The sequence below is a fragment of the Bos javanicus genome, chromosome 28 (genome assembly GCF_032452875.1).
Source record: "Bos javanicus breed banteng chromosome 28, ARS-OSU_banteng_1.0, whole genome shotgun sequence".
Lineage (NCBI taxonomy): Eukaryota > Metazoa > Chordata > Mammalia > Artiodactyla > Bovidae > Bos > Bos javanicus.
In genome coordinates this window covers 46,130,327-46,201,707 of record NC_083895.1, presented here as the reverse complement: position 1 = coordinate 46,201,707, position 71,381 = coordinate 46,130,327, and the positions used below count along the sequence as shown (strand labels likewise).

General features: G+C 50.2%; 1 protein-coding gene across 1 annotated transcript; it reads left to right on the top strand.

Annotated features, from left to right (window-relative positions):
- Positions 1 to 40,468: 40,468 nt before the first annotated feature.
- On the top strand, positions 40,469 to 65,395 carry TMEM72 (transmembrane protein 72). Its single transcript, XM_061405746.1, has 5 exons — positions 40,469 to 41,045; positions 56,110 to 56,176; positions 57,874 to 57,945; positions 59,462 to 59,601; positions 60,943 to 65,395. Exons 1-5 carry the CDS (start codon positions 40,976 to 40,978, stop codon positions 61,371 to 61,373), a joined length of 780 nt encoding a protein of 259 aa, XP_061261730.1. The 5' UTR covers positions 40,469 to 40,975; the 3' UTR covers positions 61,374 to 65,395.
- The last annotated feature ends 5,986 nt before the right edge of the window (positions 65,396 to 71,381 follow it).

Here is a 71,381-nt window from a genome sequence, read left to right as displayed (position 1 = left end):
TTCTGTATAGAAATTTCTCTCTTCTTCATGATCCCACACAGGAGACAGCATGACTTCCCCCACCTTGACGATAGCCCAACAGGGACAGACGGTCTCTGAAGCCAAGCTGGCTCTTTCCACAGAAAGAGCCAACCAGGCTCCTCTGTCCCTGGGATTCTCTAGGCAAGAATACTGGAGTGGGTTGCCATTGCCACCCACCTGCAGGGGGGGTCTTCCAGACCCAGGGATCAAATGTGCATCTCTTGTGTCTCCTGCGTCGGCAGGTGGGTTCATAACCACTAACATCTTTTTTGTTGCTTCTTGGTCCTAGGTAAACACCTGCCCAAAGAATAAACTCATGAACCAACAGAGCCATCACTTCTTCAAGCTGCGTGGTCTCGGGCAACCATATCTCACCTCTGAGATCCACTTCCCTCTTCTCTGCAATGTGCAGGGCTTCCCTACTCCAGGGCTGCTAAGGAAATTAAATGATTCCCACACGGGGCTTGTACTCGACAGGTCACCAAGACACATCTATTATCCGCTCCCTTCCTCACGGGCCCATCTACCCCCTACAAACAGAGCCATCAGACGAGAGAGGCTCTGCCGGGCCCTTTGGATGCTGCTGTTCACAGGTCTGTAAGAAAGACACTGGGTCCATCCAGGCCCACTTGCTGCAAGGCAGCCTGACATGGGCCCTTATGGACACAGAGGAGCCTTTATCCTGGTGGACTCTTGATCTGCCACTTTGCCTAAGCCCATTGGTGCATGGGGGTGGGGAGGGGGATAAAGAGAAAGGTCTCAAGGAATGTTAGGGAAGGAAGAGAAGCCAAGTGTATGGATTATGTGACCCCGGGCTGCAGCGCTAGAATGACTCTCAAAACATTCTCCTTTATGAGAAGCTGGAATGTGAGTCACACTCCACGCTCCCCTAGGGTGGCTTTGCTGAGCAAGACTGCAAATTGTTCAGATAATTAACTAGTGTTTTGAGCTCAGCCTCAGCCCAGAACCGGCCTGAGGCACAGGATGCTCCTGGGATGGATCTAAGGGAGGTACTGACCTCTGTGGGCATGAGAGAGAGCTACGTGGGGGGTGGGGGGTGCCCGGGGAAGGGAAGGGGCACTACTCCAGGAAGTAAAGGAGCAAGTGGCCCAGTGTTGCCCTGCGAACCAAGAACCCTCCATCTACAATGACTGGATTCTTAAAACAGTCCTGTAAACCCAGCAGAGCAAGGCTATTTTTTTTTACTAAAGTAAAGTGATGTTTATTCTACAAATGGAAAGAATACATATTCAAATGAGACATTCTGCATACCCGATTAACGCAATTTAAAGCTTGTCTGATGTTCAGCTAAGTGTTGGCAAGAATGCAGAGAATCGGATGTTCTTACACACGTTTTGTTGCCATCACCAAACAGTTTAAATGTTCCCAGTTAAACCACTTTTACTTCTAGTCGGACACCACAGGAAATACTTCCATACACAGTCACAGGCACCTACGCAGCGCACAGGGAGAATGGAGCCCGGTGTGCTGCAGTGCAGCGGCCACAGAGAGCCGGGCACGCCTGGGCGGCTGAGCGCCGGCGCAAGAACGAGAAAAACGGAACAGCCAAAACGTCTACTGACAAGGAAGAGATTAAGTGCATTGCACTACAGACACGCTAGGGAAGACTTGAGAGCCTTTAAAAAGTAGGAGACCTATAAAAATCTCTAAGACACTTAGTTATAAACCAATGTTTCTGGAAAATACAATCGTATAATAGTATTTTATGCAAAACAAGACATTTGTAACTGCGTGTAAGTGTAAGAAAATGCTTTTCACTTTTGACTGTATATACTTCTGCATTGCGTCAATCTTCAATACAGGGGCTTCCCTGGTAGCTCAGTCAGCAAAGAAATCTGCCTGCGAAGCAGGAGACTTGAGTTCTATCTCTGGGTCAGGAAGATCCCCTGGAGAAGGAAACGGCAGCCCACTCCAGTTTTCTTGCCTGGAGAATCCCATGAACAGAGGAGCCTGGAGGGCTACAGTCCACGGGGTCACAAAGGGTCAAATACGACCGACAGACGGACACTTTGACTTCAATCTTCAACACGGAGGGTGTGTCTCTGCTTTACTTCTGTAGTAAATGTTTTTTTTAATTAATTTTTATTGAAGTGGACTTGATTTGCCAGATTGTGTTAGTTTCTGTGCTACAGCAAAGTGAGCCAGTTACACATATGTCCTCTCTTCTAGATTCTTTTCCCAATAGGTCATTACACAGTATTACATATGAAGACACTGAAGCTTAAACACTGCCTGCAGTCTGCATGGCTCCGGAGTCTGGGCAGGGAGGCATCGAGACAGGCTGGCAGCTCCCCGGGCGGGCACCATCCCCACTCCACCACGTTGCCTTCTGGGGACTTGACTATCTGTGGATCAGAGGTTATGCGTAGATTGTGGGGATTCTTCCAGAGGTTTTCACAGAGCTATCATCGGCCTATGCTGGCTTATTAACACATCCCTGGAATCAACAGGGAGTACCAGATGAATTGTGAGGTAGAGTTCATTACACTGAGCTCGCAGCACTGTCTGCAGGGAGATGGCTGCAAACCCACTTCCAAAGGGGCTGCTCAGCCAGCTAACAGGCACAGACCTCTTCTGTCTAAAAGGAGAGGTAAGATGCTAGATAGAAATGATACTTTTGTGTATCTATTTCCCATCATTTTTTTGTACGCTGCCCTTGCTCCAGTCTGCCTTGCTGGAAGGAGAATCAGGACCAGTGTAGCAGGAACACAAGAAAATCAGATAGTCAACATTCAGCTTGTTGCCCTCCTAAACTGTCTCAAAACTCACATAACAGACAAAAGCTGATTTACAAGAGTCCAGTCCTGGTAAGACAATTCAGGCCTCTAAAGAAGACTCCCCACCCTCGGGGAAGGGGGGATACCTTTCTTCCCATAACAACAGATTAGAGAGAAGAAAGAGGCTGGCCTAGGTCCAGGGAGAATAGATGAGCATCAGCGCTTGGACTGGAAGGAGGGAGGAGGGGGCTCCGGGAGAAGGTCCCAAAGGGTCATTACTGAACCTCCCCCAGCACCGGGGAGCCACGGATTGGACACCACCTGGGTTGAAAAGCTAAGCCAGCTGTTGCCTTCACTGCTGACATGTGAGGTCCACCCAGGGGCAGCGGGGCCCATGCTGCACACAGACTTGATACCACCACCCACGGGGGCTTTGCCGCTCCTCCCCACCAGACTGTCCCAGCCACACGCATCTCTCCCCACTCTCACCAGTTCCTTGAGACAAAGTCTACATCCCTGATGCCCAGAGGGCAGAGATGGGCACAATGGGAAGCCCCAGCTCTTGAACATGGTGAGACTGGACTGCAGTGACCCTCATCCCTGCCGCTTTATGGTAACATTTTACCCACCCCAGAGTGGAAGTCGTGATGGCTAGGTCCAAGCCTGCTCGTCTATAAAATGAAATTCAGTGGTCAGATTATGTTATGTTCAGTTTGACATGTTCAGGCTATGCCACTGCATAGACACCTGCTGCATAGACACTCCAAGAAGACTTGTCCTGCCCACTGTCTTTCTAGGGACCGAGGGACCCATTCAGACCACAGGAACTAAAGTCGCAGTCCCAGGACGGGCTAGACTTGGGGCAACAGAGGCAAAGAGATCAGAGTAGCAAGGGCTTGCCAGTCTGTCTCTGAGCTCTCCCTTCCTGGTGGCTGGGAGGAAGAGGCGGGAAGAGGCTGCCCTGTGCGCTTTCCGTTTACATCATCTCAGATGCCCTTGGCAGCATTCTGAAATACGGTTATAAATGCAGGCTGAATAGATCTTTCCTCAGAATAGGAGTCCTGAGGAGAACGATAGCAGAATGTGTGAACCACTCTTAACTTGGAGATAACTAGTAAGGCGCCTGTACACACATGCGGCTCCCCAGGTGGCACAGTGGTAAAGAATCTGCCTCCCAATGCAGAAGATGCAAGAGATGTGAGTTTGATCCCTGGGTCTGGAAGATCCCCTGGAGGAGGGCATGGCCACCCACTCCAGTATTCTTGCCTGGAGAATCCCTTGGACAGAGGAGCCTGGTGGGCTATAGTCTATGGGGTTGCAAAGAAACGGACTCGACTGAGAGACTGCGCCCCATATTATAGGGCATTCGGGCTTCTCACGGTGTCCTGGAAAAGTCTCTCTCTCTCTCTTTCTCACACGCACACACACACGCACTGCCAGGTGCTGGCTGGGGAATCACAGAGGGTAAAGTGAGCTGGCATGGCCTGCCAAGGATCCCAAAGCCCCTGATGGTCACACCTGCTCCTTCACTGGCCCTCAACGCATCTCTGAGAAGCAGATAAGGAAGCAAAGGCTTGGAGCCAGGAGCCGGCCCAGCATATGGATGATTCAGGAAGACGCTCTTGAGCTCATTAAGAGGAAAAGTCATTCAGGTACTTCGCGAGTTTGAGGTGAGGTTCTGTGATTCCAGTTGCCTTGATCTCTGATGCTCTGTATGTGTGTGTGTGTCTGTCTGCCTGCTTTTACTAAATGCCAGTAAAATCACAGAACACGGAGCCTTCATTTCTAAACTCATTCTCTCAGGGCCGATATTGTCTCAAGTAAATGATAAAGAACAAACGAATGCACAGAAAAAACTGGGTTTGTCGGAAGATCTCCGGTATGTTTGCGCCCTTAGCTTCCGGTCTTTGACAGAGTTGGTGCTTGCCTTTTCCTGAGTTCACAGACACGCGTGCGCTCACATGCACTCACACTCATGCGCACACTCAGCACATCTGTACTGAGCTGTATGTGTCCCTGTCTTAGGCACGTTCTTTCCTCCAGAACAACCTTGCCTTCTCTCCAGGCTGATTATCCTTTATGATTAATGAATGGCTCGAAGGCCCATAGATTCCACAGATGAGCCTTTGATAGCGCTGCACTCAGGATGAGCTTTAGAGCACGCAGATTGGAAAGTGCACGGATGCATCTGCAGGGAAGCATGATGCCCAACCCATCCTCCAGAGCCAGGGGACTGGGTGCCAGCCATCCAACTCACCAGCTGTGTGACCTGAGACAGCGCCTTAACCTCTCTGAACCTCAGTCTCTTCATGTGTATCTGGTGACAATGACAACACCCTTTCCTAGAGTTGGTGCGGGGTTAACTGGTCCCCACAGACCACGGTCTAGAGCAGCAGCTTTCCCGTCGTAAGGCAGGAACTCCAGACCTTTCTCCTGCAGGCCCAGACCCCAGGACCTACGAGCCCCGCAGCAGCCACACTGCAGACTGAGTCTGGAGCTTCAGTGTCTGAGTCTTCTACTTCCTTGTATCTGGGCCCCGGGAGCCGGTTCCTTTTCGGTTTTTCAACTAAAAGCTCCCCAGTGGGCCCATGAACCTTGACTTTGGACCCCTGCCCGTGAGGCTCAGCCCTGACCCCACATCTGCCCTGTTCAGGGGTCCACCCCTCTCCGCCCTGGTTCAGCAGCTGCTTCTCCAAGACAGTTCCCCATCTGCCAAACGATGCACACAAATCCGGCTCCGAGGCTCCTGTGGCCTTGCTCCACCCACTAGAAGCAGAAAGAAGCAAACCAGAGCAACCTTCTGAAATGGCTCAGAGACTAACCGTACGACACAGTTCGAGCTCCACTGGGCAGAGTTTTAGGAACAGTGGCCCCTGGAGAAAGGCAAATTCTCATTGTGCCAAAAGGGGGAAATGATCCCACCCACCCCATATGCATCACGCACGTGGCCCATTTGAGCATGTGGAGACTCACAGGTATATGATGGGCTGTGGGACCTGAACGCCCCCCTCCTCCCCGCCCCAGGATATGCTCCGGGCTTCACCCTGGTGTCCTGGCCACAGGGCTAGTCAGCTTGGCACTGGTGACTGTCAATACCAGTCACACCCTAAAACTTCTGCAACTTTTTAAAAGATGAGCCTATTTCTATTTTGCTCTTAAAATCTTAAATGGCTTTCAACTTTGTTTTTAAGATTTCATGTGGACCATTTTAAAAGTCGTTATTGAATTTGTTACAATATTGTTTCTGTTTTCTATTTGGTATTGGGGCCAAAACCAGGTGGGATCTTAGCTCCCCAACCAGGAACAGAATCCACACCCCTGCATTGGAAGATGAAGTCTTGACCACTGGACTGCCAGGGAGATCCCTCAGCTTTTTAAAACATATTAGTCTTTGCTGTTGTTGCTGCTCAATCGCTCAATAGTGTCCAACTCTTTGTGACCCCATGGACTGCAGCACACCAGGCTTCCCTTCACCATTTCCTGGAGCTTGCTCAAAGTCATGTCCATTGAGTCGGTAATGCCATCCAACCATCTCATCCTCTGTCGTCCCCTTCTCCTCCTGCCTTCTATCTTTCCCAGCATCAGGGTCTTTTCCAGTGAGTCAGTTCTTCGCATCAGGTGAAGTATTGGAGCATCAGCTTCAGCATCAGTCCTTCCAATGAATATTCATGGTTGATTTCCTTTAGGATTCACTGGTTTGATCTCCTTGCACTCCAAGGGACTCTCAAGAGTCTTCTCCAACACCAGTTTGCAAGCATCAATTCTTCAGCGTTCTTAATAACAAAAATATCACTAACAAAAATAATAATAACTAGAAATCATTGAAACCTACATGCCCAGCCCTGTGCTAAGAATTTATCTCACCTTGTTTGCTGTTTTATGAGCATATTAGCCAGGTAGTGTTGCCAACCCGCTGTACAGAGGAGGAAGCTGAGACCTGGAGATGCGTGCCCAGCTGGCTAGTGGCAAAGGGCACAAGCCGCCCCTCCTCCCAAACTGCTTTTTCTGGGTGGTCCGCTGGCAGCAGCGTCTCCTTGTCTCTGCTGCACTGTTCTCTGCTTTTCAGGGACACGCCTGGAGCCACAGACTCACTGGCCACTGGGTAGAGGTTAGACTCGGTTGGTGAGCACAGGAGCCGGGTTCTGGGGCAGAGGTGCAGGCATGGCGTGTGTCTTGTCCTATAGCTGCCTTGATGGGCACCGCTCTGTCTGCCTCCTCCAGCTTCTCCTGAAAATCTCCCTTTGGGTGCCCCAAGTTGGTGACACCCCCAGGCCGGCAGCTCTCAGGTCTCCCGGTGTCCTGACCACACCCACTTTGGGATGCAGGCTCCAGGGTCACTGGTGATGATGGGCTGGATATCTGTCCTGGATGCCCTAAAGCAGTCTTACTGACCTCCACTCCCCAAGTCTCTCCCATGATTTGAAAAGCCCCCAACTCCCCATAGTAATCTCTCTCTGCTCCAAAAGCCTGAAGTGGTTCAGTTCTGCTTCCCTCAGCAAAGTCCCTCAGCAGAAGTTCAGAGGCACCAGCGGGCCATCCATGCTCCTCCCCACATACCTTCTGCAGGAGCTGTCTGCTCACCCCAGGCTCCTCCCTGCTGCCCACCCTGTGCTCCCCACCTGCAGGCTTCTCACTCATTTCTCCAGTGAGTCTTTCCTGACCTCAGCATCCAGGTAAGCCTCCAGGTTTCACGCCGCCTACTTCCCATGCATCCATCCTCCTGCCTGATGTCAAGCTCTATAAACACAGAGGTGATGTCTGTTTAACACACCATTATACCATCACAGGGTTTATAAATATATTTGCATTAATGAATAAATAAATAAATGTTGAAAAGGCTTTGAGGTTATGATGTCATGGATACGGGGAAAGAGAGGAAGAGAATCTGTGTCTCTCAAACACACTGTTTGATCAAGAATGCACATTGGCACTGGCTCTGATCTGGGTGGGCTCCAGGAGGTGAAGGTGAGTCAGCAGGAGTCCAGCTCCAGGAGGCGGAATGCCCGCTGGTCTCTGTGAGGCTGCATTCTGCTGAGGTGACTAGCGGCATCTGCCTCCCTGTGTCCTCTAGGTCTGTCCTGATGCCTGGAGCAAAGGCAGCGACAGGAAGGAGCCCACTCCCAGACGTCAGGAAGACGGACGCTGCGCTCAGCAGATGACTCGTGCGAGCTCCAGAACTTTCAGCAAGAAGAGCCAATCGATCTCAGTTTCTTGAACAGACTACATAAAGAATGAGTTTACAGCACTTAACCGTTTTTCTATATTTCATCAAGGTCTAGTAAAGCAAACTTTTTTTTAGTAAGCACAGTAACTGTTCCACCTTGTCATCACCTTGAGCATGAAGAAACGGAGCCTGACCGGCCAAGCCCACTTGAGGCTGGAACCAGACTTCAGCCGGGAAAGCTGTAAACACGTTTTAAACCCCAAACCATTCCGTAACGGTTAGGCTGCAGGGGCGGGAGGTCCGGCTTTTGCACACCGCGCCCTCCGGTCGGCCTCAGGCCGCTGCGTCGCGGCTCAGCCCCCGGCCCAGGGGCTCTGTAAACTGCTGTCCTCGGGGCAGCGGTTCTGGGGCTTCCTCTCAGCCCACCATCCAAAAAGCAAGGTTGTGAGGCAACAGAGCTTAAGGCTAAGAAATCACCAGGAGTGGACTCACAAGCAGCGACAAAATAGGAGCCAAAACAAGATCAAGCAAGTGAAAGGAGCCACGGCGGGGAAAGCCACCATGTTTCCTCAAACAATACTGGACCTCTGCCGCCCTCTAGTGGACACTAGTCACATCACACCCTCTGCTGAGAGCGCAGAAGCCTAGAGCTGCCTGGAACTGAACTTCCAGATGTTCAAGCTGGTTTTAGAAAAGGCAGAGGAACCAGAGATCAAATTGCCAACATCCGCTGGATCATCGAAAAAGCAAGAGAGTTCCAGAAAAACATCTATTACTGCTTTATTGACTATGCCAAAGCCTTTGACTGGGTGGATCACAATAAACTATGGAAAATTCTGAAAGAAATAGGAATACCACACCACCTGACCTGCCTCTTGAGAAACCTCTATGCAGGTCAGGAAGCAACAGTTAGAACTGGACATGGAAAAAAAAAAAAAAGAACTGGACATGGAACCACAGACTGGTTCCAAATAGGGAAAGGAGTACGTCAAGGCTGTATATTGTCACCCTGCTTATTTAACTTATATGCAGAGTACATCATGAGAAACGCTGGACTGGAAGAAGCACAAGCTGAAATCAGGATTGCCGGGAGAAATATCAATAACCTCAGATATGCAGATGACACCACCCTTATGGCAGAAAGTGAAGAGGAAGCCTCTTGATGAAAGTGCAAAAGGAGAGTGAAAAAGTTGGCTTAAAGCTCAACATTCAGAAAACGAAGATCATGGCATCCAGTCCCATCACTTCATGGGAAATAGATGGGGAAACAGTGGAAACAGTGTCAGACTTTATTTTCTAAGGCTCCAAAATCACTGCAGATGGTGATTGCAGCCATGAAATTAAAAGACGCTTACTCCTTGGAAGGAAACTTATGACCAACCTAGATAGCACATTGAAAAGCAGAGACATTACTTTGCCAACAAAGGTCCATCTAGTCAAGGCTATGGTTTTTCCAGTGGTCATGTATGGATGTGAGAGTTGGACTGTGAAGAAAGCTGAGCGCCAAAGAGTTGATGCTTTTGAACTGTGGTGTTGGAGAAGACTCTTGAGAGTCCCTTGGACTGCAAGGAGATCCAACCAGTCCATTCTGAAGAAGATCAGCCCTGGGATTTCTTTGGAAGGAATGATGCTAAAGCTGAAACTCCAGTCCTTTGGCCACCTCATGCGAAGAGATGACTCATTGGAAAAGACTCTGATGCTGGGAGGGATTGGGGGCAGGAGGAGAAGGGGACGACAGAGGATGAGATGGCTGGATGGCATCACTGACTCGATGGACGTGAGTCTGAGTGAACTCCGGGAGTTGGTGACGGACAGGGAGGCCTGGTGTACTGCGATTCATGGGGTCGCAAAGAGTCGGACACGACTGAGCGACTGAACTGAACTGAACTGAAGGAGAAAACACGTCTCAAACCATTCTAAGAATCCAGTATTATGCAGACAGGGACATTATAAGGAAAGGAAACTACAAACCAATGATAGCCCTATGAACACAAAAGAAAAAAATAATACAATGAAAAAAAATAATTTTAAGTCAAACAAATCTTTAACTAATCAAATCTTACAACATAAAAATATAATCTGTCCTGACCAAGTGAGGTATATTTCAGGAATGCAAGGTTAGTTTATTATTTTAAAAGCCAATCAGTATAATTCACCATACTTTTACATTTAATTTCAAAAAACCATAAGCGTCTCAGTAGACGTAGTAAAATCATTTTCAAAAGTCCAACTTCCATTCCTCATAATAACTCTAAGAAAACCATAAATGGAAGGAACTTCCTCAATCCATAGAGGATCTCTCCGATAAAGCTACTGTTCGTATTACAGTTAGTGGTGGAAGGCTCAATGTTTTCCCCCTAAGATCAAGATCAAGACAAGGATGTCCGTTCTTATAACTTCTCATTTCTTTGGAGGTTCTAGGAAATGCAACAAGGTAAGAGAAATAAATTACATTACAATAAACCCAGGATTAACCAGAGAACATTTACCTAAACTCCCAGTTGACTGTAATGTCTTTCTAGTTTACCTCCAATGTTGGAAGCAACAAGCTAAAATAGTAATAGCTCCCATTCCCTGAAAGCCAACCACAAGCTTGACATAAATTGGCGATTTGGATATGCTACCTAGAAGCTTCATTAAAGCCACAAAAGGAAAAAAATAACCTTAGTAACCTTGTTTCACTGATGAGGAAAATGTGACTCACATATGTTAAGTGACTTGCCTGCGGTGTTTAGTGAATAGTAATGGTGGGGATTCCGATTTAGATCCATCTGGTTTTAAAGTCCTCACTGAAAGCTAGAATTTTTTTCAATAAAGAAGCTTCCAAGGAATGACCCAAAATCAAATGGTTTCTGCCAAATCTACCCACAAAAGTTTAAGCTCCTAGTTAATATTTTAAATCCTGGATCACTATTAAATTTCATGCCTGTAGTAACTCCTGCCTAATAAAATGGCTGTCTGGACTCTTACAGTGAGGAAGTCTGCCACCGAGTTTGGGCTAAGAGAGAAAGACTGCACACTGGATCCTAAGGCAGTCTGTGTTGGTTGGGATTCTCCAGAGAAATAGAACCGATAGGCTGGACAGATAGAGAAAATGAGAGAGAGGAAGAGAAGGGAAGGGAAAGGGGCAGAGGAGGGAAGGAGAGAAGAGATTTTTAAGAAATTAGTTCACGTGATTGTGGGTGCTGTCAAGTTCGAAATTCACAAGGCAGGCTGGCAGAGGAGAAATTCTGGCAGGAGTTCACGCTGCAGTTCGCTCCAGAGGCGGAACTCCTTCCTACCCAGGGGACACACGCGTTGTGTGCCAAGTCTCTTCAGTCGTGTCCGACTCTTTGCGAACCCATGGACTGTAGCCCGCCAGGATCCTCTGTCCATGGGATTCTCCAGGCATGAATACTGGAGTGGGTTGCCATGCCCTTCTCCAGGGGATCTTCCCAACCCAGGGACTGAACCCACATCTCTCGAGCCTCCTGCATTGGCAGGAGGGTTCTTTACCACTGGCACCACTTGGGCAGCCTGGGGGCTGTAAGCCCTTCTAGTGATTGGATGAGACGCACACACATTACGAAGAGTGCAGAGTGAAGAGGGGCTAAGGAGCCTCTGGGTGAAGGTGAAAGAGGAGACTGAAAAGGCTGGCTTGAAATTCAGCATTCAGGAAACTAAGACCATGGCCTCCGGTCCCATCACCTCACGGCAAGTAGAGAGGAATAAGGTGAAAGCAGTGAGATTTCCTTGGGCTCCAAAATCGCTGCAGACGGTGACTGCAGCCATGAAAGTCAAAGACGCTTGCTCCTTGGAAGAAAAGTTATGACAAACCCAAACAGTGTATTAAAAGCAGAGACGTCACTTTGCCAACAAAGGTCCATATAGTCAAAGCTTTTCCAGTAGTCAAGTACAGATGTGAGAGTTGGACCATAAAGAAGGCAAAGAGCCAAAGAACTGATGCTTTCAAACTGTGGTGCTGGGGAAGACTCTTGAGAGTCCCTTGGACTGCAAGGAGAGCCAACCAGTCCATCCTAAAGGAAATCAACCCTGAGTATGCACTGGGAGGGCTGATCCTGAAGCCAACACTCCAACACTTTGGCCACCTGATGGGAAGAGCCAACTCACTAGAAAAGACCAATACTGGGAAAGATTGAAGGCAGGAGGAGAAGGGGTGGCAGAGGATGAGAGGGTTAGATGGCATCACTGACTCAATGGATGTTAATCTGAGCAAGCTCTGGGAGATAGTGGAGGACAAGAAACCTGGCGTTCTACAGTCCACAGGGCCACAAAGAGTCAGACTCGACTTAGCGACTGAACAACAGTCTTATCTACCCAAAGTCTACTGATTGAAATAACTTTCACAGCAAAACCTAGATTCATTTTTAACCAAACAACTAAGCACCGTGGCTCAGCCAAGCTGCCACATAAAAGTAACTATCGCAGTTATTATCAGAAAGACCGTGTCCAGAGCGGTGGGTCTCAAACTTTAGCCTGCTTGGGAGTCACTTGGCGGGCTTGTGAAAACACAGACCTAACAACTCTTCCACACTTTTACATCTCTTGAATCTGTTCAAGACAGACGTTCAGACAGCGCTGCTGGAGGGGGAGATGGGCTGCTCCGTAAAGTAGGAAATTCCCCATGAGTTGGGGGAGTCCAAGCCGCAGGACTTTTGGTAGGACTTTCATAGAGAGGATTCAGGGAGCAGCTAGACACTCCCTTCACCCTGTGAAGTTCTACGAAACCCTGAATTCCATCCCAAATTCCTGCGATGAAGCTTAAAAGGAAGAAACAAACTTTAAAGAAATAGCAGGTGCCATTGTTAGTATAATCATTATGAATATCCATTATAAAAATAATACTCATCGTGTTTATGCATCTTTCAGGCAGAAATCCAAAACCAGGTCCTTAAAGTAAGGGCTCAATAAGTAAGTGAATAAACAAACACACAAATAAAAATCTACAGCTTCAGCAAAACTGTCCCAATTTGTGTAATCTGGAACTGAATGTCACATTTAATTCTGCCAGGCCTTGGCAGGGAACTGCTTGCATTCCATCAAGAAAAGCTGCTTTGGGTGCTAGGGAACCAGCAGTCTTGGTGGCTGGTCGTTTAGTTGCTACGTTGTGTGCAACTCTTTTGAGCCCGTGGACTGGAGCCCACCAGGTTCCTCTGTCCATGGGATTTCCCAAGCAGGCATACTAGCGTGGGTAGCCATTTCCTTCGCCAGGGGATCTTCCTCACCCAGGGATCAAACCTGGGCCTCCTGCATTGCAGGCAGATTCTTTACTGACTGAGCCACCAAGGAAGCCCCCAGTCTTAGTGGGGTCTGACTAGGGTGGCTGGAAGGTAGTGTTCTTTAGGCTGGGCTCATGCAGCATGAGTAAAATAAGGGTCACTGGCAAGTCTCAAAGGCACTCCCCACCCCCACTCTCAGCCCGGCCCCCACTTGTCCCTCGGCCGATGTTACTAGTGGAAACACGGCCAGCTTATGCGCAAAACAGAACTACGTGTCTTCCCCATGAAGCTATGATTCCCATTGTATCCAGCGATCAAAGACTCAAAAACCAACTCTAGGATTCACACTCTCTTTCTTATTATTAATGAATGAACATTTCCTTAAACTTGGAGGCATAAGATCCGAGTTTAAAAACAGGCTCTGCTCTTGGAGGAATCTGTGATTTGGAGAGGTCAAATCACCCATTTGAACCTTTATTTCTTCGTCAGGAAACAGGACTGACATTCCTGTCTCTGTGTGCCCCACAGGGGGCTTTGCAAGGCATTATCAAGATGGAACTTCTCACTCCGTTCAATACGCATGGGGCATGTGATCCAAAGAAATCTTCAGACCCAGCTAGCATGGGGTGTAATATGTCACAAAGGTAAAAACATGGCATAAAGTGTTCATGACCGTTCCTCTATCTCACCTTCAGTGGCCGAGTGAATGGGGAAAGAAAGGATCCTGAATTGTGTCGGGTGGGAGACACAGAGAGGCCCTGCAGGCTGGGGGTCACCCCTGACCCAGCGGGGCTGTGTGCCCCACCACTGTGGCAGCACCTCCAGGGGCACAGAGCTCATCGCTTGTTCCCTACTCTCACCCACATTTTGCCCACCCAGCGTGTGCAGTGAGTTCTGCCGGTCGATCATCTTGCTCTTGTTTTTTATGTCTACTGACGTTAAGGGAGCGCTTGGTCCAGTAACTGCAAGGACCTGTGAGCGCTTCTGCTGCTGCTGCTGCTGCTGTTCCTGCTGCTGGTGCTCTGCCCACTGCAGTTCCTGGCCATCTTCCAGGTGGAAAGGCTTTGCTCGAATTGCCACCCCCAGTGAGTGCATGGCCACCAGGGTCGCTGCTCCCGGCTCCAGTCCCCAGAGCTGCAGCTCTCCTGCATGGAAAGGAGACCCTGCCCAGCTGTGGGAATGCTGATGCCCTGTGTCTTCAAATCTAGGTTCATTTTTGTATTCAAGGACATACGAAAAGTTGGTCCTTAGAAAGGATCATTCCAAAAGAAAGAAAAGCATACAATTCCCTGATTAATCGGAGCAATAGTCAAAGAACTCCCTGAAACCCCAGTGAGGCCTGACTTATGAGTTTTAGGAGAGACGTCGTCTGTCTGACCATGAGAAACAAAGAAACTGGGGAACGCTGGAGTGTTTGTTTGGGCTGGGCCAAGAAGCAGAAAATATCTAAATGAAACTCACAACCATCTGAACGTGGCGTTTCTAATGGATCTAATGGCTCGTTTATATTCGATCCACTGACTCCTAATTAGGAAACAAGCAGCGAATTCCAGGAACGCTGTCCCTTGTCTTTGGGAATGGCTCAAGGATTTCCGGATGGCATGTTGAGAGGGATGACAGTGGACGCTGGCCTGGGGATGGCAGAAAACAAGGGTGCTTGGAAGCCAAATGAGGTGCCCCACAGCAAGGTTTGAGTTCCTAGCAGCAGCAGAAAACCAAAACAGGCCCTTGTGATCCCGCTGGGTTGAGAAAACAGCCAAGTCACAGGACCCACTCCTGCAAGCCCTGGAGCAATCAACAGCTGGAAAATGTACTGAAACTTGGGAGGGAGCAGCCTGGTGACATTGAAAGGCCAGCTTGGAGGAGTTAGGGATGCCCCCACCATTTTCCATGTTGCGCACTTAACTGAAGAGAAGGGACATCTGGGAGGAGCCCGGGCACATCTGAGTCGGGTGGGGACAGCTGCCTTCGACAGTGCTCTCCTGCCCAGCACAAACACCCTGACCCGAGCAGCCGCGCCGTTCGCCTCCCTGGGCCTGAGATAGGGGATCACGTTCAGAGAGGCTGCGGTGAGATGCAGAGGAGAGCACACGGGCTGTGGGAGCAGACACCCTGTGTCCAGATCCCGGATCCCAGCAGCGCCACGTCTAGCTGTGTGGTGCTGAGGGCGGCTCTTGAGCTCTAAGTCTAACTGACCTCCTCTATGAGGTGGTCAGGGGATACGCACCTTGCAGAGGACTGACGACAGCCTCGCGCTTCAAGACTTAGCTGTCTGTACCCTCTCCGGTCCCTGGTCGCTCTCTCGGCTGATTTTGGGGCCCTGCTTCCCTGCGGGCACTGAAGACAGGGCAATGACTCACTCCTCCTGCCCTACTTATGCCCAGCGTGGCCCCCAGCAAGCGTCCTTAGACAATCTCTTCCTAACCACCCGAGGCCCCAAATCCCCCACCCAGAGCTCCAGAGGCCCCTTTCTGCAGCTCAAGGAGTTTCCCCAGGAGCCACCTCCCAGCCTCAAACCTCTGACACCTGGCTGGTTTCCTGGGTTCTGACCACAGTCTCAAGTCTCGGAGATCCTCTCTTCCCACTCTCCTCCCCCTTTTCCCTTTCTTTTGCATTTATCTTATTGCCTTCTTTGTCTCCTCTCTCTCTTCCCTGTCTCCCTCCCTCCCTCCCTCTTCCCCCCTGCCTCCCTTCATCGTCTTCTTCTTGTTCGCAGTGATGACTGATTTGCCTGGCCCTCTGAGCTTTGATTTTATTTTACTCCCAAAGACACACTCATCACCTCATTCTTTGCTTCCCAATCCTTCACTCGGGGCCTGGGTGCCTTCAGCCGTGCTCCCCTCCCTCCCTCCCCAGACACGATCTGAAAGGTGACGACTGTGGTGGATCTTTGACTTGCAAACATAAAGGGGGGAGAGGTGGTCTGTTCTCTCCAGTGAGACTCTGGACATCTGCCTGCCCCAGGCCTGCTCCGCGAGCCCTCCCTTCCACGCTGTGGGCACGCCCACACCCCTCCTATGCATCTTCTTCTGTTTAAGTTACCAGAATGGGTCTCTGTTGCTTCCAACCACAGAACTCTCACCACATGAGTGAGAGAGGGCAAGACACCTAGGACAACAAGGAGCACAGGCCACGGGCCACAGGGCACCCTGTCTGGGGCTGTTCCAGGTGTCCCAGTGAGAACTGATGACTGCCTGAGCTGAAGCAGGAGCAGCTGACTGTGCTGAGAAGGGGCTGGACCAAAGGCTATTAAGAAGGCCCGGAAATGGACTTCCCTGATGGTACCGTGGTTAAGGCCACTTCCAATAAAGGGAATTTGGGCTCGATCCCTGGTTGGGAAAATAACATCCCATGCGCTGTGTGGCTCAACAAAAAATAAATAAATAAATAACCAAACAGTCTTTTACAAATCCAATTAAAAGTGAAAAAATAAAGAAGGCAACCAGGAAGGAACTGGGTGTGGTAGATGAGCCCACCACCAGGCTCCTGGTCAGGGCTTTAGACAGAAGTTGAGCAAAGGAAGCAAGTGTGAAATGTGAAAACTTCAGCTACTACTTGCTCTGGCCTCCAAGTCCATGTAGATCCACAGTTTCTCTCCCTAGATTTGCAGATTTAAGGCCAACATGAGGAAAGTCTTGTTAAATGCAGGTTTGCTCTGATGCCAGGGTCCAGGAGCCAGAAAGGCTCACTGATGGTCCAAGGATGTTTTCTTCCTTGCTGTCTGCCTGAAGCTGGAAGACTTCTCTGGGTCTGGGGAACTACAGAGTTCCCAAGCCCACGAGTGGCACAGGGAATCTGGGAAGACACAGAACACGTGATAAAGCAGACACCACCTATTTCTTCAGCCACTGGAAAACAGCCATTGACCAGACCAAGGGGAAGCTGCTGACACTGGAGGTGCTTAACAGGTGGGATTAGACAAGGTCACCCTAGTAATGACTGTGTGTGCACCCCCTCTTCAGAGCTACAGTGAAGACCAAAGAAAATGGAGGCATGTGACTCAGGGTGAGCCTGGGCATCCCCCACAAAGACAGCTGGGAAGTGGTCTTTGGGTAACCAGTGCTAAGTCACTTCAGTCATGTCCAGCCCTATGAACCATAGCCCGCCAGGCTCCTCTGTCCATGGGATTCTCCAGGCAAGAATACTGGAGTAGATTGCAATTTCCTCCTCCAGGGCATCGTCCTCACCCAGGAATCGACTGAACCTACATTGCTTACTGCCGGGGTCCAGCCCCGGCTGATCCAGGGTATTCGAAGGAGAGATGGCCTAGGCGACTATTTATATGCTAATTAGAGATATAAAGAATAATAGAATGAGGATAGGTCAGTAAGAAAATTCAGTGGAGAAAAGAGGCTGAGTAGCTTGGTTTACGCGGGAGACCAATAAAACTTCAAGACAAGAAGTTTGCACCACTTACGTAGGCCGCAGGCGCCCTCTCGAATAGTGGAAGGTGCATCACCCTAGACACCTTCTCAAGTGGGTCTTAGAAGCCCAGGCATAATTAGTAAGCATGGTGGGTTCCGCGCTCCAGATGGAGACTTCAGCCAGAAGTTAAAGGAAAGAATGACATGGGGAGACCAAGCGTTGGTGAGCAAGGCCCGTAGCTTTATTTTTAACAGGGGCTTATATACCCTAAGTTACACATAGAGGATAATAGGGGATGCAAAGTCAGCAGTTTTTGATCCTTATCAAAAACCAGGGTTTCTTTCCTGCAAATTTATCGTATACAAATGGTTTAGGTGATTTACATCATCTTCTGGCCAGAAGGCCTATTAACATTTTATGACTCTTGACAAGGACTTATCAACAAAGACTTATTTTCTCTAAAAGTAATTATTTTAAGGTTTGGCGCCATCTTCCGAAGATAAAATTGCATTCTTATAGGGTGGATGTGTAATGGGTTTACAACAAAGAAAAGAATTTATTACCTTAAGGGTCTAAAGTTACTAACACCAAGGCCACTACTTATTTTTTCTACATACCAATTATATTAATTAATACACATTCAAGGATACAATTCAGGGGATGTGAAAACTTGGCAACAAGCATCGACTCATCAATGAAATCCTTTACTAGTCTTATTCTGACAGTTTCTAACTCTCTGAGAGGCTCTAAGCTATTTGAATATCTTAAGCTTCCCGTGCCTCTCGAGGCTGGGAGACTGTAAACAATCGTATGCATAGCTGTAGGAGTCCGGGTAAATTTGTCAGGTGAGTTAGAGAGCCATCTGAGGGGTTTGGATTTAAACACTCCTAATTGCCCAGGAACTTTATTAATTGGAGCTGTAAGTTAACTCTTTGACAGAGAGAGTGAGATGGTGGTGGGGGACAGCCCCCAGTAAAATCAGAGGTGAGAGCACAAAGCAATAAAGTAGGCAGACTCTGGTTTTTGGGGGGAAGATGCTCGAGAATATCCGGGGAGACTCCCGAGGCTCGATCCCGCCTTTGCGTATGCCGAGCCTCCTTCCTCATGACCTTTGTCACGAGTGGAATGTCTCTCGCCGGCTCCCGGCAGCTTACCTCTCCTGCATTGGCGGGTGGGTTCTTTACCAGTAGCACCACCTGGGTGACGAGGGATCAGCCTAAAAGTGAACTGCCAATGGATTCTGTGATACCGAGACCAAGAAGACCCCAAATCACATCACCATCTGAACAATGGGGCTAAGCGAGACTCTGAACCAAGAGGAGGGCTGCGTTTGCAACACTGGCTTTCTGTACAGTCAGATCACATGGCAGATGCCCACTTGCCTGACCTTTGACATCGGGGCGCTTGCTTCAGCTTTCGCAGGCTCCGCCTTCTCTCCTTCGGGCTGTGGATGCACAAAATGTTAACAGAACACTGACGAATGGTCAAGGCTCGGGGATCGGAGCTTCTGTTTCCCATCTCTCTCTCTCTCTCTCTTTCCTTCTTCTCCAGAAGTGAGGCACTGCCCCGCAACATGCCTCCCCACACACAGTAGCAAAAGTCCAAGGAGGTGGCATTATCCTCCTGCCTGTGGCCAGCTGGACTCATGCAGCTGTTGCGCCTCTGCAGGACTGAGCCCCTCACCTAACTTGTGGTGAAAAGAGAGGCTGTGTGGGGCCACTTCTTATAAAACCACACGGAACTGAGCGTTCTCTGCCGCTTGGCTCCACACAGTCTGTGCTCACGCAGCCGGGTGGTCTCAAGGCCTCAGGAGCTCCCCAGAGGTTTTCATGAACAATGGCAAGGACTGTCTTCACAGGTGAGTGTTATTACCCAGATATCCTCGTGATAAAGTTAGCTGCAGAGCCCAAACTGCAATGCACTCCAGGTTCGACCACACAGTATGGAAGAAAAAGTCTTAGACATTTGGGGAAAACATCACTTCTGATGAAGATGAAGCTAGCAGAGAGTCCCGACAACATCAATGGATATTTTTATTATGTACAACTAACAATGAGAGACAAAAATTGTATCCCTCTTTTCCTGTTCTTAGTATTTTTAAATGTACAAAACATAATAAAATTCATAAAATGTCCCTAATCATGACTCCATTGCCATGAGTCTTGTTCACTGATGTTTCTGTCTCCATTAAAGTACTCTTCCAAGACTTCTCCATGTCATCCCCCTCAACTCACAGCTGACAATTCCTGCTGTCTGCCCCCCTCTGAGCTCCCTAAGCTGACAATTCATGCTGTCTGCCTCCCCTCTGAGCTCCGTGACACATTCTGGAATTCAGTCTTGGTTAGAGTCTGTCCTGAGAAGCCTGATAAATAGCATCTGGTGAATCCCCAGAGATGTCACGATTCTGCTGTTTTAACACAAGCAGCAGCGCATTCACATGGCTCAGAGGAGGGCAGTCTCGTGACTCTTCGGCTCTAATACCAGCAGGTCCCACCGTTTACAGGGCAATCTAGTGCAACATGCCACCAAAACTGGAGCGGCAGCGGCAGGGCAGACAAGAGTCAGCCTGCATGGGGTTTTTCCTGACGTCACGTACATCCTTCCAGCACCAGGTCTCTGATTGGCTGACACCAACTGGGGGTCCAACAACCCAGTTCAGTTCTGACACGAACCCCCAAACTGATGCTGATCCCACATGAAGGGACGTCGAGGGACACCCCCCAAGACTCCCCGCGTTAGACGCCAGCTGCAAATGACGTCCCCAGACCCACCCTTCTACCTGGCTAACTACAGATCGGGGTCCCCCTGACACCCTCAAATACAATTTTATTTAAAAAAGATACAAATGGATAGCTGATCAGAAGAGAGGCATAGGCAAGGTGTGGGGTGGAGGCTGTGCTGAGCTCCCGCACCTTCTCTGGGTGTGCTGCCTTCCCTGTGCCTGGATGTGTTCACCAACCCAGAAGCTCTTGCAACCTCATTTCTTCAGAGTTTTTAATCCAACTTATTTTTTTAATGTGGGTATGATTGATTAAATTGTTGTCATCGCTGATTGAAATTAACCCCCAGACCCTCTCCCCTACTCTAAGGTCAGAAAGTGAGGTTAGGAATTTACTCGTGTAATCACGTGGTTGATTCCTCTGGCAACCAATCACCATCCTGAAGCTCTCTGGAGCCAAGAATCAATTAATTAGCATAAACTCAGGGGTGGCCAAAAGGGGCTTGTTATGAATAATAAGATACTCCTACCACTAAGGGGCTTCCCTGGTAGCTTAGATGGTAAAGAATCTGCCTGCGATGTGGGAGACCTGGGTTCAATCCCTGGGTTGGGAATATCCCCTGGAGGAGGGCGTGGCAACCCACTCCAGTATTCTGGCCTGGAGAATCCCCATGGACAGAGGAGCCTGGCGGGCTACAGTCCATGAGGTTGCAAAGAGTTGGACACAACAGAGTGACTAAGCACTCCTACCACTAAGGAAATTTCTAAGGTTTTAGGAGCCCTGTGCCAGGAACCAGGGACAAAGATCAAGTCTATTTTTTATTGTAAACACAGTCAGAGCCGGGCTTGAATACCTACAGTCAGGTACCACCTGAGCAAAGTACTCTCTATGACCATCGGGTTCCTGGTCTGTAAACACTCCCAAAAAGAAGAAAAGTGTTAGTCACTCAGATGTGAATAGCTCCGACCCCATGGACTGTAGCCCGCCAAGGTCCTCCGTCCATGGAATTCCCCAGGCAAGAGTACTTGAGCGGGCAGCCATTCCCTTCTCCACAGTGTCTTCCTGATCAGACGCCAAACCCGGGCCTATTGCTTTGCAGACACTTGACCATCTGAGCCCACAGAAGCCCAAACACCCCAAGACACTCAAACTGAAAGGCAGGGTAGGTCGTGAGCTTCAGGAAGAAAATGTGAAAATGCCCAACAAGTACAAGTTCAAACTCTCCACGATGGCATTCTGTTTCACACCCCGTGCTGCGATGTGCTGTGCTTAGTCACTCAGTCATGACCAACTGTTTGCAGTCCTCCAGACTCCTGTATCCATGGAGATTCTCCAGGCAAGAATACGGGAGTGGGTCGCCATGCCCTTCTCCCAACCCAGGGATCAAACCCAGGTCTCCCACATTGCAGGCAGATTCTTTACTGTCTGAGCCACCAGGGAACCCCACTCCCCATCATGTGACTAAAATCGGACCCATCCAGATTTCTCCTCCAAAGCTGTAAGTGTAGATTACCACACCCACTAAAAAGAATTGTTTGTTAGTTTCTGTAAAGTTAAAGATACATCTACCCCATGACTCAGCAATTCCATTCACAGGTATTTACCACAAGAAATAAATACCTGTTATCTTCCAAAGAGAACTGTACTTAAATGTTCATTGTAGCTTTCTACAATGAGAGTTCCAGAAAAACATCTATTTCTGCTTTATTGACTATGCCAAAGCCTTTGACTGTGTGGATCACAATAAACTGTGGAAAATTCTGAAAGAGATGGAAATACCAGACCACCTGACCTGCCTCTTGAGAAACCTGCATGCAGGTCAGGAAGCAACAGTTAGAACTGGACATGGAACAACAGACTGGTTCCAAACAGGAAAAGGAGTACGTCAAGGCTGTATATTGTCACCCTGTTTATTTAACTTATATGCAGAGTACATCATGAGAAACGCTGGACTGGAAGAAGCACAAGCTGGAATCAAGATTGCCAGGAGAAATATCAATAACCTCAGATATGCAGATGACACCACCCTTATGGCAGAAAGTGAAGAGGAACTAAAAAGCCTCTTGATGAAGGTGAAAGAGGAGAGTGAAAAAGTTGGCTTAAAACTCAACATTCAGAAAATGAAGATCATGGCATCTGGTCCCATCACTTCATGGCAAAGAGATGGGGAAACAGTGGAAACAGTGTCAGACTTTATTTTTCTGGGCTCCAAAATCACTGCAGATGGTGATTTCAGCCATGAAATTAAAAGACACTTACTCCTTGGAAGAAAAGTTATGACCAACCTAGATAGCATATTGAAAAGCAGAGACATTACTTTGCCAACAAAGGTCCATCTAGTCAAGGCTATGGTTTTTCCAGTGGTCATGTATGGATATGAGAGTTGGACTGTGAAGAAAGCTGAGCACCAAAGAATTGATGCTTTTGAACTGTGGTGTTGGAGAAGACAATTGAGAGTCCCTTGGACTGCAAGGAGATCCAACCAGTGCATTCTGAAGGAGATCAGCACTGGGATTTCTTTGGAAGGAATGATGCTAAAGCTGAAACTCCAGTACTTTGGCCACCTCATGCGAAGAGTTGACTCATTGGAAAAGACCCTGATGCTGGGAGGGATTGGGGGCAGGAGAAGAAGGGGACAACAGAGGATGAGATGGCTGGATGGCATCACCGACTCGATGGACATGAGTCTGAGTGAACTCTGGGAGTTGGTGATGGACAGGGAGGCCTGGTGTGCTGTGATTCATGGGGTCGCAAAGAGTCAGACACAACTGAGCGACTGAACTGAACTGTAGTTTTCTTCCTAATAGAAAAAAAAAATCTGAAAGTAACAGGTAGTTGAATAAATGAGTTCTGGTATAATAAAAATGGATATAAAAATCCAAATAGATGAATCTTAAATTTTTAAGAAGTCAGACACAAAAAGATACATACCTTATGAGTCCAGAAAAATCAAAACTGATCTCTACAGGCAAGCTGATCTCTAGGGACAATCTCTACAAACACAGTGGTGGGTGGTTGAGTGGAGGAGGTGAAGGGAGCTCTGCTGAGAACTGAAAATGTTCTATCCTTTGTCTTAGGTGATGGTTACATAAATACATTTGACGATCAAAATTCTCCAAACTGAAAGCTTAAAATCTTCCATTTTACTGTATATTGGCTGTGCCTCAATTTAAAGAAGTCTTTTACAGCTCTGTCTATGAGGATCATGGACCTAGGAACTGAATGGAGTTCTTTCTCTGGGTGGGAAGAGGGTGTGCTTAATCAATAAGTCATGTCTGACTCTTTGTGGCCTCAAGGACTAGAGCCCACCAGGCTCCTCTGTCCATGGGGATTCTCCAGACAAGAATACTAGAGTGGGGTACCATTTCCTTCTCCAGGGGATCATCCCAACCCAGGGATCAAAGTCCCATCTCTTGACCTCCCGCACTGGCAAGCAGGCTCTTTACCAGTAGCGCCACCTGGGAAGCCTAGGAAGGGGGGCTGGGCTGTAAACTACAAGGCGGGCCCATGTCTAACCCTGTATCTCCAGCCTCAGTCCCAGAGGTGAATTCTTTACCAGAGACTTGCTAAGGGTGTGTTCCCATGCAGGCTCTGGATAGGACACCTCTGGTGCCTCCAGCGCTTACCTCCATCTGCATCCAAATCCAGTACAGCTCTACCAAGTGTGCACAAGCCCCTCCTTGTGAGATAAGGAAGTGGTTTCCATTCAGAGATTTTGTTTCCTTGGGCTCCAAAATCACTGCAGGTGGTGACTGCAGCCAGAAAATTAAAAGACGCTTGCTCCTTGGAAGGAAAGCTATGGTAAACCTAGACAGCATATTAAAAAGCAGAAACATCACTTTGCCAAAAAGGTCGGTCTAGTCAAAGCTATGGTTTTTCTAGTAGTCATGTATGGATGTGAGTTGGACCATAACGGAGGCTGAGCACTGAAGAATTTTGGTACTAGAGAAGACTCTTTTCCCTTGGACAGTGAAGAGATCAAACCAGTCAATCCTAAAGGAAATGAACTCTGAATATTCATTGTAAGGACTGATGCTGAAGCTGGAGCTCCAATGCTTGCTTACCTGATTCGAAGAGCTTACTCACTGGAAAAGAGCCTGATGCTGGGAAAGATGGAAGGCAAGAGGAGAAGGGGCGACAGAGGATGAGACGGTTGGAAAGCATCACTGAGTCAACGGACATGAGCTTGCACAAACTCCATGTCCGTGTCCACAAACAGTCGGACATGACGTGACAACTGAACAACAATCTTGCTTGAGCTCTCTGAGTGGGTATGAAGGTCACCAGCCTGTTCTGACTGTGTGAACAGCACAGCAACCCTGGATAGACTTCAGAAGAAGATGGGTGGCAGAGGGACAGGCCACTCCCTCTCTCTTCCTCTTCTTCTGCTCATCAGTCTCCCTGGCCTCTTCTAACACCCTGCACTCCCAGGAAACAGTGTACCCAGCGTGTACATCAATCACCTTGCTGTGCTCAGGCTTCTTTTCTTTGGCTAGTTTTCATTTTTACTTTTAATACAGTTTCCCGTTATGTGCTGGAATCAATGCATGTAGTCTTGTGAGAGCCAGTTATTCAATTTTCAGGTAGTTTAAGAGCTTGTCATTAAACAAAACCATCAAGGAAATAAATTATGTAGTCAAATGTGATAAATATTCAAAGCTTCTCATGGCCTAATTAACATACTCCATGTTGCTCTCGCCTCTGCTCTTGAAGCCGTTCAGTGCACAGATAATAGTGCCTGTTGCGCGTCTTCCTAGCACTGCAGTCAGTAACGTCTTGTCGGCAGATTGAAATCATCCGCTGTGGGAGTATTTACATTACAGAAATTGGCAAATGCTTACAAGTAAGTGCAGTCCTACTGAAAAGCTGTTTTTAATCATTTACCTGCTGGCCACACCATGGCCCCAGAGCCCTGTGTCCCTGCAGGAACTGTTGATCTTTATGTTGCAGAGTGGTGTGGTCCCTTCTGTGTCTCTGAGCGGCCCTGTGGCTGTAGTGCAACATCTGCAGTGTCAGGAAGAGGTACCTGAGGCAGGGCGTTCGGCTGGCAGTCAGTGGCACGCATCAGAGGGCAATCAGGCAGCCCCAGGGTCGGCCGCAGCCACGGGGGTGGTGGGAAGTGGGCAGATGAGGGCAGTGCTGGGAAGCGGGCACAGCAGGGCTCATGCTGACCCAGGAAGGACTGAAGGGAAACTAGAGCCCCGTCCACTCCAAGGTTTTGATGAACTGTTGTCGTAGAAGGAGATTAAACTGGGGACCAGGACTGAGAAAAGAGGAGTCCCTTTGAGGTAGGAGATGGATGGGCTCCAGGTTAGACATTTACAACTGGCCTCCTGTTTGCACTTCCTGAGACAAGAGATAGGTGGGCTCCAGTCCAGGCATTTACAGTCAGCCTTCTGTTTGCCTCCAAAATGGAAGTAACAGCAGAAACAGGGTAAATAGCTAGTCTTCGTGTCTTGTAAACATCTTAGGATAATAGTCATGACAAGGACAAAGACGGGCAAAACCCTGTTTGAGTAAAGCATTAAGTCTCCCCACCCCCCCCCACCCCCCCACACACACACTTTTGGGACAAGGAAGACACATGTGCAGAAAAACTCCTTGGGGTCAAAAGTCAGGGGATAAAGCCAGGCCCTGATGAGTCTTGCTCCTCCCGGAAGCCTTCACTTCGAGATATGTTTTGGCTGTGGGGTGTGAGCCACCTCAGGGGAGGGCACTGCGACAAATAGCAGGCGGTTACAGAGCAAGGTGATTAGCCTGAGGGAAGACAAAGGCCAGGAGAGCTGAGCCCTTATAAAGGACTGGAGCTCACAAAGCCACGGCTCTGAGTTCACCCGAGGCCCTTTCCACATGTGCTTTTCAATAAACTTTTGCTTTACCCTTCACCTTCTGCCTCCTCACCTTCTGCCTCCTCGCCTGAATTCATTCTTGACTCAGCAGGCAAGGACTAGGAACTCAGACACTAACTGTTGGCTGGCCTTGGCCCTGTGGCCCAGGAGATAGAACCCCCGCATCAGAAGACTAATGGCCCAGGAGATAGAACTCCCGCATCAGAAGACTAAGGTCTTGCTTCCGGCTTCTGCTTGCTGCTTCTCGCTGTAAACTTCCTGCTTACTACTGCGTGCATCCAAAATCACCTTTGAGCTGTTTTAAAACAGAACTAATGACAACTCACTCTGGTATTCTTGCCTGGAGAATCCCATGGACAGGGGACCCTGGCAGACCACAATCTATGGAGTCGCGAAGAGTCGGACACGGCTAAGAAACTAAAGAGCAGCAGCAACAGAAACAGGTGGCACCCATGACCCTGAACCTGGGTGTCCGCCAAGTAGAGCTTGGAGGAAAGGTGCTCGAGTCCTTTGCTAACAGATCATTTCCCCTTGCTCAGCATGTTTTCACCTTGTTTTACGACCTGAGTGTCAGAGCTGGAAGAATGCTTGTGACCCTCAGACCCTCTCACCTCATTGAACAGATGAGATCATTAGGAGGTAAGCAGATCCCAAACCTGTCCCTCCCAGGCCAGCCCTACCACCCCAAAACACCCCAAAACCGGGGGTTGGATGGGGTCTGTGAGGCGCAGCCTTTTCCTCTTCAGCAGGGGACAATGTGATTTGCCATCAACTTTGACAGGACAGGCCCCTGTGTTGGAGACAGGAGTGAAAGTAAAGATAAAACCTCAGCCCCAGGGAGCTACAAGGATGAGAAGAAGCGCAGAAGGGAGAAGAAAGCCAGGGCAGGGGCTGAAGGCGGAGCCAGCTTTCACCTCCTGCCCAGAGAATCCCAGGCCCTGACTCTCAGCCACCCTGAGAAGGACAGGGAGAGCTTCCGCTCTGGCCCAGAACTGGGAGGCAGAAGAGCCTGAATCCAGCAGGAGCAAAGCAGAAGAAGAAGGCTCACCTGTGTGGGTATTGAGAGGACCTGGGGCAGGGTTAGGAGAGGAGAAGCGGAGGCTAGGAAGAATTCCAGCTCTGGAAGTGAGCAACTCCAAGAGGGAGGCCCTGCAGCCATGAGGAGGGCACTGTTGCTCAGAGGGCAGCTCTCCAGAGGAAGTTTATCCTGGTTTGGAGCATGAAAGATTTCACATTCAGCAGGTCCCTACTCGCCCGCCCAGACAGACCACAGGGAGCAGAATCAGAAGGATGAGAGGCACTTGTTCTGTGTCCGCTCCCTGCCCTCTCAGACGACTGTTGCTTGTATCTTCACTTGGTCTCAGCGTCCATGGGTGCTAGGCATCACTGCAGGCACAGGGAATACCGGGGCGAGTGACCCCACAAAGTCCCTGCCCTGAGAGAACGCATATCCCAGTGGAGGCGAGACGGTAAGCAGGCATACAAATGAGAAGACGTATGTCTGTGTTAGGAAGAAACAAGAGGAGAATAACAGACCTGGCGGATTCCCTGCGCTCTGTTCACTCACCTGTGAAGTGGGACTGACGTCTCCCCGATAGGGCCATGCTGGAACACAGGTGGGGCGTGCTGGGGTCCACGCCCCCGAGGGAGGCGGGTCAAGTGAGGCGATTCAACCCCTGTTGCTCTGGCTTTTTGTTGTGATCAGTATGCACAAAACTCACCACTATAAGCACTTTCACGTGGCATCAGGTACATTCACAGTGTTGTACACACATCAGCACCATCCACCCCCAGTTTTTTCATCATCCCACAGAAACCGAAACCATTAAATGACTCCACACTCCTCCTGCGCCCAGCCCCTGGCAATCTCTGTTTTACTGTCTCTATGAATTTGTTTGTTTTAGGACCTCATGAGAGTGGAATCGATTACTCACATGAAAGTTTGCCCTTTCATGTCTAACATTTCCCTTAGCTTCATCTAGAAGAGGAATCGTTGGATCATACAGTAATTCTGTGTTTGGCTTTTGGAAGGAGCTCTCTCTTTTCCAAAGTGACAGCACCGTTTTCCATCCCTATCATCAGTGCACAAGAGTTCCAGTTTCTCTACATACAGCCTATGCCTATTATTTTCCTTTGTTTTGTTTTTGTTTTTGTTTTTAGTAATAGCCATTCAAGTGGGCGTGAAGTGGTCTTTTGCTCTCTGTTACATTATCACAATGAATACTGTCAGAATGTTCCCTGCACACATGCTCGCGGCATGCCTGCTCCGTGCACCATTTATAGTTTGTCCAGGGCTGTGTGCACCAGTCTGCACCCTACGGCTAATTTAAGGCATTGCCAAAGGCAATCCCAAATGCATAACTGTCTCTACGTTTCCTTCCACTGAAAAAGAGGTAACAGAAGACTGGCAGCCCGTGTAGGAAGCCTGCTATTGTGTCACTGTCAGGCCGAGGGTGTGTAAGAGCCAGTTCCAGCTCTCTCCTCCGCCCTCGCCCCACCACTCCTGCGCACAGTAAACCCAGTGCCCGGGAGGAAGGCAAGGAAAGGGCAGCTCACCCAGGCTTCACACTCGTATTTATGGTGCTCTATTTCAAAACAACTGGAACCGATGTGAGAGGGTAAGGAACGGGCCAAATACAGAGCCTTGAAACAGGCAGACTCTCCAGGTCCCCCAGATCTGATCCTCCGTGATCCTCAAGCTCAAACAATAAATAACACGTGTCCTGGAGCAGAACACACAAGTGTAATTTATATCTCAAAATCCAAGCAAGTTCCAAACAGCAGCCAAGCCTACAGATATAAATCCCAACTCATTCATAAGCTGACATTCCATGGTCTGAAAAAATACAATGAGCAAGAAGGTGCTTTCCTGGGTAAGAGCACACACGGCCAGGTCTTGAACTCCCAGGGAGGAGCACTTCCAGGGGCTTTGTCGAGAACTAGGCAGTGACTGGGGGGAAATGTCCATGCCCTTTGCTACAGATCATCTTCACATTCAGCAGGTTTCCATCTCGTCTCACAGTCTCAGGGTAACAAAGCTGGGGGACGCTGACAACCCTCAGACCCTCTCACCTCATCACACGGATGAGATCATTGAGGCCCAGCTTTCTATGAGGTAAGCAGCCCCAAGCCTGTTGCTCGCAGGCCAGCCTCTCGGCTTCAATACATCCTCCAACATCTCTTAAGGGCAGCACCCCCCCTTGCTCAAATGGGCAACTCTGAGATTATTGTTGACAAATCTGTTTTGTTTTTCTTTCAAACTGACATTTGAGACCCAGCTGATTCTTTTATCAAGAGAAAAACACTGACATGCCAAGGGGTGGGCTCGAACATGAGACCGCTTCACTGGAAGCATGGAATACATCATCACGGCATGGCGGGTCCCAAAGGAGAAAAGCCAAATGCTGATCATAAAGCAACTGGAAATTGAAACTCCTACTGTGAGATAGGAGAAACTTTCTCGGAATAAGGAAAGCCAGCTCCCTAGAGGTACACACACACCCAAAAGCTCTGGGACCAGAGAGATGGAGCCAGTCCATGGGGAGACCCACAGCTGTCCTGAGCGGCAGCTGCTCCTCTGCTCCTGAGTGACCTGTGCTCAGGGTTCCCTCCCAACTCTCATACTGGGGTGTCCCAGAGCCTTTCTTCTGCTACAGGTTTCCTTGGTTTGGACAAGAATAACAGCCAGTTTAACAGAGGACAAATAAATATTCGCCAAGTACTGCTCCATGCCAGGGCTGGGCTGGGGGCTTCATGTCTCGAAATTAAAAGGTGAGGGCCTCCCTCCCTACAGATGGAGGTTGGAGCTGAATCTTGAGACCACACACAGCTGGCAGAAACAGCTCTGTGCCCATTAGACCCGGCCTCCAACCCTGGCTGGTTTCTAATGCCCAAAAGCCCAGGCTGATCTCCTTGGCTTTAGGGCACTGAGGCAGGCTGCTCATTTTGTTGTTGCTGTTGTTCTTTTCTTTCCCAATTGATTCTAATGTGCAGTCAGGATTGGGCTTTCCTGGTGGCTCAGATGGTAAAGAACCTGCCTGCAATGCGAGAGACCAAGGTTTGATCCTTGAGTCGGGGAGATCCCCTAGAGAAGGGAATGGCTACCCACTCCAGTATTCTTGCCTGGAGAATTCTACAGTCTACGGGGTTGCAAAGAGTCAGACATGCCTCAGCAGCTAACACTCTAGCGTTAAGATAGACAGCCACTGTCAGACCAGCAGTTCTCGATGTTGCCTGCACATTAACGTTACCCAAGAAGCTTAAAAAAAAAGGTGCTGAGCCTGAGTCCCTCCCACCCCCAACCTCCCTATGATCTGCCTGAATTGACATGAGGTGACCTGGGCATCAGGATGTGTAACAGCTCCTCAGGATGATTCCTCTGTGCAGTCAAGTATAAGATCCAATGTCTTAGGTGATACTTAGGGGAAAAGAGTCTGGGTTTCTCAAAAAGTCCAAGGATCCCATTATCTGGGTGCTTAACCCTATTCTCCAGGATCAAAGTCTCTGGTTTCACCTGTTCCTCAGACACCCTTTCACACAGAGAACCCTGCAGCCAGCACTGCAGAGCTTCAGCCAGCCTGTGTCCTTGCCCGGAGCCCCGTCTGAGGCTCTTCCCCTGCATCTCAGTTCCCACATCCCCGTGTTGTGAGCCCAGCTGGCATCCCAGAGACCCTGCCAGAGGCTTTTCAGTTCCTCCCAGCCAATTTTCTGGGTTGTGTTACTTATTCAAGGCATCAGCAGCCTGACTGCTGAGGAAATGAAGCGCAGTCCTCCAAGGAGTCCCCAGAGTGACTGAGAAGCATTGGCATCCTAAGAAGCCCTCACTGGTCATCATGCACAAGGCAGGGAGAGTCCAGCCCAGGTGCACAGCAAGGCTGGGAGGACGGCTGAGCCAGAGCCCAGGTCTCAGCAGAGCCACCCGCAGGGCTTATTAAGCCAGCCTGGAAAGAGGCTTGAGGATCTAGTGTGCTGAGGCATGTGGTGAATGTCATCATCAAGAGGAGGAAGGGGTCTGGCCCCACCCAGCCTCCTTCCCAGCCAGGGACAGAGCCCCCCGAAGCCAGCAAGGAGTTTCCTGTCCCCTGGCCAACCATGGCTGACATGGCCCAGCAAGTCTCAGACACGCACATCAGTGGCTGTGGATGATGTGGGGCTGGGCCCGTTCAGGGCAGTGTCCCCTCTCACCAAGGCCTCCACATCTGTAACTTCAAGTGCTTCCTGGAAACCACTTCTCCTAAGGAGTCTCCCTGGATAAGACCAGCCCTCTCATTTCTCTCCCAGGGCACTCAGATCATGCAGCTCTTCTAATCGTTAACTGTATACAACTTCATTCTCTTCTGTACCACCTGGCAGTGGGCCTTCCATATATAGGCTTTCTATATATTATATTGACTGGTACATAATTCCAGTATACTTTTAGGTTACAGAATCAATTATTTAGCAACATGCATACTGTGGTGAAAAAATGTTTTTCTGTACATGCTTAACTATATAACTTGAAGGATTTACTCTAGTATGTTAGATTAAACAATCTGGAAGGAGGTACTTTCTTAATTTTTATCCCTATTTCTTTTTTCAAAATGCATTTTCATTTTTGTCCAAGTAAAAAAAAAGTAACCAGGCTTAATTCAATTCAGTTCAGTTCAGTTGTTCAGTCATGTCTGATTCTTTGTGACCCCATGGATTGCAGCACACCAGGCTTCCCTGTCCATCACCAACTCCTGGAACTTGCTCAGACTCACGTCCATCGAGTCGGTGATGCCATCCAACCATCTCATCCTCTGTCGTCCCCTTCTCCTCCTGCCTTCTACCTTTCCCAGTACCAGGGTCTTTTCCAATGAGTCAGTTCTTTGCATCAGGTGGCCAGAGGACTGGAATTTCAGCTTCAGCATCAGTCTTTCCAATGAATATTCAGGAGTGATTTCCTTTAGGATGGACTGGTCGGATCTCCTTGCAGTCCAAGGAACTCTCAAGAGTCTTCTCCAATACACAGTTTGAAAGCACCAGTTTTAAAAAAGCTTTACTGAGCACAGCCCTGCCTATCAGAACAAGACCCAGTTTCCCCCCAAGTCAGTCTCTCCCCATCAGGAAGCTTCCATAAGCCTCTTATCCTTACCCATCAGAGGACAGACAGAATGAAAACCGCAATCACAGAAAACTAATCAAACTGATCACATGGACCACAGCCTTGTCTAATACAATGAAACTATGAACCATGCCGGGTAGGGCCACTCAAGACGGACGGGTCATAGAAAGTATGAACCGTGCCGGGTAGGGCCACTCAAGACGGACGGGTCATAGAAAGTATGAACCGTGCCGGGTAGGGCCACTCAAGACGGACGGGTCATAGAAAGCATGAACCGTGCCGGGTAGGGCCACTCAAGACGGACGGGTCATAGAAAGCATGAACCGTGCCGGGTAGGGCCACTCAAGACGGACGGGTCATAGAAAGCATGAACCGTGCCGGGTAGGGCCACTCAAGACGGACGGGTCATAGAAAGTTCTGACGGAACGTGGCCCACTGCAAAGGGCAATGGCAAAGCCCTTCAGTGTTCTTGCCTTGAGAACCTCATGAACAGTATGAAAAGGCCTAAGGTACGACACTGAAAGATGAACTCCCCAGGCTGGTAGGTGCCCAGTGTGCCATCAGAGAAGAGTGTAGAAATAGCTCCATAAAGATGAAAAGACAGAGCCAAAGTGGAAACAGCTCCCGGCTGTGGATGTGACTGGTGATGAAAGTAAAGCCCAATGCTGTAAAGCACCCAGCTTAGAAAGGGCACGACATAATCAGAGCCTTAGATAAGCTGTAGATAAAAGCAATAGCAACAAACAGCGATTTGTTTCTCTGATTCCTCTCCCCGATTCCACTGCCCAGAGACAAATGCATTCTTCTGATAGCCGCTTTTGAATTTTGAGGAATATTCTTGTTGCAGCTTCTCATTAGTCAGCTGTAGACATGAACTTCTGACATCCTCATCACTGCCTCTCCTTCCAGCTTCCTAAAATATGATCATTCTGGACACTTGTTTTATTCATTTCTGAGAAATTCTCCTGTGCTGTTTCTTCAGTACTCTTTCCCCTTGGTCTGTATTTCTGGAACTTCTATAGAGAAGTAGATAAACCTTAGCCTTTCTCCTTTATTTCTCTCTCTCTTTTGTTCTATTGATTTTAGATTCCAGCTGTTCTATCATTTCGTTCCGTTATTTCATTTGATTCTGTTTTCTTTTCTTTTCAGAATTCTGTGCTCTGGCCATTTTCCACTGTGCTCTGTCCTTGTTTCGTGGATGTGTCGCCTTCCCACACATCTTTTAAGACGGTAATCATCGGGCTTATTGGTTTCGGCCTCCTGCATTCTCTGCGCCTTCCCTCTCTATCACATTGGAGCCTTCCCCAAATAACCCATGGCCCTGTGTCGTCCTTATATCTGGGACAAGGTCCTGCAACCCTGACTGGGAGTTTTCTGTGGAGATTTCAGGGGCTTGCGGGTTCCACCAGCAGACCATTAGATTTTTGGTCCCCTGAAAGTTAGTGCCCAGGCCTTCTCTGAGGCTGTTTGTACTCTCCAGAAGGAGCCCTCCAGCTGCCTGTCTCGGGGTATAGGTCTGCCTGCTGCTGTTCTAGAGTCAGGGAGGAGAAAAGGGCTGAAGAGCCCGCAGCTCAGCACAAGTCTGACTAATCCCTGTCTTCTGTTCTCGGCTTTGCCTAGCCTTCCAGGGCCTTCCATCGCCACCATCCAGTTCATCTGGAGAAGAGGCCTCTGGTTTTTGTTGGACGGAGAAACAGGAGACAGGCAGGGCAGAATGGAGGGAAGGGGGTCCCCAGATGATAGGGGAAGGACCCACGAGTCCAACTGCTCAGTTTACAGAATTTCAACTACCCACCCATCTTTAGGCCCACTCCTGAGCCCTGTTCTTTGGTTCTTGGTGTCTCTGCATGTTGAGCCCCTCAGGGATTTGAAGGATGAAAGATACACTGTTGACAGGAAAAACCCACTGCAGGCAAGTAGCTCGAACCTTTCCATGTTCGAAAAATCAGCCACCATGCCTCCATCCTTCACTTGAATCCCCTTCTCTGCTCTTAACTTGTGTTCTTGGAGTGAACACCTTTTTTTAAACATTTATTTATTTGGCTGAGCCTTGAAGGATCTTTTAGTTGTGGCTAATGGGATCTAGTTCCCTGACCAGGGATGGAATCTGGGTCCGCTGCATTGGGAGCATAGAGTCTTAGCCACTTAACCACCAGGGAAATCCCAGAATGAACACTTCTGAAATTCTCACACTGTACTTTGATGGGAGCAGGGGCTGCAGAGATCAAAAATAATTCATTCATCAGCCAGGCTCTAGTCACATGGACTTTCAAGGATGAGTATGATGGTGATGAGGAGGAGAGACTGTTGCAAAAGCAAACATACAGAGAGAACAGCACAAGGAAAGGCAACGTGGAAGTGTGTGTCTGGTGGGGCTGAGGCTAAGAGCCCAGACTGTCCGGAGAAAGAAAAGAAGGAAGGGGCCAAAGGCTCGAGAGATGGCATGAGGCAGCTTACAGAAGGCCCGAAATGCTGGCCTGAGGAGTTTAGACTTTATTCATTAAGCAGTAGAAAATCTTTGAGGGTATTAAGCAAAGTCATAGCTTGTAAGATCTGCAATCTCCACCAAAAACTCAGGCGCAGGATGGAGGCTGGAAGACCAGACAGTGACAATTATCTGAGCAAGAAAGAGTGAAAGCTGAGCTCAAACAGGGCTGGGAGCAGCAGACACGAGGATGAGATGAGAAGCAATCGTGGTGTAAAACTGGAAGAACTGGAGACAGAGGGAGGGGGGTTCTCAAAACAGATGTGCTAGCTTTGGTGACTAGCGTGATAATGAGGCTAGTAGCCAGGATGTAAAAATCAAGGCACAGGAAAATAATGGGGTGGAAATACTAAGTTCAACTTGGGACATAGCAAGTTTGACACACAGGTGACCAATATACAGGCGGAAGTTTACCTAAGGAAAGGAGGCTTGGGCCAGAGGCCCACCCCGGGATTAATCTCATACTGGTAACACTCAAGCTATGAAATTAGAGAGAATGGAGAGTGAGTGAGAGAGAAGGGGGTTCCAAAGAATGTATTAGTTAATTCTTGGTGAGTAGAAGATTACCCTAAAACTTAGCAACTTGAAACAACACACTCAGCTGGGTGAGTCTAGCTGGAACCTCTTAAGATTATGGTCAAGCTGCCAGCTGGGGCCGCAGTCATCCATCTGAAGGTTCAGCTGGGGCAGGGGATTTGCTTCTAGGCTCACTCATGTGGCTGCTGTGGAAAAGGTGCCAGTTCCCCAACATGTGGCCTCTCAGTGGATCTCCTCAAGACACAGCAACTGTCTTCCCTGAGATAGAGAAAGTGGCCAAGGTAGTGTCTCTTATCACCTAACCTCAGGCTGACGTACTGCCACTTCTGCCATATCCAGTCACACAGACCGACCCTCCCGATGCAGAAGGACACACTCCAAGGCATGACTACCAGGAGGGGAGATCGCTGGAACCGTTCGGAGGCTACCAACCACAGATCATCCCAGGGAAATAGAAAAGAGGACTCAGCCAAGGACACATAAGAAAAAGAAAGTGCACAAGCCCTAATGCAGGAAGGAGGATTGCCAAAGGCTGACGTCACAGGGAGCATTTCCAGTAGGAAGGATGTTAATAGCTTCAAAAGCTGAAAAAATCCAAGAGGTGGAGCTGATAGAACACAGCCATTAGGCCACTGGATCTGGTGGCCCGCTGCCAGGCCGGCACCGTGGCAGTGACATGCACCCAGCCGGGAGCCACATTTTAGTAGGTAGACAAGGAAACAAAATGCAAAGAAGCAGTGAGAGGGACTGGTCATTTGAGGCCACTCTCAAAAGCCTAGGTGGTGCAGGGAGGAAGGACTGCATGTGGTTTGCAGGGGGAAATCGTGCCTCATAGGATAGCTTTGTTCTTGGCTGTAGACGAGTAGGTGGGAAAGGTGGAGGCAAAGAGGAAGACGCAGGCCCGAGGTCCCAGGGGACTCGTGAGTGACAGCACAGGTGTGAGGACTAACCCTGTGCCTCCACTGGAAGGAAAGAACAGGTGAGGGGGAGGATGCCGTTAAGAGGAATGCAAGGCTTCGCGGTGCAAGTCTGAGGGCCTGTTTTCTTCTGCAGACGCTGAAATGAGGGGCGAGGTGACAGGGCAACTGACGAGGTCAAAGGCTTAGATCAGCTCCAGAGAGTTGTCTCCAGGGCCAGGCGCTCTCGTGAGTTATGCCCTGAGCCTCCTAGTACTTTGCTGAGGCTTCTGCAGTCTTGACAGATGAAGATCCGTGTACACCCGCATTTCATCTTTCCCTGACTTCTCATGCTCCCCAGGGCCATCCCGAGCATCTGGAATTTGTGTGCTGCTATTAATGGTGCACAATTTATGGCTACCCTGCACGATGGGGAGTCCTGAGAAGCATCCATTTATAGCAACACACAGAAGCTCTTGACGAGACCCAGGGTGAGCTGCAGTCCAGCACCAGAGGCGTTCATTCCCATGCATGCCACTGGGAGGACAGTGTGGACAGCTTCACCACACCCACCACTGCTGCCTGGGATCCAGGAGCAGCGAGGAAATTAACACCCAGCTTCCACCCGAAGCCCTCCTGAATGCTCTGCCCGAGGGTACTGGGATGGTCTCCTCTCATCGGCGGCAACTGTAAAACCGCCAGGGCGACAGAAGGGGTCCAAGCTGAGACAAGTGGACTCAAATTCCCCTCACTTCTGTTCTCTGTAGGCTTGAGCAAATGCACTTAACCCAACATGACTCCGCTTCCTTGTCTGCAAAATGTGAATAATAATAATAAGATTGTGTATATAGCATTTTGGAGAAGGCGATGGCACCCCACTCCAATACTCTTGCCTGGAAAATCCCATAGACGGAGGAGCCTGGTGGGCTGCAGCCCATGGGGTCGCGAAGAGTCGGACATGACTGAACGACTTCCCTTTCACTTTTCACTTTCATGCATTGGAGAAAGAGATGGCAACCCACTCCAGTGTTCTTGCCTGGAAAATCCCAGGGATGGGGGAGCCTGGTGGGCTGCTGTCTATGGTGTCGCACAGAGTCGGACATGACTAAAGTGACAGCAGGGATATAGCATTTAGCACAGTCCCTGAAATACTGTTAATACTAAGCAAATGCTCATTATAATAATCATCAATGACATCATCACTGGTTTTCACAGCCCTGGAGTCAGGACTTGGATTATGGTAAATTCCTTTTTTTTTTTTTTTGGCCATGCCATATGGCACGTGGGATCTTAATTCCCCAAACAGGGATCAAAACTGCACACAGTCTTAACCCCCAGACCCCCAGGGAAACCCCACGGTAACTTTCTGGAGTAAACTAGCCTTCCTACGGCTGCAACATACAGGGGCTCTGGTTGGTGCAGCATGAAATGAAACAATACGGTAAGCAAAGCCCTGGCTAAGCCCTGTCGTCTCAGACAGCAGCCTCTCCTTTCACCCTGGTTCTCCATGATGGCAGGGCCAGGCTGTGCCCCAGTCTGGGGTATCGTTGGTTCAGTGGGTAGGACCCCATGTTAATGAGCCTACATGGGGTGGGCCCTGCTGCAGTCACTTTGTTCACTTATGCATTAGCCTCCATTTCCTGGCATCTGCTCTGGACAGGCCCTTCTGACACGGCACTTCTGATCCCCTAGTAAGACCCATTTTACAGATAAGGAAGTCAAGAGAGTAAGGAATGTTCCAGGCCACACAGCTATTAAGGGCAGAAAAGAGTTTGGAAACTATACTGGCTAGTCCCCACACTGATGCTCTTCCCTGGCCAGGCATTCAGAGCCCACAGGTAGGTGGGCAGAAGAGGAACTAGGCGAGGCAGGAAACCCCAGCTCTCTTCCTTTGAATCCTAGGTGATGTCCCAGTCACTTCTGACAGTCCCTGTCTTGATTCTTTCAGGCATCACAGCCATCAGCCCCTGGGTCTGAATCCTCCAGTCAGTGCTTGAGAACTTCCCAGTATGTCACCTCCCCCCACCAAGTAGTCACGTGGCTCCAAGGAGCCCATTATCTCCTGCAGCGATTCATCCTACCAATGGGGGAAGGATAGTGAGAACACCTTCCCCTACTTGGAGCTAAAAGCTTCCCCACGTAATTTCCATCTGCTAGTGCGAGCTTGGACTCTCCAGGATGCAATAACGGGCAAAACAATGCTTTCTGTGTGCGAGATCCGGGTCACACCATTGTCAGGAACAGCGGTGCGAGATCCGGGTCACACCATTGTCAGGAGCAGCGGGGTCCCTAGCACGATGCTCCTCAGGCCTCTGTAATGTGAGACTCCCTTTTTGGTGCTCCCAGTACTTTTCCACACTCTTTATGCTAGTTCCTCAGCAGTCCTGGTTTCTGTCCCGCCCTTCTTGGCTTTTCACAGGCTCCCTGGGCGGTCCCACTATTTCCCCAGGAACTGCCCCTTCTCCTTGTCCTCCGGGTCCATTTGTGACTACCAGGTCAGACTCAGATGTCTCTGCCTTCTCAGCCAACTTCTATTTTAGCGCCTCTGACCCCTGGCTCCTGGCAATCTTTTCTCTAAATTCAGAATTCTAATCTGGTCCAACCAGATTTCTCCCTAAACCATAACCCTCTCCTCCATCCCTCTAAAGGGGCAAGACCCAGTGAAGAAGGGAACCTTCAGGGATGGAAGAACATTCCTAATGCTCAGTGCCATTAATTTCCAGTCTCTCCCAATCTAAGCCCAGCTCACAAACAAAGAGCTTCCCCCAAAAAAAGGCTTGGAGAGCCATGAAACCTAAATCAACCGGCTACCAACAAGGGACAGGTAAATTCAGCAGCTCCATAAGGACGTTCGACGCCCTGTTCTGCTGGGTCTGCCCTTTGCCTCATCCCCTCATCACCAGCTAGCTGCCCAGCCAACACAGGCATATCCAAAGGGAGAGAATGAAGCCCATCCAGCCCTGGGTTACAGTGAGGGGCACTTTCCCAGCAGCTCCTCAGTACATGCCCCTTCCAGGCTATTTGACCAGACGTGGCTTCCATATTCGTTCCTCGGCCTCTATGAAGAGGAAGCTGTAACCGGGACCACTGGGCTGAACAGACCCCACCAAGGCCTGGAAGGACTCCATGTCTTCTGAGCATGGAGGCACCAGCTTTACACCATCACTGCTATTATCAAAGAAGAAGCAAGATGTGCTGTGGGGCCAGCCAGAGCTTCCCAAGATGCTCAGGGAAAACAGGTTCCTCAAGGACACGAGGCCCAGAGCGCTGACCCCAGCCCCCAGCAGCCCCACCTGTGCAATTCAGCACGTGCCAGAGATCCAGGTATCGCAGCAGAGAGCCATGCAAGTGCCAAGGCCTCTTTAAACTGGGAAGTTTGGAGTTGTCTGCTAGTAAAACACAGTCAAGCAACAAAAAAATTGATATATATGTTAAATCATACTTTTTTTTAACCTCAGTCTTAAAGATCACATGAACACAGAGCTTCTTAAACTCATTCAAAGTGGGAAAAGAGTGTGAAAAATACAAGTTCTTTATGAAATCTTAGTCAAGTTAATTAAATTAAAATAATTTAATAGAAAGAATATTCCTTATATGAGGGTACATACATTTTCAACAAAGAGAAAAGCAAAGCAGACTAAGCCTGATTTTCTATTGTTACTAGAATTTGGTCTGGGTTTTGGCTTTTTGTTGTTGTTTTTTTGGCGTATAGTTGCTTTATAATGTTGTGTTAGTTTCTGCTGTACAGTAAAGTGAGTCAGCTCTACAAACACATATATCTCCTTTTTTTTTTTTGATTTCCTTCCAATTTAGGTCACCACAGACCACTGGTTTGAGGGGTTTTTTCCTCCTAATTTAGTGGTTGTTTTTGTTGTCTATCCCACAGGGGCAGAGGCATAAAATATTTCAGGAAAATGTCTGGAAGGAAGATGAAGACTTGATAGAATTGATCTATGTCAGTTAGTAAATTAAAAATTAGTAAAAGCCCACCATTGTCCAGTTTTAGAAGACAGTCTCCTCCAAGCCTCCCTCTGAACATGTTTTGAGGACCATCAATCCAGCAAACACTCTCATTTGTTTCCTGCAAAAGTTACCAAGGCACACGCATATCTCTGGGCTTCCCCAAGGTCACTCAGTTAATTATTGACATAGAAACTCACCTCCCAAAGAATCATAGTAATTTCCCACATCACCTGTCAGGGGTACGTATCAGGGATGAAGAAAATTCTGTGTGTGGCATGGGCCTGAGAGCATGTCTGGTCAGAGTCCGAACGTGCCACAGACTTGAAAGCTTTCTAATCCACCTATGCACAGAAGAACAGAAGCTTGGGACTCCTTTCAAAAGTTGTTTCTGGGATTTAAAGACACATGCCTCTCTCCCATACACACACACAAACACGAAGCTGCCTGCACATCGTCCCCACCAGACACTGACTCTCAGACCCTCAGGCTTGAGGCCCAGGTGTGACTCTCTCTGGGCCTTTCTGTTGCCCAGTAAGGAACAGCCTGGGCTGGCTCCTCCGCTGACTCCCTCCTCCCAGCCAGAAACAGTTAATTGCCAGCTTCAGGCTGCCTCCAGCCCAGCCCTAATCGGCCTGATCTCCGGCGGCCACGCTGGGGCCGCGGCAGCTCCAGCCCAGGCCCTGGCTGTGCTGAGTGGTGAGGGCATTCTTCCAAGGTAATGATTAAGCCGAGCACCTGGCAAGCTGGGAAGGTGAGTGCTATTCACACCTCGGCCAGGCTGAGGTGGCCTGGACTGGTTTGGGAAGGCAGGCCCAGGGTGCACAAGCCCAGAGCTGGCAGCCACAGCCTACCGCTGGACACGGGCAACCTGCAGCCTCTCGGGCTGGAGCTTCCACCACCCGCCCTGCTGGGACCCTGCCTCGCCCGGGCACCATGAAGCAGCAGGTGTTCTGGACGGGGCTGGAGTACACCTGCCGGCTCCTGGGCATCACCACCGCTGCAGGTAAGACCCTGCCTCCCCCTCCGGCCCCCACGCATGGGGCACAGCACACAGGGCTGCCCAAGGGGCGGGCGCCGGCCATGGGGGGTGGGCAGAAACACCTGGCCACATCTTCACCTTCTTCCCCCAAACCCCAGAAACGCTCTTCAGGGTAGTGGCAGATGCAGTGGGGTGAGCCTGGGGCTGGGGTCCAGGGTCACGATACAGAATCCCAGCTTGGCCATGTGACCCGCCATCCATGTGACTTTGGGAACCCTCAGCATTGTCATCTGTGAAATGAGTTGAGGGCCGCCCGCCATCCATGGGACTTTGGGAACCCTCAGCATTGTCATCTGTGAAATGAGTTGAGGGGCCGCCCCGCCTTCCTGGGGGCTGTTGTGAGGTGGATGGGGGAGACCTGAAGGTGAAAGTGTAAAGGGCCAGGCAAAGGTAAGAACCGGACTCCTCACTGTATGGGCATGGAAATGGTCAACGGAGTGCACCTTGTTTTATTCTAACCACAACCCACTTCACAGAGGGAAGCTACACTCGGAGATCCCAGGCTTCCCTTAAAGCACCATGGGTTTGGGGAAGAAACAGTTCCCCTTGCAGGGCTGCTGTTCCCCACCCAACCCTATCTGGGGGCTGCTTGGCTTGCTGGGAGGACAGATGGTTACAGAAGAACCTGAGTAGCTGTGACTCCGAGCTCTGCCTGCTCACTTCCCCAACTCAAACCTGGTCCTGAACCCGGTGCCCCCTGCGTGGTCAGGACCTTTGCTGGGAAAGTGAGCAAGCAGCACTCTGAACCCCTAGCTCTGCGCCCCACTGAACTTTAAAGACCAGGAAGAGACACCCACTGCTGATCAAGTCCTTGTTTTCCCACTGCTGCTCACAATCCCACTGCTGATCAAGTCCTTGTTTTCCCACTGCTGCTCACAATCTCACTGCTGATCAAGTCCTTGCCTTCCCACTACAACTCACAGTCTTACGCATGCATCTTGGCAAATGGGAAGCGGCCCCCAGCTGAGCTCAAACAGCGCTAGTCCCTGTCACTCACCGATGCATGACCTGGGGAAAGCCACCTGGGTGCTCCGGGTCGTGCTTTCTGGTCTTTATGATAAAGATAACTGGACCTGCTGGCCAGGTGTTTTGGAAGATCAAGGATGCATGAACTGAGCATAGCTAAGTGGAACTGAGGATATAAGCCTCTTGAGAGAAGCCCTAGGACATACTTCAGAGCTCCAAGGGGATCTGTGTCATTCCCAAGGTAATATGCTAGCAAACAGACTTTTCTCGCATGTAACCCTGAGTTAGCACAGGGAGGGCTGTCGTCAGTGGTCTAATCCCACCCATCCTGTTACAAAACAGAGCACTAAAGTTCAAATAGGGGTAGTGACCTTGCTCAAGGTCATGCTACAAGCCAGGGGGACAGCAGACCTGGAACCCTGATGCCTCGACTTTTTAAAAGGCCAGGACTCTGGCCAAAGAGCTCCTTCTTCCCAGGGTAAGAAGCCCTGTGCCCCAGGGGCACTAGAGGGTCCAGAATTGCTCTGCTGAGGGTTCTGGGTAAATGCACAAATGGAGGCCTCAGCTCCAACCTCTGCTGGAACCATCATGAGGCCTGGACCTGGAGGAAAGAGCCCCAGGCCACCGTCCCAACCAGCCTGGGGGAGGGATGGCCTGGACCTGGAGGAAAGAGCCCCAGGCCACCGTCCCACCCAGCCTAGGGGAGGGAGGCTGGAACCGCCATGAGGCCTGGACCTGGAGGAAAGAGCCCCAGGCCACCGTCCCAGCCAGCCTGGGGGAGGGATGGCCTGGACCTGGAGGAAAGAGCCCCAGGCCACCGTCCCACCCAGCCTAGGGGAGGGAGGCTGGAACCGCCATGAGGCCTGGACCTGGAGGAAGGAGCCCCAGGCCGCCTTCCCACCCAGCCTCGGGGAGGGAGGTTAACCTGAAGGGTTTCTGTGTCTGGGGCTCGACCCTCTACCACTGCTGGTCTGGTGGAGACCCTGCCATCCTCTAAGCCTGGGTTTCCAAATATGTGAAATGCACCCCTTTCATCTGTCAGAAATCACAGTGACACTTCTCCCTGTCTTTGCCTGGAGGGGAGGCCTGGCTCCTGTTGGGAAGCTGTTTTAAGAGGTTTATAAACTTCTAATGGATTAGCTGCAGACAGTTTAAAAGTCTGATTTATCTCAGCCAGTGGAAGGGTCTGCAGCTACACACATATAGCACACACACACACACACACATACCACACACACACACATACACCCACACACACACACACACACCCCCACACACACACACAAACTGCACCTCTGAACCACAACCCTTATCTCTTGCAGAAAGCCATTGTTAATGCAGAGGATGGGCCTCCCGCTTGGTTTTGATATAGAGTCCAGGTTAAATATAGGCCACCATATTTCTTTCTAATGTCCAGGCTTTCCAGAAATGGTGTTTTGGGGCTTTCTAGAGTGCTAGGAGCAGGTGGGAAGCTAGAAAGAGGGGTGTTAGTTATCTTAGGAAAATCTCAAGTTTCTTTCAGCATGCCTGAACTGCTGACCTATTTCCAATGTGTGAGATCTGCAAATTCCTTATTCCCTTAAGCCTTTTTTTTTTTTTCTTGAAATCCTCTGCTGAGAGGTCCAGGCCTTGTGAATAGGACCATTGCTGCCAGAGGGGAGATCAGACTTGAGACAGAGGCTGTCACTTTGCAGAAACCCTGGGAAACCTAAGTAGCCCTGGGCCCCCTGTGCGAGGAGCCTGAGTTTCCTGGAAACTAGGAAAAGCGTGTGACCCAGGTCACCTGGAGTGTCACCTGCAGGGCCCAGGCAGCTCCTGATCCAGCAGCCCCTCCCGGGTTTCCCTTTCCCTCTGCAGAAGGATCTGAGGCTGTCAGCAGCTCAGAAGGTCCCTGGCCCTGGGGACACACACCAGGGTGGCAAGCCCAGCAGCTGTGGCCAACGCATGCCTTGTGCAGGGCTTCTTGGCTAAGCTCGCCTCTTATTCCCCACTCAGCCCCTCTAAATGAAGCTCCACTAGGCTGTCCAGGGGTCCCACAGGCCACTGCTGCCCCACCCCCGGCCAGCCCCACGAGTGCACAGAGTATTGCCACTGCCAAACAAGGGCACCCAGGCTTCGCAGATTTCACCCCAGACAGAAGCATTTTTAAAATCAGAAAATGAGACTGTTCTTGCCTGTGGATCAGTCGTAAGTTTCCCAGATCATCGCAGACCCACTTCTCCCCGTTTACCATGCGCTTGGCTAGCATCATTCATCGGTGCCCCTTCCCTGGCCATGGGAGGCACGGGGAGTCCCTCCTTTGCTGAGATGTGGCACCAGGCACTCAGCACATGTGACTGGTTGAGGCCACCCTACCAGCCTAGTGCCCCCAGCACCGGTCCATCCTGACCGGGCACAGCCTCAGGCAGGTGCGGTCACGGTGAGAGTGGATAGAGTTACACTGAACAAAGGGAGGTCGACCAAACACTTCCTAACTCTAAAGACTGGCCTTCTTTTTCTCTGCAATATTATATGATCGATTTTATGGAATGAAAGATTTGTTAAATTCTATAGCACTTTACAACTTTCAAAAGTTTCACACACATGATTTCGTACAATTCCACAGTAACCCTTCGTGTTTCTTTTGCCTACTCCCCTATCGCCCTTCTGTCTCCCCCCTGGTGGCCATCCATTCGTTCTCTATGTTTGTAAAGTCACTGATATGGAATCCAGCTACTCACGCTCTGTCTTTGAATGATTACCAAGCATGTTTGACCAGCACCACCATGACTATCTCCAGCCAAACTCCCTCCTGGACCTCATCTGGGGACAGACAAATCTGCACACCTTTCCAGAGGGAATTATCACAGTAGGAACTTCCATGTATGTGTGCAGAGATACCTGACTGACAACAGACTCAAAAGTCAATTATTAATTAAAGTCACTGTTGCAGACCTACCAGTGTCCATGAGGACCCAGCGCTGAGCTAAATCTCATTTGACAAATGAGGAAGTGAAGGATTAGAATGTTCAGGTAATTTGGGAGAGGTTAAACAGCCAGTGAACAGCAGGTCTGGTCTTCCGGGTGGCGCAGTGGTAAAGAATCCGCCTGTAATTCAGGAAACATGGGTTTGATCCCTGGCTCAGGAAGATCCCCTGGAGGAGGGCATGACAAGCCACTCCAGTATTCTTGCCAGGAAAATCCTATGAACAGAGGAGCCTGGCGGGCTGCAGTCCACGGGGTTGCAAAGAGTCGGACATGACTTCGCGACTGAGCACACTTGCACAGAGCGGGTCTGGTGTTGGAGCCCCAGTCTGCCCATCACCCCGCAGTGATGCAGCAGGACAAGAAGTCTGGAGTCCACCTAGGGTTCATTCAACTGGCAAACGTTGACTGAGTCCCCACTTTGTGCAATGTAGGCACGTGGATTAAGATGGCATGACCTCTAGCCTGGAGAAGTGTGTCTGGGGGCTGTCCGCACACATCTCCCAAAAGGACACCACACGGCCAACAAGAAAATGAGCTGGCTTGAGACAAAGCCATTTTAAGCAAATCCTGCTGATCACAAATCAATGTGGGATCAACCTGGGGTCGCTTGGGAATTTTGTTCTGTTCCAGGTTCTTGACCCGTTAACCTCTTCTCTACATAAGCTACGGAGCTGCATTCCTGACATCCCCATGCCTTGCACAGCCCATTCAAATGGAGACTTGGCTTATTAATATAGAGGATAAAGGAAGCATTTAAACCTAGATGTTCTCATTATTTTTTAAAGAGTACAGCAAATGCATAGTCTGACTTTAGTCCTATTTAAAGCCTTTGGAAGAAAAACAACTGATGCTTCTGAGACAATCATCTTGGGCCCTTCATACTAATGTCCACCCTTCTTAAATGGATGTCCCTGTGGCCTTCCTCCTGCCACCTCTGGAAGCTTCACGCACTCCAACAGTCTGCAGGTGGATTTATTACCCAAGCAAGACCTTACTGTTTTCAGATCTTATAGGTGGATATAGACTGTTTTCCACTCTGATCGTCCCAATGAGCAAATGAAATATCCCCATCTTTGCTCCACCCTCCTACCATTAAGTGAAAGTGAAGTAGCTCAGTGGTGTCTCCAGGCTCCTCCATCCATGGGATTTTCCAGGCAAGAATACTGGAGTAGTTGCCATTTCCTTCTCCAGGAGATCTTCCTGACCCAAGGATTGAACCTGGGTCTCCTGCATTGGAGGCAGACGCTTTACCGTCTGAGCCACCAGGGAAGATGCTCCTACCATTGGGAGATAATAAATTTGGTCCAAGCATTTCTCTCTTTACTTCTTTATGCCTATGACCTCCTTATTAGGGGCTTCCCTGGTGGCTCAGACAGTAAAGAATCCTCCTGCAAAGCGGGAGACCCAGGCTCGATCCCTGAGTTGGGAAGGTTCCCTAGAGAGGGGAATGGTTACCCACTGCAGTATTCTTGCCTGGAGAATTCCATGGACAGAGAGGAGCCTGGTGAGCTACAGTCCATGGGGTCACAAAGAATCAGGCACAACTGAGCCACAGACACTTTCACTTCACTTTCCTCCTCCTTGGAGTTAGAACAAAAAATCCAGAAGTCCACCTAAGACTCATTTATCTGGAAACCATTGGCTGAGTTCCCGCTTTGCACAGTGTGGACACACAGATGAGAATGGTGTGACCTCTAACCTAGAGACGTGTGTGATCTGACCAGGGGGACAAGCTAGTAAATACATATCCCAGTGCCTAGCTCCAAAGCATAGTATTTGGGAGGGTGAATCTGTGTCCCTCTCTACCACTTACTAGACATATGACCTTAGCCATGTCACCTAGCCATTTTAAATGTCAGTTTTCTCACCTATGAAATAAGGATAACAAGTTCATCTACCTTCTGGGGTCATGAGCATCCAAAGAAACAATGACTAGAGCAGCAACCTTCACGGCACATAGAGTCTCACTCAGCACCGTCTAATTTTAGAGGGATGTGTAGGACATATGGACTGCACAGTGTGAGCTGTGGGATCTCCTTGCAGGATGGAAAAGAAAGATAGAGGAAAGGAATAAGCTAACATATGATCCTTGAGGCTAGAAAGGAAAAGGGGGCTATACTGTGAAAGCTCTAACCCTGAGTCATATTTTTCTTCACGTTTTGAGCTTGGGCCATTGAGATCACCCCACAGGACACTGGTTATTCCTACACGATGTGTAGTGATGAAACCAGAGGAAAGATGGTAGCCTCATTATACTTTTCATGGACTAACCGTTCTTTTAAGATTATTCTTTAGTCTGTGCAACCAACTGAAGAGAATTATCATCAAGAAGGAAGGTAGCCAGAAACTAACAGCTGACACTGGGGCTGTCCCCAAGCCTTTCTAGCTTGCCATAGGCCTTGGTAAAGATCCGATTAAAAAAAAAAAAAAAACATGGTATATGCAGCAAGAACAGAGAATAATTGGAGGCATGGTCATTGTTTCCTAATGCCAGGAAAGCTGCCATATGGAAGGTGAGTGAGCAGATACATTCTCTTGGAATACAAGAAAGCATAAGAATCAAATACTTGAGCCAAACACTTTGATTTGAAATCAAAACCTAGAAGAAATTTCTTTTGTGGGTTTCTACAAGAAGGATGTCATTCTGCATCCAGGTTAATATCGTCAGCAGTGTCAGTGAAAGTCCGTATGTCCCTCCGTGTAAACGATGTCACCGGCAAAAGGCAGTATATTGTCCCAGGTGGTGTCTTAACCTTGACTCTTATAGCCCTGAAGGAAGAGTTAATACTCTGCTACACAGCCCTTCCAGAAATTTGAAAAGGGGAAGATGGTTCGCAAGCTATTCTATGAACTGGCATTATTGTGTTGTCAAAACTAGATAAAGAAATCACAAGACCACTGGTGACCCAGTGGTTAAGACTCTACTTCCAGGGCAGGGGGCACGTGTTCAGTCCCTGACTGGGCACATGCCACTTGGTGTAGCCAAAAAAAAAAAATTTTTTTTAAGGATACACACAAAGAAAATGATTCAAAAAGGTTAGACTTAAATGTAAAACCCAAGACTATAAAACTTCTAGACAATAGGATAAAGCCTTAGTGATGTGTTAGGCAGAGATGTTTTTAGGTACAATATCAAAAGTCCAATTCATAGAAGAACAAATTGATAAACTGCATAACTTCAAACTTAAAAACAGCACTCTTGAAAATATAATGTTAAAAGAATGAAAAAGAAATCAACATAGACATGATGATAAATAAGCACATGAAAAAATATTCCACATGAGTAGTCATTAGGAAAACGCAAATCAAAACCACAGTGAGATACTACCACATACCTATCGGAAAGGCTAAAATTAAAAAGACTCACTATACCACATGCTGAAGTGTTGGCAAGGATGTGGAACTCTCATGCACCACTGATGGGAATTTAAGATGGTACACTCACTATGGAAATGGTTTGGCAGTTTCTTTAAAAATTAAACATACACCTACTGCGTGATCCAGGCGTTCTGCTTCCAGGTATTTATCCAAGAGAAAAGAAAGTCTATGTTCATACAAAGATTGTACATAAAGGCTCATAATATCTTTATTTGTAATAGCCCAAACTAGAAACAACCCAAGTGACAATCAACAGATAAGTTTTAAACCAAAGTATATATCCACAGTACTCAGCCATAGAAAGGCATGAGCAATTGATACTATAATATGAATAAATCTCAGAATAATTATGATGAATGAAAGTCGATAGCAAAAAAGGAGTACATCTTGTACGATCCCATTTGTATAAACTTCCATAAAATGCAAACTAATCTCGAGTGACAGAAAACAGATGAATGTCTCCCTGGGAGTGGATGCGAGGGTGCCCAAGTGGCACTAGAGATTAAAAACCCACTTGCCAATGCAGGAGACTTAAGAGACGCAAGTCTGATCCCTGGGCTTGGAAGATCCCCTGAAGGAGGGCACACAACCCACTCCAGTATTCTTGCCTGGAAAATGCCATGGACAGAGGAGACAGGGGTAGGCTACGTTCCACAGGGTCCCTAAGAGTCAGACACAACTGAAGTGACTTGGCAAGAACGTACGCAAGGGAGTGGATACAAAAGTGGGAGGGTAGGGTTACAAGACACGAGGAGGCCTCTGGGTGATACACACGCTCATTATCTTGAGTGGAGTGATGGTCTCCCTGGTGTATACATATATTAATACTTAGCAAGTTGCACATTTAAGCACATGCAGTTCACTGCATGTTAACTATGCCATGATAAAGCTGTTTTTAGTAGATGTGTCAGCTATCTATTGCCACAATAATGCTGTAAACCTTAGACATGCAGCCATAAGCTGTGTGTGTCTGCAAGGCATGTGGAACCTTGGTCCTTGGACCCAGGATCAAACCCACATCCCCTGCAGTGGAAGCAGTCTTGACCACTGGATGGCAAGAGAAGTCCCCAGAAATAAGCTTTTATTGTTTGCACATCTGGGCGAGGAGGCTAGGAGGCTCTGCTCATGCAGACTGAGTGTGCTCACCTCTCTGAGGATCAGACAGCTGTTGGTCCATCTACATCGCCTTGGCTGGGTTGATAAGGCCGCTCATGCTCCAGCAGGCTGGCATAGACAGCCTATGATAACGGCAGGGGCACGAGAGGGTAGGTCCGGTTCCCAAGTCCGTTTCACATCTGTGCTTCCCTGTTACCTGACAATCCTGCTGTCCAAAGCAAGACACAGTGCTGAGCTCAGAATCAAGGGGTGAGGAGACAGACTTCTCTTTAGTGCAAGGGACTGCATTGGCATATAACAAAGGGTGTGGATCCCACGGGGATGAAGACTGGGGAGGCATCACTGCAACCTGCCAAGGTGCTTTGGCCAATCTACAAGGCCAGACAAAATAGCTTCTTGGGTGCTCCACTATAGTCTAAGACAGAGGATCTGGTAGAGAAAGAGGATCCTGTTGCCTTCAGGACATTCTGCCTAAGCAGGCATGTGAGTGTGATGGAGGGCACGAAGGACCACCCTGCACTCTAATCTCTTCTACTGAATATCTAAAATTTTCTTCTATAAAATCTTGGCCTCTTCTCATAGGTCTCTGAACCCTGGTTCCTAGGTGTCCGTTGAATGTCTCTCAACACCCGAGCAAACTTCCCCGCCATACTTAGAATCTGCCACAATTCCTTCTAAGTTAAGAAGCTTGCAACTACTCCCTTATTGTCTCATTGGATTCTTAGCAGCTAGTTCCTGCATCTCTGGGTTCTTAGAAATGGTGCAGATATAGCTTTCAGGTCTACAGTCAGCTGCGACCCCTTCTGAACCATCCCCAGCCGTTGCCGTCAGACCAGTGTTTCCCTACAGAGATGTCCCTACAGACATTAAGACCAGTAGGAGATATGCCATTGCTGTGGACGAAGAAAATCAATAAACACAATGCGGGGTGTTAAGAGGCACCTTCAGCAGCAGTGAGTACGACCTTCTCCCCCAACTCCCCAGGCATCCAGGGCCACGGCCACTGCCTGGCGTGGAAAGTCAGTCAACACGGCCTCTAGTGACCTCTGAGGTCAGTCAGCACGGCCTCTAGTGACCTCTGAGGTCAGTCAGCACGGCCTCTAGTGACCTCTGAGGTCAGTTAGCACGGCCTCTAGTGACCTCTGAGGAGTGTCCTGCATTCTTGCCAGGACACTGCACTGAGTGCAGTGAAGTCACTCAGTCGTGTCCAAATCTTTGTGACCCCACAGACTGTAGCTCACCAGGCTCCTCTGTCCACGGGATTCTCCAGGCAAGATTACTGGAGTGGGTTGCCTCTCCCTTCTCCAGAGGATCTTCCCAACCCAGGGATCAAACCCAAGTCTCCTCATTGCAGGCAGATCCTTTACTGTCCGAGCCTCCAGGGAAGCCTGCACTGAATGTGAGACAGGCGTCAAAACCCAACCCAGTGGCCGAGTCCAAACAGATAAGCTCCAACCAGCCCTGACGCTGGCCCTGAAGCAAAGGAAGCAGAGGTCAGAATTTGTGGAGACAGCCTCTTGGCCATTAACCTTAACCCAACCCAGACAGGCCCCAGCCTCAGGAGCACATGGACACTTAGCAGGATGCACAGAGAGGCTTACACGCGAGATGTAAAGGTAGATGGGGCTTTGGACCATTTATATCAGGTGAGACTGCAGAAGGGATCTGCAAGACAGGAAAATCAATGAGCAACATTTGTATATGGAGAAGAGCTCTTGAGCCACAATAAAAACATGTATTAATGGAAGGAAAGGATAAGAATAAACCCTCCCCTTCCCTCATGGCTACAGATAGGAATGCCCTGCCTCTCCTAATAATGCTATTAACCATCAACTACATTTGCACAACACTCTATAATTTACTGAGGCTCATAGCCAGTTATCATGTTTTATGATCCCCATTTTCTGGAATAGGAAGCAGACAAGGGAGTTACCATTTGCGTGAGGAACCGGATGCTGCTTTTCTGATCAAGCCTCCCATTCTCTTTGCCGCAGCCCAGCACATCCACCCACACTTCTGTCCAACCACATTCTGGGACCAGAGCTTTGAGATGCCTGGAAATACGCTCTGCTGTGTGCCTGGCCCAGGCCTGCACCACAGGTGTAGAATCTCTGATCCCTGCTAAGGCTAATTAGAACAAACAGCTCAGGATGGCAACTCAGAAGAAAGCCCTGGCCTCTGGGAGAAGAAAATACTGTACTGAGGTTGGACACAGACCAGACAAGACGGAGAGAAATCAGAGGCCAGGGGATGAGATGAAGAGGCCAGGCTTGTCCACAGATGCTGATTATAACAAGACTCCAGGAAAGATGCCTCCCCAGGGACTGTGAGGGAACGTGAGATGGAGCGGTGGGACAGGCTGTGTCGGGGTGGGCTTGGAAAGTGGTTCTGTTGGGCTGGGACCAGGGCAAGAGGACCCTACAGGATGGGTGACCAGGAGGGACGGAAGGAGTCTAAGGCCCCTCAGTGGGAACGTGAAAGCCCACATACCACTCCACCCAGTACCCCTACCACCTGCAGCACGAAGAACGACGCAACTCAGGACCAAGGCTGGCCTGGGGCAAGTTTTCTTATGGAGACGTTGTCATAATGAAGCCTTGATTCGGGAGGCATGATGGCACTCGTCCCCCATCTGCATCCTCAGCTCTTCCGTCCCCATCCCCAGCTCATGGCGAGAGCCGCAGCGTCATTTGTTGGGCTGAGTGGCTGATGTAGGTTGGCCCATTTACTCAGAGCCCTGCAAAACCATTGAAGATGAGATGGAAGCACAGTCTAGGAATAGCTGCCGGGAGACACCATGCAGCCTGGGCAGGCAGCAGCCAGGCAGCAGCAGGGTCAAGGCCACAAGCAGACAGATGGGCACAGAGGAAAGGAAAGGCTTCACGTCTGTCAGTACTGCCGCCATGTCAGCGGTCAGCCTCTGAGAGCAGGAGCCCCAAAACTAGGAGGACCAAGCGGGGGAAAGACTTCGCATCTGTCAGTACTGCCACCATGTCAGCGGTCTGCCTCTGAGAGCATGAGCCCAAAACTAGGAGGGCCAAGCGGGGGAACCTTGGCCCCAGTGTCGAAGGGCCTTATAGGCCTCCCGTGAGAATCCCCTGTGGATCTCTTGGCCTGAGGGGTCATGCTCCCAACGCCGGTCCCCGCTCTCCTCCTCCAACCAAAGGCCATTCCTCGGTCCCTGGGCTTGCAAAGCTAGCATGTTTATTCTTGGTTGAGAGCTCTTAGAAGGGTGACCTCACTTCCCTTGCTCCAAAATGGGCTACCTGAAGGCTGGGAGAGCTGAACAGGCCAGAGTCAGAGGGAGGAAGGAACTCATGTGTCTGGACCACCTGACGTCTCTCAGCACAAAACGCATTATTTTCCCCAATCCAAGCAACGACTCTGGGAGATATAACTAATTCTACACATTCCACACATGGCAAACCCAGACCAGATGGGCTAGGGAGGGCCTGTGCACTAAATCTCTTCAGTCATGTCTGACTCTCTGTGGCCCTATGGATCTAGCCCACCAGGCTCCTCTGTCCATGGGATTCTCCAGGCAAGAATACTGGAGTGGGTTGCCGTGCCTCCTCCAGGGGATCTTCCTGACCCAGGGATGGAACCTGCCTCTCTTATGTCTCCTGCATTAGCAGGTGGGTTCTTTATCGCTAGCGCCACCTGGGAAGCCCCGTGGGTTAACTATCCACAATTACCCACTCAGAACCAGGAACCCAACCCAACTCTTTTTCCTATTGTTATTCTCATTTTTTAAATTTTCTTTTTCTTTTTTGGCCTCACCATGCAGCATGGCAGACCTTAGTTCTCCAACCAGTTCTCAAACCCACACCCCCTGCACTGGAAGTGCAGAATCTTAACCACTAGGGCGTGAGGGAAGTCCCTGTTACTCTCATTTTTCAAGCTACAAACAAGCACTGCCTCTAGAGTGTTCCTGAAATGCCCCTTTGACTACTGATGCTCTGTTTAAAGACATCAAAATAGCTCTCCATGTGCCAAAGGGGTGCAACTTAGGGAAAGGGGCTGAGTTCCCAAGACCCTCTCCTGCCATCTGCTGGTCATCCACCAGGACCCCCGTGCAAACGTACAAAGACCACAGAGGTGAATGAAGGCCCTGCCTCACCCCAGAGGTGAACAACCGTAAGAATCGCCCTGGGCAGACGGTCCCTTCCCCCAGGCCCTGGGTGGGAAGATCCTTACCTGGGCTGGGCTGTGTTCTTGTGCCAGAAATTGAGCACCTGTGATGTGCTTGGCTTTAATTAACTCACTGAGTCCTCAGAGAGATCAGCAGAACTATTAGCTGGCAAGTGTGAAACTGAAATGCGGGATCTGACTTAGACATCCATGACTGGCTGGCTGATTGGTTGGCTTTACTTACACTCTCTACGCCTCCATCACCTCTTACATGAAATGAGGGTAACAGAGTACTCTCACATAAAACTGTTGTGACGACTAAATAAGTTGTGTGGTACGCTAAGTCGCTTCAGTCGTGTCCGACTCTCTGTGACCCGATGGACTGTACTCCACCAGGCTCCTCCGTCCATGGGATTCTCCAAGCAAGAATCCTGGAGTGGGTTTGCCATTCTCTTCTCCAGGGGATCTTCCTGACCTAGAGGCACTTGGGAAGCCCCTTAAATAAGTTAATAAATGCAAATGCTGGAGACAGGACAGAAAACATAGTGAAAACTAAATACATGAATATTTGTTGCATCACACACACACACTGCCTCACACACACACACACACACACACTGCCTCAGACACACACACACACACACACTGCCTCACACACACACACACACACACACTGCCTCACACACACACACACACACACACTGCCTCACACACACACACACACACACACACTGCCTCAGACACACACACACACACACACTGCCTCACACACACACACACACACAGGTCCGCAGTGGAAACCAGGAAATGGTCCATTGCCTGGAGCTAGAATTCTCAGTTTTGTTTTGTAGGTCCTTCACTTTCTAGATGTGTCCTTGGGAGAACCACACAGGTCACTGAGCCTCATCTCCACCTCTGTAGAAGGGGGGCACATGGAACTCCCTGAGTCATGGGGCCCTGGGGGGAAGCAGAGCGTGTACACGCATTGTAAGTAATCCACTGAGTGCTCCACAGGTTATGTTGACACCGCAGAGGGTCATGACGCTTCAGGGCATCCCTGACCCTTAACCTGGGACAAGCCAGAAGTCAGTTACACTTGACGAGGACACAGGTGTGGTGTTCTCCACCGCCCTGGCCCTCAAGCACAGGGCGCACCAGAACCCAATCCCTAAGGATACACTGTATCCCCTTCCTAGATGGACGAGCTCTGTCCCCTTCTCCCTAAAGTACTTCTGCATCCCACCGCGAAGTGAGGGGTGGAGGGCTAGCGGCTGAGAGACTGAACCCTGCGTGTCAAAAGTCAGAATTCTGCAGTGGATCGAGAGCTCAGGTGGCCCAAGCATGGGAGCTTACACAGGGAATCCACCAGCGGAGGGAAGACGCACCAGTGCCCAGGGAAGCCGCCCCCAGTGCAGCAGAGACAAAGGGCCACACGCCAGCAGCTAAGAGCAGCAGCCCGGCCCTCACTCTCTGGGGGGCAGCGAGGTGAAGCCACAACTTTGCAAATACCAGTGTGGGTCATCAGAGCCTACAGAGAGAAATGTAGGGTGCATGGGCTGTAACATGGGATGCAGGGACTGCAATAGGGTGCATGGACTGTACTCAGGTAGGGCCAGAAAGAGATCTGATCCATGGGTCACTACGGTGGGAAGAACGTCTCCAGACAACCTGTATGCTGTCTGTGGCGTGTGTCCTTCCTCGGGCAAATGGGTTGGCGCCACGGCTGGTTGAGTGAAGCCATGAGAGTGAGGAGACAGCCAGGACCCAGCAAGTCCACAGAGCTGGGTCTGAGATGGATTCATCCCGGACAAATGGGAGTTCAAGTATTTGAGCACAAACACCAACTGCCAAGAAAAGGGAGGAGGCGAGACGAGGCTGAGCCGCATCTTGTGTCTGAGCAAAACTCCAGGGACTTCATCAGCACTGGGTCCAAAACGATGAGCCAAGAGCGTTCAATACAGCGGCCAAGCCAGCAAGTGAGAACGAGGCCATGAACACAGCAAGAACAGTGATCTGGGCAAGGGAACGAGGTGGGGGTGGGTCCCACGGCCAAGCGCCGAGGCCCAGACACACAGCACCCATGGGTCTACAGGATGGTGAAGGCCCTTGAAGCCACTCCACATGGAGGGCAGCTGAGGAGCCTGGGGCTCGGGGCCTGTCTGTGGGCTGTTTCAGGGGGCACTCGGGGTGGCAGCGTGACCAGTGTGGAAGAGGACGGGCATCTTCTCTGGGGAGGCTGGATTAAAAAGCCTCTGGGCTTATGCATAAATGCCCTCCCATTCCCAGAGACCAATCCGGAAGTTTCCTTGCCCTCCTTCCCAGCCATAGCTCCCTGTGCCACATGGAGAAGAGATCCCCTGACTCCCTGTGCCCAGGAGATGGCTCACTCCATGGCCAAGGAGCCTCCGCAAGGCAGTGCCATGGCTGGAGCCCCCAGGCCCACACTTCCCTCCTCTTCCTCCTCCCTTAGTGCTGATCGGCGTGGGCACTGAGACCTTCCTCCGGGGAGAGTTCAAGAGCCTGGCTTTCTACCTGCTGTGAGTATGTGTGCATGGGCCCCTCCCTGCCAGTATGTTCTAGTCCAGCTTACCCCAATCCTTCTGCAGAGATTCACCTGCAGCACCTCCCCGCATCCCACACGAGCTCCACTCTGTACCAAAGGCGAGAGGAGTATCAGGGGCTTCTGGAATATCCTCGTGTTTGGAAAGGACTTTAGACAGATCATCCCATAAACCAACCAGTCAGCATTCCATCCATCCACCCCCCCATCCACCCACCCTTCCACCTACCCGTCCATCTCTCCACCCACCCACTCCTCCACCTACTCATCCATACATCCATCTGTCCATCTCATCAATCATTTCCTTATTCAGCAAACATTAAGCAAGCTCTTTTTTTAGAGAGATGGGAATCAGTTCAAAGGACTCTCCATTTGAGCTCCTCTATATGCCAGGCACAGTTAAATGTTTTATTTATGTTATGTCCTTTACCTTTGACAGAGTTATAGAGGAAGTGCACATTATACAGTCTGCTTTGCAAATTAAAAGAATTCAGAGGAGTAAGCAGCTCAGCCCACATCACCAAGCCCAAGACCAGCAGGGCCCAGATTGATCCACCCGGGGCCCCTTAGTTTCTCAACCTCAGCCTTTCTCTTCTGCCAGATGCCTCTGCAAACGCCCCCTAGTGGGAAAAAAAAACCTGTGCGGGGTGAGGAGAGCCTGGGGTCCCTTCCCCGCCGGTCCTGACAGCCCAGCTTCTCAGCAGGCCACCTTGAGGGACCACCATCTGCCTGCAGCATCACCAGGCTGCATCCCCCGCCCCACCTGCTCGCAGCCACACCTGCCCGCATCACTGTGCCCTGGTCTGTGTCCTAAGGAGCCCTCCCCAGGGCTGCTCCTCAGGGCACCCTCCTTGGTTTGCAGTTAATACATGGATCACACCCATCAGCTCCCAATCCCATCCTACCCTTCCGGTCCGTCTCCACTCTACCACTCCAGCCACTTAAGACTAGGTCCCTCTGACAATCTTCAGTGGATCCCACAGCCTCCAGCCCACACTCCTTTGTCATCCTCTGGCCTCTTCCTTATTTCTTATCCCTCAGTTTATACCCCAGGAACTTCTGAGTCTTTCTCAAACTCACCCATGTCACCACCCCTCTAAGCCGTTACTCCATTCTGTAGAGCACAAGAGCACCTTCCCAGTCACTCCAGCATTCCCAGAGCATGGCATTTTTCCCTGCATGCCTCCCGAGCCTGGAGCCCCCACCAGACAGAGTGGCTTTCCCTGGCTCCGAAGGCCCTCCCTGGCTCACTGAGCCTGTCCCCAGCCACTGTGCACAGTCCTCCCGGAGCCCAGAAGCAGAGCAGGCCTTCCTCCTGTCCACATGGCTGCCTCGCTCACCCACAGTCCTGGTGACCCTGGGTGGATGGATGTGCCTGCCAGCGTCCCAGCAGCAGTGTGGGGTCAAGGTGGTCCCGCCGGCCTGTGGGTCCCTCACCGCCCTCTGGGCCCCGGCCTCCACCCCACGCCCACAGCTAAGGCCCAGCGCAGCCCAGCACAGGGCCTGGCATCCAGGCAGCTCCTAGTGGCTGTTGGCTGGATGGCAGGATTCAGTCAAGAAACTCCCGGTCAGTTGTTCAGCTATGCACAGAAGCCCAGGAGGCCAGGGCGCTGTGAGGACGCTCCCAAGGAATGTGAAGAGCGTGTCTGGCCTCCCTCACCTGTCTCCACACAGCTTTACAGGAGCCGCCGTCTCCGTGAGCGAAGGGGCCTACTTTGTGGCTCAGCTGCTGTCTGTCTGCTTCCAGTAAGTAGCCGCTGGAGCTCCCCCAACACCTCCTTCCCAAACACCCCAGAGGCCTCCACCTGCGAGCACACATCTGCGAAGTGTTCCGCTCCTGGAGCAGCGGGGGATGGTTCCCTGCCGACCCTGCAGTGAGCCCCAGCCCAGACTTGGGCTCAGGCTCATGGGGCTCAGTGGCCCCCTTTACCCTTCCCCCAGCCAGGGAGTGGACTGACACACCCATCACGGGCTGACCCCACCCAGAGTCCCCTTGCAGAGTCATCCTCATCCTCCGGAAACAGCCGGTCACCATACCTGCCAGCAACCAGGGGGCAGAACCCCACAGAAGGCCAGCTTGGAGCACGCAGAGCTGGGTTTGAGAACTGACTCTGCCTCCTGCCAGGACGCAGGGACGAGGCCAGGCCTTGGCCTCCAGGCCCACTTGTGGGGAGGACGGCCGAGCTGGCAGGGGCGGGGAGGCCGCCGGCCGCACCTGCGCTCAGCTCACGGAGGCCGTCGCCAGTGTGGCCGAGGAGCAGTGCTGGGTCGCGTCCCCAGGACCTACAGGGCTGGCTCCCTAGGTGGTCAGCGTGAGGAGCCAGGCTTCAATCCAGCTGTCCTGGCATCTTGCAAGGCCACTGGCTGCCCCCAGGGGCACTAGCCCTGAGGCAGAAGCCTTCCCCCATTCCTGCGGAACACCACTGCTAAGGGACCCTTGCAGCTTCTGGGGGCAGGGGAGGGTGCTGCCCTCACCCTAAGGGGCGCGTTACCCTCTCTGGACTTCCTCCATCCCCACCCTGGGTTTGTAGCAAAATGATGACCACCAGGGGGCGCCAATGGACCACGGCAGAAGGCTCTGGTCCCACGTAACCCGCCACCCCGTGCAAGCCTGGGCTGTGTGCGACGCCGGCTTCAGGCCGCGTCAGAGGTGAAGGAGGTGGAGCTAAACGCAAACACTGACTTCCTCTGCAACTTGGCGGGAGCATCCTCAAGGAAACCTGCGCAGCATCAGACCGCCAGGCCCGTGGGGTCCCTGCTGCCGGTTAACAGAGAAGCCCCTCCAGGCCGATGCCACCTCAGGTCTAGGCAAGGCCCTTTGAGCGGGGAGCAGCTGGATTCCAGCCCGGTCGCCCATGTGTCGAGGACAGCGCACAGCCCTCCAACCGTCCCAGCCAGGGGTCCGCTGGGCTGCACGCCGTCCCCACCACACTGGGGACTTCAGGGAGCCCCTGAGACTCCTCCTCTCTTCCCACCGCCTTTGCAGCCTCCTGAGAGCATTAGCTTCCTCCCGCTAGACCAGACAGCTGTGGCTGCACGGCCTTTCAGAAAAACTGTTGGAGACCCTCTGGAGGCTCAGGCAAGGCCCCTAACTGTGAAACCCACAGTGAGGAGTTCACGTCCTGGGAGGACCTCAACCAGGGGCCGCTGCAGAGAACACTGCCATAACGGAACCCAACCCCAGACTCAGGGCTTTTTACATTGCGGGGACTTTTCCGGGCGCCTCCCTACTTCCTGCCAATCCTGGACTTCCTCCCCGCAGGTGCCAACCAGGGTCCCTGGCCTACAGAGCAAGAGAGAAGGCCCGCTGGCTGGGCTGCTTCCAGAGGTTCCTGGCCTACATGCTGCTCTCGGTGGCCTGCTTCCTCCACCCTGTCCTGGTCTGGCATGTGACCATCCCAGGTAGGAGCTCCAGGAGGTAGTGGAGGCAGGCAGACTCCGGCCGAGGGGAGGCTCTGAGCAGGAGGGTCTGAACCCCCTCTCATGGGCCTCCAGTGATGCCGGCTCTAGGCCCCCACTGGCCTCTTTCTGGCATAGATCGCAAGGATCAGGAATTGATCAAGAGGCAGGAACATCCCAGGAAACGCATTTTTCCTGCAAATGTCCAGAGGTTATACCCACAAAAGCGAACTGACCTTTTCTCCAATTCCTGTGTGTGATCTGAGCTTTCAGAGGGAGCGAGATGATCACTTCTCCATCCAAACCCTTGTGTCTCCTTAGCCCCTACCCATTCAGGTCCAAACTCCTCAGCCTGGTTTGAAAGGCACACTAAATGGGACCCCCAAAGGCCCTCAAACCCCTCTTCTTATCCCTCTACTCACCCTGCTAGCCAGCCCAGTTTTCTGACCTCAGAAGCCAGAAATGGATGCTTCTACCTCCTGGGTTTCAGTGATGACTTTTTCTGCTGGGACACTTCTCTCTCCTCCCTAGCTGTGAAAATTGCACCCCTCCTCAATACCCATCTAAAATGCCATCTAAAATTCCTGGCATTTGAACCCCTTTGGAAACGAGGTTCAAAGGCAGAGCCTCCTCTCAGGGCCACTCCAGGCAGCCTTCAGTAGAGTCAGACTCAGCACTGCCACGGTCAGAGTGAGCCACAACCTCCTACCTTTACAGAGGGTGAGATACACAGGCGGCTCCGGCCCTGGCAGGCAGGAGAGCCACCTTCACGCCTTCCTCTGGACATAGAGGGGCTCCCAGCAGGAGACAGGGGGCCTCTGGCCTGGAGGCTGCGTGAGGGGCCAGGGAACACTGTGGCGGCTGCACCCAAAGGGCTTTGCAACTCCCTGTGTTTACTGGAGGCAGGTGGTAGTAAAGGAGGTTGTCCCCACTCCCAGGAATAGAAGGCAGCTCTGATCCAACCTAGAGTCCAGGTTGCTGAAGGCATTGCAGGTCCAGACACAGCAAGCCATCCCTGAGAGGGAGGCCGAGCACAGTGCAGGGAGGACAGGCAGGAACAGCACAAGGATCCACTTCCTGCACCAAGAGGGCCTCAGGCACAGGGCCTCCTGGCTAATGGTCACGGTGAAGACCCCAGCACAGGCTGGCCCCGCTGACATCCCCCGCTGGCCAGGCAGCAGCCTGCCACAGGGTCTGATGTGGGTGTGTGAGGACAAGTTAGGTGTGTGGGCTGGAGCTCTGGGGGCCTAAGTGTGGCTGCGCAGGCCACCTGCGCAGGGACGGTGGGCATCTGGCTTTTCTCGAGGATGTGTCCAGCATCCTGACCTCCCAGATCTCTTCCAGGCTCTATGCTCATCATCACCGGTCTGGCCTACTTCCTGCTGAGCAAGCGGAAAAAGAGCAAACCTGCAGCAGAAGTGCTGGCCCCTCCTGAGCAGTACACAGACCCCTCCAGCAGCGTGGTGAGCACCACCGGTTCTGGGGACACCGAGCAGACCTACACCTTCCACGGAGCCCTCAAGGAGGGACCTGGCTCCCTCTTCATCCACATGAAGAGCATCCTGAAGGGGACGAGGAAGCCCAGTGCGCTCCAGCACCCAGACACACCGACGGAGCTGCCTCTGGAGCCAGCTGGCTCGCTGGCCAAGAAGCAGGTGCAGTTTGAGGACAGCGTGGTGAGAATCAGCCCGGCCCTGGCAGAAGGCCCGGATGATGGGGACAGCGAGCCGGAGGAGACCACCTCTGACACCACCCCCATCATCCCGCCCCCCTAGACCCCACTCTTCCTCTCTGCCCTTGCGAGCCCCGGCCTCTTCTGAGCTGCTTTTTCCAGGCTAGGGGATGCTCAGCAAGGAGTCTGCATAGATAGATGGTCCTTCCAGGAATTTCCTGGTGTCCAGGGCCCCTCGGGGGAGCTCAGAGTCTTCACCGGTCAGCTCTTCAGGGGTTACCAGACATCCTCATGGTGGCTGGGCCTCTGGGGCCACTGGGCAGCAGGACAGGTCCTGTGGAGACCGTGGGGGCAGCACAGATGATGCTCACGCTGCCTCGAGCCCTCACGGGTTCCTCCCTCCTGGACCCAAGCCGGAGAAGTCCTGGTGCTTCCCTGAAGGACAGTATCACTCCCACCTCACACAAGGCATCAGCCCAGACGTCCTGGGGCTTCTTTGGCTCCTGACACCGGATCCTACACTCTACACTGGCATGGCCCAGCTCCTCTCTGATGGCACACCTCAGCTCTGCAGGCCCAGCAGTGCTCTGGCAGCTCATACATCTCAAAGGCAGGTGCTGACGACTTCTGTGGTCCCAAACTCCAACTGAGAGTATTCAGGACGGGAAGCGGGGAAGGAAGGCAAGCTGGCAAACCCCCAGGGTGGGAGCAGCACCGAGCAGTAGGCCGCATTCTCTGCGTGCTCCAGTGCTGGCGCCCGGCAGCAGAAGTCACAGAGCCACTCAGGGAGACAATGCAGCTCTGTGCTCACTGCAGGGAGAGCTGGGCTGGGAGAGCGATGCTTATTCCAGAAGCATCACTGAGGGCTCCCCGTATCCCCACCACATGGGTTCTCAAGATTCCAAGCAGATGATGTAAACTAAAAGAGACTGTGAGCCGACAGTCTTCAGTCATGAATGCCAACATACAGGACAAAAAGCCTGCTGTGTGCAGGGGCCACACAGGTGGTGTCTTGCAGACTCACACAGCTTGGAGACACGGCTCTGGCCTGCTTGCTGACTGGTAGCAGAAGAGGTGAGAAATGTATGCTTGTTCAAAATGGGAGAGAAGGAAGGAAGAGCAGGAGAAAGAGGGAGGATAGGGGAGTGGGCAGGCAACAGCCCAGCTCTGCACCTCAGGGCCACGGAAATGACAGTCAACCCAGAATGCACAAATAAAGTTGAATCAAATATTCAGTTAAGGAAACTGCAATATATATTTCTAAAAAGTGTTCTGCTCCTTCGGGTGGTTGCAAGGCAGAACAGACGTGTTATTCTTCATAAGCAATCTTAATTAATGAGCAGTTACCTTATAATGCTTCCCCATTCGTGTGTGTGAGCAAACACTAGGCTTCTGCAGAATAAACCTTAGAGCACCTGCTTTGAGGTTTAGGTAAGAAACATGTGCTTATTCTTGTACACTTTTCCACATTTCCTACAGGTTATTTCACAAATGTACGGAAATAGCCAACCAGAAGCTGGCATCAGTGTGGTGCCTAAACGCAGCAAGTGTCCCAAACAAGTAGACTCCTTCCGGGGCGGGGAGGGGAATAGTTCTTCTGTAAAACCAAGTGAGAAAGGATACTCTCATGAGCCCTCAAAGGTGGAGGCTGCAGAGTTGTTTCTTTAGCCGCCACTAAGGAGGAACTTCAGGAGTCACTGTCTGGGGAGAATGAGTAATATGGATCGTGGGGATGTGTAGGCAGGGATTGTGCTGGATTTGTAATGGGCCAGGGTTCTCAGGCTGGCCTGCTGTGCACCCAGGGTGCCCAAGTGGGAAGGAGTTAAGGTCCCCACCTGTCTTGGGGGGCTGGGGCAGAGGTGATAGGCAGAGACACCCTCACTGCACAGGCCTCTAGGGAACACAACGCTCCTGCCCCATTCCCAGCCCAAGTCAGCTGAGCTAGATCCATGACTCGGTCTCAGTAAGCAGCTGGGAAGCACATCTCAGAGCCTTCAGACCCCTCAGTTTATTAAGAGATGTTTAATAAGATGTTTAATAAGATGTTTAATAAGAGATGTCTGCTATGGCACTGTCCGCGAGGTGGGCACTGGGGGGTCCGGGTGATATTCTGAAACCTCTAGGTCTCCTGGTGGGGTTCCCTGGTGATTCAGACAGTAAAGAATCTGTGTGCAATGCAGGACACCTGGATTTGATCTCTGGGTCAGGAAGATCCCCTGGAGAAGGGAATGGCTACCCACTCCAGTATTCTTGCCTGGAGAATTCCACGAACAGAGGAGCCTAGCAGGCTACAGTCCATGGGGTTGCAAAGAGTCAGACATGACTGAGCGACTAAACACTAGCACACTAAGGCTTCCTGGTGCCTGCAGTCAGAAAGGGAATCTGCTGGGAATGGAGCATTGGGGGCTCAGGTGACCATGAGCTCACCCAGGTTAATAAGGCAAAGTTCTTCAACACTCTTCTTGCTGACCCCACCCCCCCTCCAAAACAGGCTTGGTGAGGTCATTCAATAGCCCAGAGCCCTCATCTCTGTCCACAGACCAGGCAAGAAAGCAGCACCTTCCTCAAAAGCAGGCAATCACCACGTCCCCATTTGATTCTCAGTCCAAAACACTAACCCGCATCCTTATCTACTGCCGTCCTTACAAAGATGTCCTGACTTCCATCTCACTGAGAGACAAAGACGAGAAGGGCTGACCTTGCAGCAGCCTGCCCCACTTTCTCAGCAGAAGGCAGAGCAGATGTAGCGTAGATGTCTAGGAACTGTTGGAAGTGGAGCACTGGGCTGAGGTGGGGAGTGGGATGGGGGTGGTTCTTAAATCTGCCCTTAACACATTGACTGACTTCCGCCAAGCTCTTCACCTCTCTGGTTCCAGGTTCCCCTATTAAGTAGGAATAACAGCACTTCTCTCAGAATAGGTGCAGAGTCTTCCAAGAAAGATGGGGAAAGTGCTTTTTCAGATTACATATCACCCAAGTCAGTGTGAGTGCTTGTTGCTGTGGGGCCTCGCAGTGAGAGAACATCAACAAGGCTTGTCTCCAGGGCAAGGCCAATGCAGGTCGCAGCTGCAGATTCCAGGGCTTGAGCCTGGAGAGGGTGCAGACACCACACTCCAGCTTCAGCAGAGAGTCAAAGCAGACCCCCAGTAATGAGGAGTCATGCTCTGGGGTCGGTGGGGGTGGGGGTGACCTAGTATTCTAGTCTCTCTCCCATCAGTACTAAAGGATTATTTTTTAATTTTTAAAATATGTTTATTGAGATATAGTTCAAGTACCACACAATTCACCAAAGTGTATAATTGAATGTTCTTTGTTATATTCATAATCGGGTTTACTACAAACTAAGATAATGCATATTCATCACCCCTACAAAACGTCTGTTACTCGTTAGCAATTATTCCCCACCCTACTCCACTCCTACCCTAAGCAACCACAATCTACTTTCTGTCTTTTTAGGTTTTCCTATTTTGGACATTCCATGCAAACGGAATCATATGCTATGTGGTCTTTTGTGACTAGCTTTAGTCACTTAGCATAGTGTTCGCAAGGTTCGTCCATGTCGTACCACGTGTTTCACTCTATTCCTTCCGTGGCTGAACGCTCTTATATGGAGGTTCAGCTTGCACTCATCTCCTGATGGGCTTTTCATTGTTTCCATTTTGTGCCTGTTATGAATAATGCTGCTGTGAACATCCTCAGGTACAAGTTTTAGGGTGAGCATGTATTTTCATTTCCCTGATACATACCCAGCTGTGGAATTGCTTGGTTAAGTGGTAAATCTATGTTTAACATCTTGAGAAACTGCCAAACTCTCTTGCAAAGGGGCTGCATCACTTTACCCTCCCATCAACAGTGTGTGAGGGTTCTGATTCCTCCATATTCTCACCTACACTTGTTATTGTCTGATTTCTTTTATTATAGTCATTCATTAATTATGGTTTTGATATGCATTTACTTAATTCCTAGTGGCTTGGGGCAAGTTTCCATGTAATTATTGACCATTTCTGTACCTTCTTTGAGAAACACCCACCCAAATGGTTTGCCCGTTTTTTAACTGGACTATTTGTCTTTTTATTTTGATTGTAAGAAACGAACTTTTAATATATTATGGATACTAGAATTTTATCAGGTATGAAATGTCAAATATTTTCTCCTACTCTGTGGATTGCCTTTTCTCTTTCTTGAAGTGTCTTTTGAAGCCTTTTCTCTTTCTTGCCTGATTTTCCTAGCTACCACCACCAGTACAACATTGACTAGAGTAAAAGCAGACATCTTTATCTTGTTCCTGAGTTGTAGAGAAAGCAATCTTTCACCATCAAGTATGATGTTAATTCAGTTTTTTGTAGATGTCTTTACAAGGTTGAAGAAGTTTCTTTCTATTTCCAAGTTGTTGAATGATTTTATCATGAAAGGTTAGTGGATTTATCAAATGCTTGAGGGAAAACTGTAATGTAAAGTGAGAATTGGAGGGAGAGGGCCCCCCTGTGTTATCAGCCATTTAGCCATCCTTGCCCAGAGTGGACTACAGGTACCTGGAGTAATATCCAAGACAGAGAGCTGAGAGGGAGTGAGCCAGTGGGTCATGACTCAAATGCCACACACCCTCTCTGTTCTCACCAGGATTTAATAGATTTTCTTGAGTGAACATGTCTCCATTTGCTATATGCCCTTAGGACAATTTCCAGAGATCTTAAATAATGGATACTTTTAATTTCCCCCAGCTAAATAGTTGGTTTGCAGGGAGAGTGTCCCCCGAGATCCTTATGCTGCCAGTCCCTGAGTCCTGTTCCTAACTGCTTGTGGCACAGCCATGAAGACATGGCGTGTGTGCGGAGGACGCTGGCCATCGGGCGCACGAGGTGTAGTCTGGAGCCCTACCTCCGCTCCTCGCCCGCCATGTGGGCAGAGTTCATGGAGTCCCTCTGAACCTCCATTTCCCCATTTGGAAAAAGGAAATAATAAGAGTACCTACCTCTAAGAACTGCTTGAGAGTTAATATAAGGATTTAAATGAGGTAAAGCGCCTGGTTGCTGGCAGGGACCTCCAGCCTCTGAACGCTCCTCTTTTAGGCCATGAGTGCCTATGACCATTCTGGAACCTTTTGCTGGCTCCCCGGTCAGCTTCGCTGAAATGTAGCTGTCTTTCTGCAGGCGTCGTGTTACTGTCTCAAAGCCCCACCTGCCCCTTTCAGCTCAGCGTGCAGTCCAAACCCTGCCAACAACATGTATGTCCCAGGAATAGGCTTGAACCTCTTTTTCTGGAGGCCTACCCCATCCACACCTTACTGCTCTCTCAAAGGAAATGTGCTATTTGGTGTGTTCAAATGGGAGAGCACGTCGCGCCATCCACCACCTGCACAGAACGTCAGCCTCTCTCTGAAACTGGCCAGTCATCCAGCCTGCCTCTTCCCCTCAAAGCCCTGGGGTCAGCTGGAGATTTGAGCTGCTGCCCTGTCAATGGAGACCCAGCTGTTTGGCCACGTGGAGAGGGGAGGAAAAACTAACATTCCTGGGAGACAAAGAAGTAGTGTCCCCATTGGCTGGATGAGGGCTGCTCCTGTGGGATTTGTCTGGCTGGTTATTTTCTCATTGTCTGGAGAAGAAGAAAGAATTGATTAGTAAAGACCTTTGCACAAGAGGGAAGTGGATTTCTGAGAAGCCAAGTTTCATTTAAGGGGAACATTATGCTGTGAGTTTCATATTATGACAAAAGTGAAAACAGCCTTTATAAAAGGAAGCTTCCAGGAAGCCAGGAGTATGGTCCCACTGGGCTCTGCTGAGAAATGAGGTCATCTGTAAAGTTTCTCCCAGCTCCAAGCTTCAGCAATGCCCAGCTGGGCACATTAACAGGGAGGATTTGCCCAGACTTCAAAGTGAGTCCAGGGAAAATCCAATACTGAGTTTAAAGATAGGCTGTGTGGTTTGTTTGTTTTTTTAAAAAGCTGGATCTTCTGGGAAATTCGTAGAGTCTCTGAAGATAGAGAATGGAGATCTGGGGCAGTGGGAGTGTCAGAAGTGTGGACATGCTCTGACATGTACTGAGGCAGGTGCAAGAGCCCATCCAATGAAATGCTTACTAACTAATGGATATTGAAAGCCTTTGTGAGTCTCAAATCAAATTCCCCTTTAAAGAGAAGATGACAAGTAAAGTAAATAGGCAATGCCTGTGATGATTCATTTGTCCCTAAACAACTGCCTCTGACTGAGGCTGCATGCCGTCCAGAGTGGGGCTGAGGCTGCCACAAGCCCACGATCGCTTCAGTTTCCAGGAGACCCAGTGAGACGTTAACAGGTCCCAGGTCTCGGGTTCCCCTTCTCAATGTGAACTACATCTTTCTTTTTGGCCAGCAGCACCAGTATAAACTTAGAGATCAGGTTGCTAGGGATAAGAGGCCATTTAAGGAACAAATATCCATTAAGCTCCACCATGCGAAGTGCTGGGCTAAAGGGATGAGTCCGGCTTACTGTCTCATCCCATAGGTGGATATGTGGCTGACATGAGGCGGATATAAGCATTATAATGAAACTGCAGACAATATTCCATGAGATGAACTCAGAGGGAGACCTAGGAAGGGAGATTCATGTTGAGCTTCAGAAGCATATTACCAGGGTATTACCAGGTACATCATTGTCTCTTCTGGGACAGGAGAAGCAGGGCAAAGTCCATCAGAATCGGAAGCCAGAAGATACGTTCTCCATACACAACAAAGAAGGTTCTTGTGCAGTAGAAGGAGCTCAAGGCAACAACAATGGGTAGAAGTGAGGCCTGAGTGTGTGCGGGGCAGTCAACGTTCTGCAAGTCCGTCTTCTCTAATTCTTGAAGCCTATGAGGCAGGATCTTTACAATTACACATTACAAATGGGAAATCATAGCACGGAGAATTTAGTAACTTGCACACTGGCTCAGGAGGTGCTGAAGGACAGGGAAGCCTGGTGTGCTTCAGTCCATACGGTCACAAAGAGTCAGGCACAACTGAGTGACTGAACACAAACACTGGCTCACAGCTAAAAAGCAGTCGAGCCAGTATTCATCGTAGGCTCCAGAGCTGAGGTTCTTCAAGCCTCAGGAGAACAAAGTCTTAGACTGGCCACAGACCTCGTCAGCCCATGACCTTGACCTTGGCCCATCCTCTGGACCTGTCTCTCCCGTGGTTTGAATGAGAAGGGTGTTATCCAGAAAACTCTAAGGTCCTTTCCATCTAAGTCCTCTGAGACTCATTTTTCTGAGGGGTGGATTGAGAGGAGGAAAGGAACAGGGAGGGATAAGGGCAGTTTAGGGAGTTTGGGTGGGGAGAGGCAGAAGACCAGCTCCCCACTGAGGCCTTGCCTGTGTTTACAGCATTTTCCACCTGTGTTTGCATGCCCGGGAACAGTTTCTATACCGAGCACTAAACCCTCCCACCTCAACGCACAGCCTGAGCAAAGCCTGACTCCTGCTCGAGGCACAAGCAGTGCTGAGTTACTCACCCTGCCAGAGGCCTGGCACGTTTGAGATTTTCCCTGGTGGCTGATTGGCCTGAGCAGAGCCTGGAGCTGTGCCAAGCCCTCCCACATGGCCTGCCTTCAAGCTCAGGACAGAATCGCAGCCTCAGCAGGGTCTTCCCCGCTCCATGCAGTAGGTAAGTAAGTAAGCAGTAGCTAAGTAAACAGCTCTCTGACACTTAGAGAGATTCATCAATCCCCAGGCTACGCTCTGGTTTCCTTCCAGAGGCTCAGGTCTCCTTCTGCTCCTGCTTGCTGTGTTCCCAAAGGATGCTCAAACTACCACACAATTGCACTCATCTCGCACGCTAGCAAAGTAATGCTCAAAATTCTCTAAGCCAGGCTTCAACAGTACGTGAACCATGAACTTCCAGATGTTCAAGCTGGATTTAGAAAAGGTAGAGGAACCAGAGATCAAATTGCCAACATCCACTGGATCACCCAAAAAGCAAGAGAGTTCCAGAAAAACATCTACTTCTGTTTTATTGACTATGTCAAAGCCTTTGTGTGGATCACAACAAACTGTGGAAAATTCTTAAAGAGATGGGAATAACAGACCACCTGACCTGCCTCCTGAGAAATCTGTATGCAGGTCAAGAAGCAACAGTTAGAACTGGACATGGAACAACAGACTGGTTCCAAACTTGAAAAAGAGTACATCAAGGCTGTACATTACCACCCTGCTTATTTAACTTATATGCAGAGTACATTCAGAGAAGGCAATGGCAACCCACTCCAGTATTCTTGACTTCGAAATCCCATGGACAGAGGAGCCTGGTAGGCTACAGTCCATGGGGTCGCAAAGAGTCGGACACGACTGAGCAACTTCACTTTCACTTTTCACTTTAATGCACTGACGAAGGAAATGGCAACCCACTAGAGTATTCTTGACTGGAAAATCCAAGGGACGAGAGCCTGGTGGACTGCCGTCTATGGGGTCACACAGAGTCGGACATGACTGACATGACTTAGCAGCAGCAGAGTACATCATGAGAAATGCTGGGCTGGATGAAGCACAAGCTGGAATCAAGATTGCCAGGAGAAATATCAATAACCTCAGATACACAGATGACACCACCCTTATGGCAGAAAGTGAAGAAGAACTAAAGAGCCTCTTGATGAAAGTGAAAGAGGAGAGTGAAAAAGTTGGCTTAAAACTCAACATTCAGAAAACGAAGATCATGGCATCTGGTCCCATCACTTCATGGCAAATAGATGGGGAAACAATGGAAATAGTGAGAGATTTTATTTTCTTGGGCTCCAAAATCACTGCAGATGGTGACTGCAGCCATGAAATTAAAAGACAATTGCTCCTTGGAAGGAAAGTTATGACCAACCTAGACAGCATATTAAAAAGCAGAGACATTACTTTGCCAACAAAGTTCCATCTAGTCAAAGCTATAGTTTTTCCAGTAGTCATGTATGGATGTGAGAGTTGGACTATAAAGAAAGCTGAGCACCAAAGAATTGATGCTTTGAACTGTAGTGTTGGAGAAGACTCTTAAGAGTCCCTTGGACTGCAAGGAGATCCAACCAGTCCATCCTAAAGGAAATCAGTCCTCAATATTCATTGGAAGGACTGAAGCTGAAGCTCCAATACTTTGGCCACCTGATGTGAAGAACTGACTCATTGGAAAAGACCTTGATGATGGAAAAGATTGAAGCCGGGAGGAGAAGGGGACGACAGAGGATGAAATGGTTGGATGGCATCACTGACTCTATGGACATGAGCTTGAGTAAGCTCCAAGAGTTGGTGATGGACAGGGAGGCCTGGCGTGCTTCAGTCCACGGGGTTGCAGAGGGTCAGACATGACTGAGTGACTGACCTGAACTTGCTGTGTTCCAGTCTCTAGGGTTTATAAAAACAGGTAGCAGAGCGAGGCCAACCAGCACCGCCTCCCAAAGGCCTCTTTATTCCCTTGAGCCCTGAGCCCATGGCCAAAGACCCCCAGTTGCTGGTGGGAGTCTTTGAAGCCTCAGGACCCCAGGGCCGCTCTTCCCATTTCTCAGGTTTGGGCAGCTGCCTGTGCTCACAGCCAGGCCACTTTTCTCTAGCCGGGGTCCTTTCCCCATTATGAGAGCTTCCTCCCCACCTCCCGGGTGCTCCACAGTGGACCCTGCTCTCCTCAACTTCTCTCCAGCTGTTGTCCTCCCTTCTCGCTTCAGACCCAGTTCACTCACCCCAGTGCAGTGACTTTGCCCCCACAATGGGCTCTCCTTGTCTGCCGTGACTCTGCAGTCACCGCAGGCATGGACGGACTTCTTTCCAGGGGCACTGTTGATCCCTCGCTTGCTGGTAGAGCCTGAGTTTTCATAGCTGATCTACCCTCCTCCCCTCTGCCAGTCACATGCTGGGTCACTTGGGTCCCGTCACCTGGATCCGTCCTCTGCAGGGCGCCCATATCCCACTCCTGGACAACGAGAGGTGAGAGGTGGCAGGGGTGTCCCAATACCTTCTCAGAAAGGTTTCCTTGCTACTCTCATGAGCCTCAAGCGATCACTCCTTTCCTCTCCTTCCATTCAATGTGGTCATGACTGCTGAGAAATATAAGAACCGTTTCCGAGTGTAAGGGGGAACAAAAAGTGTGAGGGTGGGTGCAGAGATGGAAAGAACCCGGGTCCTTGAAAAG

Excerpts from the sequence above, each read along its gene's own strand:
- TMEM72 (XM_061405746.1), top strand. The coding sequence starts at position 40,976 with ATGAAGCAGCAGGTGTTCTGGACGGGGCTGGAGTACACCTGCCGGCTC. Across the intron at positions 41,046-56,109 it reads GGGCATCACCACCGCTGCAG|TGCTGATCGGCGTGGGCACT; the intron begins GTAAGACCCTGC and ends CTCCTCCCTTAG. Across the intron at positions 57,946-59,461 it reads CTGCTGTCTGTCTGCTTCCA|GTGCCAACCAGGGTCCCTGG; the intron begins GTAAGTAGCCGC and ends TCCTCCCCGCAG.